The 71,298-nt window shown below is 42.0% G+C and overlaps 2 protein-coding genes across 2 annotated transcripts in view; both read right to left on the reverse strand.

The window, feature by feature from the left end:
- Positions 1–487: 487 nt before the first annotated feature.
- LOC140259936 (myosin heavy chain, skeletal muscle, adult-like) lies at positions 488–39,245 on the reverse strand. The gene is made up of 39 exons (XM_072351731.1): positions 39,042–39,245; positions 38,795–38,938; positions 38,543–38,699; positions 37,951–37,978; positions 37,501–37,612; positions 30,438–30,530; positions 30,278–30,341; positions 30,096–30,194; positions 29,897–30,000; positions 29,609–29,747; positions 29,122–29,240; positions 28,878–29,027; positions 28,584–28,754; positions 26,346–26,655; positions 25,564–25,637; positions 25,388–25,475; positions 23,164–23,281; positions 21,488–21,611; positions 20,828–20,964; positions 19,495–19,750; positions 17,178–17,420; positions 15,473–15,649; positions 14,682–14,827; positions 14,502–14,592; positions 12,317–12,706; positions 12,106–12,232; positions 11,481–11,599; positions 10,445–10,641; positions 9,693–9,876; positions 8,642–8,807; positions 7,713–7,837; positions 4,842–5,150; positions 4,551–4,754; positions 4,348–4,473; positions 3,062–3,232; positions 1,600–1,704; positions 1,422–1,517; positions 883–1,017; positions 488–584 (listed from the first exon to the last, which is right to left on the reverse strand). The coding sequence occupies exons 1-39, from the start codon at positions 39,243–39,245 to the stop codon at positions 570–572; spliced, it is 5,817 nt and encodes a 1,938-aa protein (XP_072207832.1). The 3' UTR covers positions 488–569.
- An 18,216-nt stretch (positions 39,246–57,461) lies between these two features.
- The window catches only part of LOC140260020 (myosin-1B), a 20,348-nt gene continuing 6,511 nt past the window's right edge, over positions 57,462–71,298 (reverse strand). The window contains exons 14-38 of the mRNA XM_072351928.1: positions 70,875–71,184; positions 70,029–70,102; positions 69,650–69,737; positions 69,449–69,566; positions 68,559–68,682; positions 68,342–68,478; positions 67,327–67,582; positions 66,234–66,476; positions 65,951–66,127; positions 65,720–65,865; positions 65,542–65,632; positions 65,066–65,455; positions 64,407–64,533; positions 63,533–63,651; positions 63,019–63,215; positions 62,417–62,600; positions 62,173–62,338; positions 61,875–61,999; positions 61,362–61,670; positions 61,061–61,264; positions 60,662–60,787; positions 60,404–60,574; positions 60,213–60,317; positions 59,864–59,959; positions 57,462–57,614 (exon numbers count right to left, since the gene is read on the reverse strand). Coding sequence (XP_072208029.1) covers positions 57,462–57,614; positions 59,864–59,959; positions 60,213–60,317; positions 60,404–60,574; positions 60,662–60,787; positions 61,061–61,264; positions 61,362–61,670; positions 61,875–61,999; positions 62,173–62,338; positions 62,417–62,600; positions 63,019–63,215; positions 63,533–63,651; positions 64,407–64,533; positions 65,066–65,455; positions 65,542–65,632; positions 65,720–65,865; positions 65,951–66,127; positions 66,234–66,476; positions 67,327–67,582; positions 68,342–68,478; positions 68,559–68,682; positions 69,449–69,566; positions 69,650–69,737; positions 70,029–70,102; positions 70,875–71,184 — 4,236 coding nt within the window. The remainder of the gene's footprint in view (positions 57,615–59,863; positions 59,960–60,212; positions 60,318–60,403; positions 60,575–60,661; positions 60,788–61,060; positions 61,265–61,361; positions 61,671–61,874; positions 62,000–62,172; positions 62,339–62,416; positions 62,601–63,018; positions 63,216–63,532; positions 63,652–64,406; positions 64,534–65,065; positions 65,456–65,541; positions 65,633–65,719; positions 65,866–65,950; positions 66,128–66,233; positions 66,477–67,326; positions 67,583–68,341; positions 68,479–68,558; positions 68,683–69,448; positions 69,567–69,649; positions 69,738–70,028; positions 70,103–70,874; positions 71,185–71,298) is intronic.

Consider the following 71,298-nt stretch of genomic DNA (forward strand, 5'->3'; position numbering starts at 1 on the left):
GTGCAGCCACTTTCCTTTTCCTCTTCTACAAAGCACAGGCCTGTACCCCAAAGGAGGCTGCACTCTGCACACATGCAGCAGATAGCCATACACAGGCACTGCATGGAGCAGATACTTTCCCATGGGACTGTATGGAGGACTTGCTAAGGCAGACGAGAGAATGGAGCAGTTGCTAGTTGCACTGCTACAGCCTTACAGAGAGATTTTTGCTTTACTTTTTCTTGTTTAACTGTTAATTTCCCTAAAGCATCAAAGTTGAAACCGTGGATGTGTCCCATTACCCCAGGAATACTTTTCCCTGCATGGGATGTGACCCATACTTCGTAACTGTTGCCTGTCTGCTCCATCCATTCACAAACACTGTCAACATACTTACAAAGTGATAGTCCTTACCATCATGTAGGTTTACTTTTATTTCTGACAGCTTCTACTTAGAGTTGACTAAGACTGAAGCAATCAAAGACAAGTTACATGCACACCAAGAGATCTGAAGCAGGTAATGAACATATCTGTTGCGTGAGCAGAAGCGTAGAGTATCAGGGAGCTTTCTACAGTGCTGCTCAGGGACGTCATTCTTCTGATTTCTAAATGTAAAAAAAAAAAGAAGGAAAATAATGTACAAGTTACTGGTGTAAGAGAATTACTTGCGGGGCTGTTTCAGGTCTGTGGATGGTGCATGTTATGCCATATTACCAGTAAAAAAGTATTATCTCCCAGTTCTGATGAGAGCCTCAGATTCTTACAGGAAAGTATTACTGGTACGTATCTTGGGAGGCACTAACATGATTTTCAAAAAGCACCAGTTCTGAATAAATACCAATTCTGGATCTTTGTGGTTTTTGATGCACAGGAAGAGTTCTTCTCTGCAGCACTCCAACTCACCTGTCTTCCGATGTCACGACTCTTGGCTCGCAGTTTGTTAACCTGACACTCAGCAATATCAGCTCGTTCTTCAGCCTCTTCCAGCTCATGCTGGGTCTTGCGGCATCGGGAGAGATTAGTGCTTGCCTGTTCCTCCTGAAATTCACGGTGCCATCAGTAGCATGCACACAACCTGGCACTGCCCCATTCCAATTAACACTCTGCACCTACTTCATTCTGATGTCACCTACTGCAGTTAACCTCACAGCTCCATCCATGCATTACCAGCACTCAGTACATTCCCATCTAGTACTACCAAAAACTTGAGCACTGGGAAAACTGTCTGCTATGGCTCCAAAAGTGTGAAAATGCCAGGATAACTATAACTGTGCCTGCTCTGCTGTGTGCCAGAACTCTTTAAAAATAAGCACTATTCAAAGGCAATGGCCACCAGTGCTCTATCAAACTGAGTATTCAATTATTTTAAGAAGTGTGGGACCCTAGGCTTTTTGGGAATCTCCCCCCAGGGCTCAAAACGACCTAAAGAGTCCTGTACTCACAGCTTCCTCGGCCTGTTTCTTGTATGCTTTCACTTTTAACTGCAGCTTGTCCACCAGGTTCTGGAGCCGAAGAATATTTTTCTTATCTTCTTCAGACTGTGGGAAGTGAAAGTTAATACCAAAGTGACACGCATAGAATACAAGAAAGATAAAGAAGAATGCAGAGGATCTGTAATACCTGGTAAGTGAGCTCCTTCAGCCTTCGTTCATACTTGCGAGCACCTTTCAGTGACTCTGTTCCTCGCTTCTGCTCAATGTCAAGCTCATTTTCTAACTCATGAATCTGAAACAGAACACCATGATAAAGACAGGAAGCTGCCAGGAATGGCTGCTGATCTTGCTGCAGGACCCAGGACTGTGGACCTAGTTCTGTGGACTAAGGCCTGCACAGGAAGTGGCAGCACAGAGCAGCTTCCTGCAGCTGCTTATTTGGATTAGACTAGCTAACACCTGTTCACCACACTACAATAATAATGATATAGTTTGTGACTCCACAGCTATTTATGCAGCGAACTTAGCTTTGTATACCTGGGGCTGCCTAAACCAAAATTAGGCTTTAATCTGTCAGATAAGAGGAAACTGAAACAGGGGAGGGAGGGTTTTGTTCACATTGTTCAGGCAAACAAAACTGTTTCATTTGTGATTTTCAAATCCAGCTCGCTCTCATGAATAGCCTGGAACTACCCATTTGATGATGGCTCCCACAGCTCTATTCCTGTCCTGCAGTGTATGTAAGTCAAATCTGGATGCCAGTTTCTTTCTTCTTCTGTGTATACCTTGTTTCACAAACAAAAAACACTTAACTCCCCATCAGCTGTGCTGTATCTTGAAAGTTAAATAGTTTTAGACCAATTCAGTGGGTCAGGCAAATGCTTCATCTAGCCCAGTGCTCTGTCTCTGAGTGTCTAGAGTGGCTTCTATTTTGAGACAGCATGGAAGACTGGCTGCTATCTACCCTCCTCACACTTGCCCAACTTCCACACATTAGATTACAGGTTTCCGGTGGCATATCTGTACCTGTTCCCCTGAGCTTATAAACCTGCTGATTTCAAATCCCTCTTTGAGCCTTCCACCAACTGCCTCTGCAGCCCCCTACGGCAGCAGAGTCCAGAATTTCACTACCCAGTCTGTAAAGTACTTTATTTGTTTTGAACTGACTTCTGAGTAAGGATCACATGATCTGCATCACATGTCCTTACTTCTAGCATTTGTTTAATCATAAACTGTGCATTCTGATTCCTAACCATGCCAGTAAAGCCCATCTCTTTTTTTCTTAAATATATATATTTTTAAATTTAGCTTTCTGCTTCTTCTGTACACTGAGAACAGAGTTTCTAAGACCCATCATGTAGTGAGATCACTCTTTGCATAGCTGTAGCTGCCAGTTCCAAGTTCATCCCCACATAATATGTTTAAAATTGTTTTTCTCTAGATACTATACTGGTGTTCATCTACCACCATTTTGCCCATTTCATTTGGGTTTTATGAGGTTATTCCCAAGATCCTTACTTTCAGTACAACACTAAGTGTAACCCTCATCAAATCTGATGGAGATCCTTGCTCTAGACTTCCCAAGAGATTCTAGCAGCCAAGGTCTAGCTAAAGATATTGACCTTAGTTTATCCCAGTCTCCACCATACCCTGGCCTCTAGTTTCTGGACTTGCTTCTTTCCACCCTTCAGGGCCAGCTGCTCTGCTTCATCCAGACGGTGCTGCAGATCCTTCACCATTTGTTCCAGATTCCTCTTCATTCTCTCCAAGTGAGCACTGGTGTCCTGCTCCTTCTTCAGCTCTTCTGCCATCATGGCTGCCTGGTTGTAGTGCAGAGTTATGAATACATCTCCACATTACTGGCAGTCCTGTGCCCTCTCTGGGAGAAATGCTCACAGTGGTGAATGATTCTCCACATTCTTAGTCAGCTGCCTATGATCATGTTAAGGGTCTGTCATATAAAGAAGATCACAAAATCTACTCTGTCTTGCAAATTGGGCAGGATTTGATAAGAAGAATAAAAATGTCAGCCAAATGACAAAGGAGTCAAAGCTTGTTTTTAAATGAAAGTGAAGTTAGTGGCATCTTAAAGTATCACCAATTAGTGCTCTGTTGGTTTTGAATATATCAGTGTTTGGTACCTAAGTTTGCTTGACATTCAGACTCCTAAGCATCTTTTACCAGTGGAATGACTGGAGTCATTCAGGTTCTCCTGAACATCAATGAAGAGCTTGTGTCTGTTGGGCTTTTCAGACTATGGGGTGGATAGCTTTTACCCCTGTTTCATGAAAAGAGTACAGAGGTCAAAGGAGAGCCTAGAAAACTCTTATTGTACAGAAACCACAACTACACACATTGCTTCAGGTGTGCCACAATGTGATACAAGAGAGTAAGCATTTTCTGTTTTATTTTCTTACACCTCTTCTAGATAGTTCTAAGACTTGGTTCTTTTGATGTCATGAACAGTTTCTGTGTTTAAATTAAGCATTTGTATTATCCCTTCTTATTTTACTTTTTATTTCTTATAAAGAGAAGCATGTATGATTTTAGTCTCAATCCCTATTTTTCTGCAATATCTAGGTAGGACTTGGTCCAAAATGCTCTTTTCCCGTTTCAATTTTGCCACCATCTGGCTTTTACTGTCAATTACATCTATCCAGGAAGCAAAAGTGAATGTGAGTATTGTGAGTATTGTGAAGAGGAGACAGGACAGTTTTTCAGTATAGACTGCTAGCAGCAGAACATGAGCAGATTAACTTGACTGAAAGGTTCTTCCATGATAAGCAGTAGAACAGAGACTGCAAAAGACGCAGGTGGGAGGGCTTGTGTGTCACTGTTATTTTCTGTTCCTAAGTTGCACCTCACTGCTGCCTTTCTAAGGTGTAAATATCAGTGCAATAGGATAAAATGGAGTGAAGCAAGCAAAAATACTTACATCTGTGATTGCTTTCTTTGCCTTTTCCTCTGCATTTCTGGCTTCCTGAATGCTATCTTCAACTTCATTCTGTAAATGAGTTATGTCCACTTCCAGTTTCTTCTTGGTGTTCAGGAGGCTTGTGTTCTGTTGGGACAGTCCAAGAACAGGTCATTCCCATCCCACTTCATACCAGTCTAACATGCATATTATAAAACAAATACCTGAGAATGGAGAATCTGCGCTCGCTCACAGGCATCTGTCAGCTCCTGCTCAGAAACTTTCCGGGCTCGCTCTGTCTGCTCAAGGGCAGCTCGCATCTGCTCAAGTTCTGTCATCATCAGATTATTCCTACGCTCTACCACAGCAAGCTGCTCCTTCAGGTTATCATTCTCTCTCAAAGCATCATCCAAATGGAGCTGGGAATCCTTTGAAGTGGAAGGTATGGTAAGACGCAGAGGAAAGCAGAATGAATATTAAAGACCTTGTTGAACAGTTGCCCCTGTGGTCCCTACCTTGAGTTGCCCTTGCACGCCTTTGAGGTGCTTCTGTATTTCTGCTACCTGACAGTTGGCACGGCTCAGCTGTATCTCCATGTCATTCAGATCTCCCTCCATCTTCTTTTTCAGCCTCAAAGCATCGTTTCTGCTTCTAATCTCAGCATCCAATGTGGTTTGCATAGACTCTAATACCCGCTGATGATTCTTCTTCAACTGTTGAACTTCCTCATCTTTCTCTGCACCTCTTCTGTCAACATCTGACTTCACTTGGTTCAGCTCCAGCTGAACACGCAAGATTTTCCCCTCTTCATGTTCTAAAGAGCCCTGGTAGTGTTGAAATAATATTAGACTGAAATGTTCATTGCTGAGAAATGCCTATGCATAATTTTGACACTTCACAGTTAGTAACACAGATGTGTCCTATTGTAGAACTTCAGAAAAGGCCTAGCTCTGAAAAAGCAGACTTCTTAATACAGGAGTTATTATACCCTAGCTGCACAGTAAACAGTAATTTGGTAACAAGACTGCTTAGAAAAATGACTCCAATACCACAAGGTCTGAATGGTGAGAGCTATGTTCACACTACAGAGATAACAAAATGTGAAAATATTAAATTGACAGGAAAGCCAAGTGTTATGCTCCGTAGAAGTTTGCCTTCACTTGCATCTTCATGCTGAATTCTGCTTAGGGACACTGCACTTAGTCTCACCCAAAGTGAGAAGCCCCAGCAACTGTGTGGGCATTCTCCCATATAGCCTTTTTCCTGTGATGCTAGTAACATCTAGACTAAGCTGTTTAGGAGTTATGGCTTGAGGCTGGGTCTTTACAACCAGTGGACAAATATAAGCACATACAGAGGATGAAGCATTCCCATATAGCTTTGGCATCCCTTCTAAGAACAGTCCCTCCCAACATGCCTATTTCTCCCTCTTGGTTCTAGAAGGAGCTCATGGTAACTAATTCAGGATGAGACTGCTGACACTTTGACACAAAAATTGGAGCACATGGATTCGCATGGCCACTATTACTACTGTGTCTACTTCCCTCCCACCTTGTGTGATCTCAAGATCATAGATGTCAGATGCTTTTTATTCCTTTTCTTTTCTAAGGAGACTTAGGAAGAAAAGGAAATGAGGCTCTTCTTGGAAGTGGGCATCACAAAAGGTAACAGTCAAAAGGTAATAGAAGGGAAAACCTGACTGCATGTAATTTTAAAAAAGTTTCTCCATAAGAATGATGCCATAAGAATTTTCTCCATAAGAATTATGGTTATGGAACAGTTCATCTTGAGTGTAGTCATGTAGCATGTGTGGGACAAACAGGGAATCAGGCCCAGCCAGCATGGATTCAGTTAAGGCACATCCTGCCTGACCAATCTCATCTCTTTCTATGACAGAGTGACCTGCCTGGTAGATGAGGGAAGGGCTGCTCATGTCGTCTGCCTAGACTTCAGCAAAGTCTTTGACACTGCCTCCCACAGTATTCTCATTGAGAAGCTGGCAGCCCATGGCCTGGACAGGAGCTGGCTGGAGGGCTGGGCCCGGAGAGTGGTGGTGAATGGAGTTAAATCCAGCTGGTGACCAATCATATGTGGTGTCCCCTAGGGGTCAACATTGGAGCCTGTCTGATTTAATATCTTTTCTGAAGACCTAGACAAGTGGATTGAGCACACCTTCAGTAAGTTTGCATGACACCACTCTGGGGGGATCTGATCTGCCTTGGGGTAAGAAAGGCCTATAGAGGGACTGGGACAGTCTGGATTGCTGGGCTGAGGCTAATAGGATGAAGTTCAACAAGACCAACTGCCAGGTCCCACACTTTGGTCACAACAACCCCATGCATTGCTACAGGTTTGGGGCAGAGTGGCTGGCAAGCTGTGTGGAAGAAATGGAGGTGTTGGTCGACATTTGGCTGACAGTTGGCTGAATGTAGGCCAGCAGTGCCCAGGTGACCAAGAAGGCCAATAGCATCAGATAAAGTGTAGGCAGCAGGAACAGGGAGGTGATTGTTTCTCTGCACTCAGCTCTGGTGAGGCTGCCCCTCAAGTGTCATGTTCAGTTTTGTGCCCCTCTCTATGTGAAAGACATTGAGGCCCTGGAAAGCATCCAGAAAAGAGCTGATGAGGGACCTGGAGCACAAGTCTTAAAGGGACCAGCTGAGGGAACTGAGAGAAGTCTGGAGAGGAGGAGGCTCAAGGGAGACCTTATTGTTCTCTGCAACTCCCTGAAAAATAACTGTGGTGAGATGAGGATCATCCTGTTTTCCCAGCCAACTAATGACAGGGAGAGAGGTGAGGCGATGGCCTCAAGTTGTACCAGAGGAAGTTCATGTTAGATATTACAAAGAATTTAATCTCAGAAAGAGTGGTTAGGCATTGGCAACTTCCACTATGGAAGTGGTGAAGTCACCAGCCCTGGAGATGTTTAGGGAAAGGGTAGGTATAGTACTTAGGGGCATGGTTAAGTAGGCAATATTGGTGGTAGTGGGGCAGATGGACTACATGATCTTAGAGGTCTTCCCCAACTTTAATGATTCAATGATTTCTTGCTGTATAGAAAATAAGGCTCTGAGTAACCTAATGCAATTTGACTAAGGAACAAAAATTGTCAGATTTTTGAAACACAAATAACCTTTCTGCAGCTTTTCAGAAGAGCAAAATCAAACTAGTAGTGTAAAATGAGTTCAGATTTACCCTGGGACTGAGTTTTTTGCGTACAATAGCACAACAAGCTGGGCCATATTGGAGCAGGAGAGGTGCAGTCCCTGTTACTTGTTCTGCTTGTGATCTCATACTGGACCTTCATGGCATTATCAGGATAAACAAATTTCTAAATTTTCTCCATCCATGATCTCCCTGAAAACAAGCCCTCTTACTAAGAAACTTGCCTCTGCTTCTTCTAATGCTGCTTGAAGGTCATACTTCTCTTGCTCAGTTTGCTTCTTTGCTTTCTCCAGTCCATGGTTAGCTTTTCCAGCTTCAGCAAGCTGTTCAGTAAGATCAGAAATTTCCTCTGAAACACAGAAAATGCACAATGAGTTCATCTTAAATAATGTTGTCATTGGCACCTGCAATTGCTGTTTGGCAGTGGGAATGATGGAAGAGATAATAATATACTAGGAAGTGACAGCGAGAAGAAATAACTGGTCTTGCATCATGTGAAGTCTTTATTCCAGATTACCTGTTATTTCTAATTCAGTGTGCAAGTTTAAAAATGAGGGGAGCCAAGCAGAGATAGCTCAGAGAGCAATCTGTTACTTCTGGATTCTGAAATTACATCTCCAAAGACAGTCCTGTTTGATTTTATTCTAAAATACCCCACAGGGAACATTAGGCTCCACATAAAAGAACCGAATTCTGTTTCCTTTACACAGATAGTTCACTTGTTAAATGCCAATCTATTGTGCTACATCTGCTCGGTGCTCCAATCAGGAAATAAAAAACAACCCTCCCAGTTTTTCTAACGGCAGTGATTGAAGTGGTCTGAAAAAAACAAGTATCTGTTTTCTTCATCATTTCTGCAGATTCAGTTAATTTGGTCCCTAACCATGAATGGGATTATAATGGTGTAGAGGAGGGGAAATACAACGATGGCACTAGCAACCATGAAGAAGCAGGATACTGTCATGAGCTGTAGGCATGTGCTCATAGGTGACCTTGTGATTATCTGAACAGAAAAGAAAGTCACATAGCCTGAGTTTTGCAGGCAAACCACAAGAAACAAATGCTTGGGAAGAGGCAGAGCTTCGGTGTACCAGAAACAGAGAAGCATCTCTTGGTTCACTGTGGATCCCAGCTGACAGAGATCTGAACTTACGCTGAAGGTTCTTGTTCTCCCGTCTGACAGTCTCAACCTGGTCAAGCACTTCTTCATAGGCATTCTTCATCCGGAAGATCTCAGTGCTAAGGGTGCGAGACTCTTTCTGGGCAGCTTCCAGCTCAGCCTGACTCTCCTGGTACTTCTGCCTCCATTCAGCCACAACCTGGAGTGACAGGAACTATCAGTGCACAAGACTGGTCCATTTTACAACACACCTGTTCCTGCACATTTATAGTATAAGAACCTAAAAGATGTGGTTTGTCTTGCAGTCTTTTGCTTTGCCTTGATCACTGCCTGTAGCAATCTAATCAGTGGTATGTATACTGTGGCTGTTTCAGTGGTAACTACTTAAATTTCCCTCGAGGCTGACAGACAAGCATCAGCCAAAAGTCATAAAATTATTATCACAGAATCATTTGCCTTGGAAAGGATCTCTGAAGTCATCTAGTTCAACCCCCCTGCAATGAACAGGGACATCTATAGCTTGATCAAGTGCTGAGAGCCTGGTCCAGCCTGATCTTGAATGTTTCCGAGGAGGGGCATTCACCACTTCTCTGGGCAATCAGTTCTAATGCTTCACTATCCTTATCGTGTATATATTTTTTCTTATATCCAACCTAAATCCCCCATTTTAGTTTGAAACCATTTCCCCTTGTCCTATCACAACAAACCCTGCTAAAGAGTCTCTATCCGTCCTTCTTATAGCCCCCTTTAGTTACTGGAAGTTAGGGCTCGTTACTAGGCATATAAAAAGTTTCTCATTCTTCTTAGTCTTCCACTTGATATAGAGCTTCCCAATCTCCCTCGTGAAAACTCTGTGCTTTTTAAAACTATCAGAAGCTATTTTATTGTTTGATGTGGTTACCTGGAGTTACTCACACTGTGGCATTTTCATTACTGTTTGTTGTGTTACATGCTTCTTACCACAGTTCTGCTTTAGATAAAATGTAATCTATCATGTTGAGCGCAGAACTCTGATACGTTCAGAATTTGGTCTGGCCTATCAAATTTTTATGAAGTTCATATCTAGTAGCCTTTCCGAATGAACCTTGTCAAAGTTCTTCTGCTTTTTATCAAATGCTGCACAGGCTGCATTCGACCTCTCCACAGCAATCATGAGGTCATCCACTTCCCCCTGCAGCCTCTGCTTTGTCTTCTCCAGCGAAGCACACTTTGAATTGACAGCCTCAGTCTGCTCCTCTGAATCCTGCAGGCGCTGAGCAAGCTTCTTTCTGCAGGATGAGACAAGCAGTGGACAGGAGGGGAGTTTGACACAGGAGAGAGCCAGCATAGATAGCTGTGATATTATGGACAGAGAGCATGAGTAGAAGCCTGGGATCACAAAGAATGCTAGAGTGGTGCATAGGCTGGGAGAACACACAGAAAGAGATATGAACATGCAGGTAAAATGGAAAGAGGATTCTCCAGAAATCTGAGAGAAAGGTGATATGTGTGATGGAATTGGTGGAGAAAAAAAAGAGCACGTAAGGGGTAGACGACACCAAGGTGGGGAAGAAGCAGAAACAATTTCTGTATCGGCAGTGTGAAGAATATGAGTTTTCAACAATTGTGTTAAACTCCATAGCTAATACATTGGAATTCTGCATTCTATAGAGACTCTCCCAAACATCCACTCCATCTCATTTAACTCTTTTTTTTCTCCCTCAGATTTCCACTCTCAACAAATTACAAAGCACAAAGCTATGCAAATTCCCACTATAACTATGTTCTGGTTTCCTCCAACTCCTTCTCATATTTTTACTTATCTTTTTGTTTGCTCAAGACCATCCCTCCACATACTTGGCATCCTCCAGTTCTTCCATACACTGAATAGCATCTGTCTCATATTTGGTTCTCCACTGGGCCACTTCACTGTTGGCCTTGGACAGGGCACGCTGCAGCTCACCCTTGGCTTCCTGCTCCTCCTCATATTGTTCCCGAAGCAAGTCACAGTCATGGCGGGCAGACTGCAAGGCGTGGGCCAGCGCATTCTTGGCCTGTATAATTATAATTGTACAAATTGTCAAAACATTAACAATTTGTGACTGGACCTTTTTACTGTATTTTGATAAAAATTCCACATCTCACTGACCGCATTGCTAGGGTAACTGAAGGAGAAAAGTCAACAGTATATGTGACTCTATGTTTCAGACTTGATAATGTCAATCAAGATAAGGCGCACGGTGGAAGAACTGCCGCTTGCAACACTGGAGGCCCAGGTTTGAATCCCCCCTGTGGCGCAAGTGGTAGAAGTGCTGCACTGCTACACAGAGGGCTCGAATCCCGGGGGTTGGACTCGATGATCTCTAAGGTCCTTTCCAACTCACACGATACTATGATACTATGATACAAGATGGAGGCCATTTTGTTCAGTTTGTCTGGGACACTGCCTCTTAAACACATGAGCACCAAGTGCTTCTGGGCAAGAATAATCTCTGCAAAAGTTTCCCTGTAAGCTTTTCAGGTAGAATCTGGTGTTTGTTCAAAGGTGGAAAAGACTTTAATCTGTGTTGTCATTTATAATTCTGGGTAGTTCACTCCTTTTTCTTTTTTTTTTTTGCTGCTGCTGTACTCTTTGAATCAAGGATTTCCTATAGTAGTAATGCATTTACACAGATACTCTTATTCACTTCTCTCCTGTATTTGAACTTCAGAAAGCATGGTAAGAAGAGCTCAAATTGTCTTACTTAATTTTTAATGTCTCTTCTTGCATTATACTCCAAGGCTAAGTTCTGAAGTTTCACTGTTAATGTCTCTTTCTCAGAGGAGCTCTCATTTATTCTTTTATCACATTGATTTATTTTACAGTTTTCAGGACCAAATTAAAACACATCACCTTATTTTCTTCCTCTAGTTGCCTCTTCAGCTCTTCTGTCTCCTGTGTGATGGCCTGTTTGCCTCTAGTCAGCTGAGAAATCAGGGACTCCTTCTCCTCTAGTTGCCGAGTTAGTTCACCTAGCAAGGAAACACTTTTTTTAGACAGAAACACAAGACATAGGAAATTTGTACAAATGAGAAAGGCTAGCCATACACAAAGAGACTACAAGATTTAAAGTAAAATTCAAGGCCAGGCTCTGAGCAACCTGATCAAGCTGTGGATGTCTCTGTTCATTGCTGGGGAGTTGGACTAGATGACCTTTAAAGGTTCCATCCAACTCTAATGATTCTATGATTTGATAATTTAATTCTCACCAGGTAGGAAAGAGCTGTCAAAGATAACACTATGCTAGCATTGAAGGAAATGGAGTGAACTGACCACAGACACACACATACATTTTGATTGAGAATACTTCTTTTGGCTTGTTTTGTCCCCTTGTGCAGAGTTTCCTTGTCTACCCACAGGAAGAAATCCTACATTCTGAAGTTTGTTCAGATCACCCAGTGATAACTGTATTAGAAAATATATAGGCAAAATATTTAATACTTGGCACTGGACAATTATATTTAATCTAAGGACACACCATTCTCAGTCTGTAGACGTGTTTTCTGTGTGTTCATATCATTAATTAGTCGCATATGCTCATCATCTTTAATTCTGATTTCACTGTACTGGTCTTCGAGAGCTCTGCATGTCTTTTCCAGATTGCTCTGTTAAGACATAGAAAGCACATCTATCAGCTCATTTAACTGTTCAGAAAAACAATTGCAGCAGTGATAAATATTTAATCCAACCTTAGCTTTGGAGACAGACTCCATGTTGCTGGCCAAGTCATCAATCTCCATCTTCAGCTCACTCTTCTCCTTCTCCAGCTTCTGCTTGACTCGCTGCAGGTTGTCGATCTGCTCCCCAAGCTCCGCTGTGCTGTCCGCATGCTTCTTCCGCAGGGCGGCAGCCGTGGCTTCGTGCTGCAGCGTGGCCTCTTCGAGGTCACGGCGCATCTTCTGAAATTCTGCCTCACGCTTCTTGTTCATCTCAATCTGAGCTGCTGTAGCCCCTCCTGCTTCCTCCAGGCGCTCACTGATCTCCTCCAGCTCCCTGGAGAGGTCAGCCCGCTGCTTTTCAGTCTTTGCACGGATTGCACGTTCAGCCTCAATTTCCTCCTCCAATTCTTCTGTACGAGCCTAAGAAAGTTAATTGGTTAAATGAGAGCTTCTGAATAGAAATACCTGAAGTAAGCTTTAAGGAATAAAGAGCAAACATTCACTTTCATTATATCAACAAGGAGAGTAAAGCACTGCAAGAAATTTTACTGAATTGTGTCCTAGGACATTCAATACTCAGTTCTTGAGAAAAAGTGAATGTAAACTTTGGCACTTTGAACAGGTGAGTGGACAGTGAGTTGGACTGAGAGATGGCTGACTGGCAGTGCTGAAAGAGTTGTGATCAGTGGCTCATAGTCTACTTGGAGGTCTTTAGCTAGCAGTGATGCCCATGGGACAGTACTGGACCAGCTCTTGTCTAATATCTTCATCAATAAACTGGGATAAGGTATGGAGAGCCCCCTCAACAAAGCTGCAAGGTGGATCTGACACACCAGAAGACTGTGCTGCCATTCAACAAGGCCTGGACAGGCTGAGAGTTGTGTGCAGAGGAACATGATGAGGATCAACAAGAGCAAGTGTAGAGTTTTGCACCTGAGGAGGAATAACCACATGAATCAGCACAGATCAGGGGCTGGCCTGCTGGAAAGGAGATCTGTGAAAAAGGATCTGGGTGTTCTGGTGGACAAGAGGTCAGCTATGAGCCAGCAGTGTGCCCTTGTGGACAAGAAGGCCAATGGGACCCTGGGGTGCATTACAAAGAGTGTGGCTAGCAGGGTGAAGGAGCTTCTATCCTCTGCTTGGGAGGCCATATCTGGAGTACTGTGTCCAGTTCCGGGCTTCTCAGTCCAAGGCAGACAGAGAACTACTGGACAGAGTCCAGTGGAGAGCTACAAAGATGGTCAGAGACTGAAGCATTTCCCTTATTAGGAAAGGCTGAGGCTCTTCAACCTAGAGGAGAGGATCTTATCTGTGCTTAAAACTATCTAAAGAGCAGGAGCCAAGCAGATGTGCCAGGCTCTTTTCAGTGGTGCCCAGTAACAGAATAAAGGGAGTTGGTATGAACTAGAAAACAGGAATTTCCATTTGAACATGAGGAAAAACTTCTTTGCAGTGAGGATTACAGAGCACTGGAATAGGCTGCCCAGAGATGCGGTGGAGTCTCCTCTGAAAATATTCAAGCCTGCCCAGACACTTTTCTGTGAAACCTGCTGTAGGGAACAAGCTCTAGGGGCAGCTGGACTAGATGACCTGCAGAAGTCCCTTCCAATCTGTTTGATTCTGTGATTCTGTGAAAATCTGATATTTCCTTAAATATTGTAGCTCAGAATGCATTTACTTCATAATGACAGGCATAAAACTGCACTTTTCTAAGGCATAATGGATGAGTCTCTGAAAAATGTAAAATGATGTGAGTTGTTTAGAAATTTGCAGGTCAAGCCATCTCCATCAGCAAACACAGCATAATGAACCTTGGGACAAGTAACCATGAGGTGATATCACTGAAAGGACTGTTTTCCTTGACTCTGCATTTAGATGTTAATCTCTATGCTGATTATGTAACTTTCTTTAATTTTCTTAGAAAATAGCTTCACTGCTGTGAAGCCGTAGCTTCAGTATTGTTTAAACTTAGCATCTTAGCCATTTTTGAAGCCTGCCATAAGCTTTTCTTAAGAAATTCTTACATACTCACCTATGATTATAGACCAGAGCCTCTGTAGAAAGTGCTGTCAGACAGGAACAGCACCAGGAGTCTCTGTTCCTTGTTTTATTATGTGCAGAATAATATTTCTCTACAACATTCTAAGAAAATATCAGATAATCCCAAGAAACCTGTACTTGGATACTAAAAATATCAATAATCTTTAGACTTTACCTGAAGCTCTTTGATTTTCTTCTGCAGCTGAGAACTTTGAGCCTGCTCATCCTCAATTTTACTTTGTAGGTGGCCAATTTCAAAATCTTTTCTGTTAAAGAACAAGAATGTGAATTCAATACAGTTTCATATCCAAAATATGAATGTTGGAATTCAGAGAATAAAAAGTCTGTGCAATACTTTTTTAGTCTTTCATCCATCTGTTGCTTATCATTTTCCAAATCCATGATGGAATCTTGAGACATTTTCAGATCCCCATCCAGTTTTCTCTTTGCTCTCTCAAGGTCCATTCGCTGTTTCCTCTCTTGTTCCAGAGATCCTTCAAGCTAGAACACATAAAACATACTTTGAAACAAATAAAATATACTTCAGTAGTAAATATTCTTGATGTAAAAATCTTAACTAGAGTTTCAAATCAAAACTAGAGGAAACAACCAGATCCCATATATGTTCTCATCTTCTCCCACTCTCACTATAGGATTGAGGTTTGGTTTCTGATGTTAAGCTAGTTGCAACTTGGATGTGCAAACGTGAAATGAAAGCTATTCAAAAATAAAGAAATGAAAGATTTCCAGTGACTGCAGTTCCTGCCATACAGACTGCAAAATATTGACAATTTCCCAGAATCCATACCTTTCTGGATTATACACATAAAGTACTGCAACAACCCTCAAACTGCCTCAGATACTGAAGCTAATTGGTTAAAATGTGCAATACAAAAGTCTACAATGATGAAATATCCAATGATGAACACAGATTAAACAGCCAAGAAAAGATGGAAAATTTACTGGATTTCACAACACCCTATCAACTGCCTGTAAGTTATTAGGTAAAATTATTAAGAGCTGACATGGCTGTTCTAAATGTTGCTTCCACTCCCAACTACAGATTTCTACTCTTCTAATCTGTCAGAGCATCCACCTACACAACTCCATTTTTTTTTAAAATTTTTTATTTATTTTTTGTCTTACATCATTTAATTGCTGCTCCAGTTTGGTCTTGGTTTTGGTGAGTGTACTGACTTTGTCCTCCTCAGCCTGCAGGTCATCCAGTGTCTGCTGGTGTGCCTCCTGGAGGGCCTTTTTCTCCTTGGTGAGTTTAGAAAGATTTTCATCCAGAGCTGCCATCTCTTCAGTCAGATTCTTAACCTATTAGGCAGCAAACGTCCATATTATTGGGGGGGTATAATGAGAACAGAGAGATTGAGAACGCAGTGAAAGCACTTTTGCAAAATCCTGCATGGACGGACTCAAAGTGATCTCTGCAGAAGGTCCACATTTTTATGATGAGAGCAGTAACCAGCATCATGCCTGTCATACCCCTTTGATCCTGAAGTGGTAAAAATCCTTGCTTTAGTTGGTCTTGACTCCCAGCCCTACTCTGACTGTTTCTATAGTGGAATGTGTGCTAGATATTCACTTGTACCCGCAAGCTGTACTCTGCTTGGATTTACTGAAGGCCTTGTCCAAAAAATGCATTTTCTACATGTGATATATTTGCTAGGCACAGAGTTGTAATTTCTCAGTAAGTGAGGTTGTTTAGAAGATAACTATCAAATGCAAATCACAGCCAAAAGTATGTTAAATTTTCCATGAAAGCTTAAGTAACTTGGCAATATACAAATAATCTTCTGCCTTTTAAGAGATTACCATGAAATGAGCTCTAGAACTCTTAACATGTCTGTTGGCATACCAGCTCTGCTGGATTTTTTTGGAAAATTATTCCCTGCTCTTCATGAACCACCGCACAACCAACAACCCTATCTGAAACACATCAGTCTCTCTGCATGAGGCTGCCTGATGTTTGCTTCCCACTTTTCTCATTCAGATTGGAAAGACTGACAGTATCTATAAAGGAAGTCCACTCTGCTTTAGCTATGTGGTCCTTATCTCACTACTCAGCACCATCTAGATATCTTCTAAACATTAGTGTAGAAATGCCCATGTCTGAAATTGCAAACTTAGGATCCATCAGTGTTTTCAGTGATGTCAGTAAAGGGAACCTCAACATGTAAATACATCTCTGTTGGTATTGTTTCTACAGCAGGACTGAACACTGTCACCACAGACATGGCCTTTTGAATTCTAAGATTTCAGTTGTGATTTGTCACATTAATTGCTGAGACATGTAAAGAGATCAGTGCTTTTACTGGAAGGTAAATGAGCTAATGACAACCTGATCCTTAGAATTCAGGAACTCTCATTATCAAGTAGTCAAGCCAATGGAAGGAAAGTATAGCCATCCTAGTTGAAATCAGGACCTCTTAAATACAAGAGAATTATAAGAAAACATTTTGCATTTGCAAGATTAGCTCTCCTCATTTGCTGAGGAGAAAGGATCAAAACAGATATCCTCTACTGAGTTACTCACAAGCATACTATTTCTCCATCTGCAGGATAGAAACTGGTTCCTTATGCCTGAAAATAGCAGTGTATGGAAATTCTCCATCAAACACCCCAACAAGCTGTTATCTTTTTTTGATATGCCATGAAAAAAATATTTTTCCTAACAGGAAGTTATAATCTTAGCAAAACTGCTTCTGTTACAGGCAATTAAGTGGCAATATCTGTTTGTGCCTTGGGCACAAACCACTTCCATTGAAAATACATCCCACAAAACTGAAACCCGTCTGGGAAAACTGTCTGGGGAAGAATAATTTCCTGATTCGTCTGTCACCTTATTCTCTGTTGCATGCTTCTCCTTTTCCACTTTGGCCAGAGTCAATTCAAGATCATCAATATCTTTCTTCAGCTCAGAGCACTCATCCTCAAGTTTCCTCTTCTTTGCTGTCAGTTCAGCATTCATCTCCTCTTCATCCTCTACTCTTTCATTAAGTTCTTTAATTCTAGCTTCCAGCTGAATTTTACTTTTGATGAGACCTTCACATCTCTCCTCAGCATCAGCTAGACTTTCAATCTCCTGTCAGAACACATAGAAGGTGTGTTACATTTAGCACACATGATGAAAAGCAGCATATACTGTTCAGGTGCCACTCCCAGGAAATGAACTGGGCCAGGGTAAAATTTCCTATGCAGCTGGGAAGTAATGCACACGATCCAATCATGGGGAGATTACCCTGCTTGGTCATGGATTAGGAATCCCACAATAGAGGCCCTTCCTTTAAGCTGGTCAGGTGGTTTGATGGTTTGATATCAGTAATACCACCAACAGGTGGGTCATCAAATTGGATGTCACGCATGCATGAACCTACATAATGCTTTGTAAAACATAAGGCATTTGAAAGCCATCTTTCATAATGTTGGATTATTCTATCTTTAGTAAGCTCCTCCAGCTCTAATGACACAGGTCTGATTGTCTCTCCCCTGACTCCTTCTGCCCCTTAATTCACATGAGACTAACTGGCTTTCTGCATTGTCTAGCCTCTTTCAGCCAAAACAGGATTGGGCTCATGGATTAACCTTTAGCTTTAGCTTAGCCTGCAATTTCTACTATAACTAACATTTTGAGCAACGTGATCGACAGATTAAATGTTACTCAAATTAATGCTACTGTGACGTATTCTAGGCAGAATACCAGAACACGTATTTGCTGTTTCCCAGAAGAATCATGGAGAAAAGACATCACTTCAGTAACAATGGATGTTATCTCTGAAATTCATACTGAAACTCATGGGGCACTCAAAATTTACTGCTACTGAGTGTGCTACTGAGTACACACCAGTGCTACTAAGTATTTTCTGAGGACAAACATGGAGAAAATGGCTTATGAGGAGCATTTCAATTAGAGTTAATTGAAATTCAAACAGCAGCAATGGGACTTAAAACAGACAGAATTCTGTGATGAATCACAGAATCACAGAATCGTAAGGGTTGGAAGGGACCTCCAGAGATCATCAAGTCCAACCCCCCTGCCAAAGCAGGTTCCCTACGCCAGGTCGCACAGGTAGGTATCCAGACATGTCTTTAATATCTCCAGAGAAGGAGACTCCACAACCCCCTTGGGAAGCCTGTTCCAGTGCTCCGTCATCCTCACTGTAAAGAAGTTCTTGCTCACACTCGTGTGGAACTTCCTATGCTCCGGTTTCTGGCTGTTTCCCCTTATCCTGTCTCCACATACTGCTTGTGACTCCACAGGTCTGGCCTTGCCACTTTGAACACACACCTCAGGTATTTATAGACCTGGATGAGGTTCCCTCTCAGTCTTCTTTTCTCAAAGCTAAACAGACCCAGTTCACTCAGCCTTTCTTCATAGGGGAGATGCTCCAGGCCCTTCGCCATCTTTGTGGCCCTCCACTGGACTCTTTCCAAGAGATCCCTGTCTTTGTTGTACTGGGGAGCCCAGAACTGGACACAGTACTCCAGATGAGGCCTCACCAGGGCAGAGTAGAGGGGGAAGATGCAAATGAAATCAGAAAACAGTGATGTTAAGCTGAAGTGCTGAAGAAGGATTCAGGGAAGGAATCTATCCTTCGACATACACAGTGACTGTCTTAGGGCTTGAAGTAATACAGAACTAAAGCCAACTACCTCAAGTGCACAGGGAGTCAAGTGACATTTCCACTTGCACCTGGCAGCCCTGGGTGGTAAAGTATTTTACTACCTTGTAACAGTTGACAGTATTCCTGACTTGTGCAAAATCAGTCTCTGCTCAGTGTTGCACCTGAAAAACATCAGTCTTTGTTCCATACTACCACTCCTGTCTCTGATATAAAAGCAGGCTCATTCCTGGCTCCACATTAGAATGGTCAGCAATTCAGGCAACAAGCTATATTTCATACAGATCCAGAGAATGCAGCTAGGGGCACAATGTAGATCCATGGCAAACTGGCCTTACACTTGATCCCTTTTTCATAATGGCAGTAATGCTATATATCTCCTTTGCACCCACTTTGCTTAGGCATAGATGACAATACCAGATATAAGGTAGTGGAGAATATGGCCCTGTCTATTTAAGTATGACAGTGGAAAAGAGAATGGAAATAGCTGTAGAAAAAGAGGAAGTGGAGGTGAACCTGAAAACGGAGGTTACTCACAGACTGAACCTGCAGCTGCAAGTCATTTTTTTCTTGCAACAAGGTCACCATTTTCTCCTCCAGCTCTTTCCTCTTTGCCTCAGACTTTGCAAGCTCTTCCTTGGTTTTCTCAAACTCTTCCTTCATGTTGGCCATCTCCTTCTCAGATTCTACACTTCTCAACATGGGCTTCATCTTGAAGTACAGCTTCATCCAGGGCCAGTGCTTCACATTCATGAATGCTCTAACATTGTATTGGATTATATAAATGGATTCTCTGAAAATGCATGAAAATAATACAGATTATGAGACTGGAGAGACTTGGGTTAGAAACAGACTCTCATTACTGGTAAAACAGCATCAGCATTTTGTTCAGGGAAGTTTCATCTCACCTTTCTTGAGCTTATTAAAGTCATTTCTAGTCACTTAGGCACCAGACTGCTACTCCCTGGCTCAATAGAATGAACAATAGTTGTGCCTGGGCATAACAGTCACTAGGAGAGGGTTGCAGCAGGAGGAGCAGGGTGTGGAACCAGAGGTTGGACTCAGTGGTTCTTATGGGTCCCCTCCAGCTCCAGATATTCATTGTTTCTATTGGATGCCAAAAGATTTTATTCAGGGCAGCTCTGACAGTTCATTGTAGAGAAATCCAGTACAGGTTATCGAATTCTTAGAAACTACCCCTTGTTTGGGAAGCCACTGAGCTAAACATATATGGTAGAGTATTACAGATAAGGGCTACTAGTTGGCATAGAACTTCCTATGGGTTTTTGTGATACTTGCTCCCCCTAAACAGCTTTCACTTGTCAGTGCTGCCACTCCTACACACCCAATTTTGCACGAATTGTTCTACTCAAAAGGATAGAAATGAAAAGGGTATTTTCTCAACTGTTCCACATATCTTCTCTGTACAAGTTGGAATTTTTCATCTTAGACAGAAATGAAGCAATGAAATAGAACAGGAGTAGAATGTGAATCCATTCATTACAAACTGATGTGATTCAATGAAATTGTCAGACAGCATGTTCCAAACAGCCAAATGAACAATTACTACAGTTTGTCTATCTCCATCCCAGGGTTCTTTAAGGGTTAAAAATAATTCTAAAGGTTATTACATTCCTGGAGGAAGGGCTCACTGTTAAGTATCATGGTCCAGATGCTCAGTCTGACTACTAAACTGCCATTGCCAGAATTTGCAATGTTACAACAAGGAAAGTAATAGTTTCTGTTTTTTCTGTTTCCCCTAATTTTTCTAAATGTCTTCACCGTGGACAAAGCTGTGTCTGAAATGGGTCACTGCAATCCCGGACTTTTGGTCTGGCACAATATGACTTGCGTTATGTTCATGCATTACCTTCTTGCATTCATCTTTTTAAATTCAGTTCTCATGAGATACCCTCTACACATAGCTTGCATATGAGTGATGAGGCTCACAAGCTTCTCGTCTCTCATTTCCTCTAGGAGACCGAGGAGACCTGCCTTGAAGAACACCTAGAACATAAAAGAAGGCTAAGCAGTTTGAGGGTTAGGCAGATACTCAATGATTGGCATGTGAAAGGCATGTTTTGCCCTTCATGACTAGCATGAAAGGCAGTTTTGGAAGGAAGTATGGAGAGTAACTGTTTAACAGCTAAAGAAATTCTGGTTCACTGTACATATTCTCAGTGCTCCTATGTTTCATGACAAATCACTTTTCATATGATCTAATCACACAGTTGTGAAGTCAATTGAGGCTAGCTCCAGAGTAAGCTGGGGAAGACCTGACTACCAATACAAAGAGTTAACCTCGCATGCCATTCTAATCTGTTTTTGTTTTTTTTTTACTGTACCTCAACAGTCTAGGCTCTGTTAAATAAATTACAGGTGGCCTGAGAGCCATAAATGATGAAGTTCATTTAATAGTGTACAAAGTTGTTCCCTAATCACCATGAAGGCTGATTTTATATGCAAGAAATACTGTCAACAAATGGTATTTTTTGCCACTGATATACCCAGTCTTTCACAAGAACTTTACCTTGGTGTGGCCAAATCTGTATTGGTTGTGGTCCACATCAATGGAGGAAAGAAGCTTTTCGGAAGCCTTTTTGCTGTCAATGAACTGGCCTTCTGGAATGGCTGAGGCATTAAGAATCTTGTACCTGTAAGACAGGTTGCAAAGCGCAGGTTGCAGACAGCATGGGGAGAGTTTGGGCTACTGTGCATAATAAGATAACATGATTGGAAGCTGAGGTGTCTGAAAGCAGCTGAGTACACCATCTGAAACCTAGACAGACTTGACTGAACAGAATACTATGACAAGGGGATATGATTACTCTGCAGTGGAATCTGTTGGCTGTGTAACTATATAGTACGTTGTGACATACAAAATTAATGTGCATACTTAACAGTATTTGTAGGCCCAGTAGTTAGGAAGAACACAGTGAGAACATGTCAACTTTCTCATCTCATCTTAAATTAAAGTGGAAGATGAATTAAAACTGCTAACAAAAATCAACTGTATTCCAAAAGGAATACAGACCTTGCAGAAATCACTGTCTCCACAAGTTCCACCACTGAATTCTTCAGTTTGGACTAAAAATGACGTGGTATTATTTTTTAACCGCTAGCAACAGTCTTATTATTTTGCAAGGCAACTTAATGATTAAGGCAATGCTATGTCATGGGCAAATCACATAACTCTTCTAAAGGGTTTTCCTCCAGTTAAGAAATGGTGAAGGGTGACTGTACACTGGGGTACTTCTAGCAGTCAAGTAAAAGAATATATAAAAGCAGGATAATGAAAATGGCACAATGCATTTATTTTGTATTTTAGGCTTCTGCTGTAGTTCCCTCTAAACCTCAGCACATTTCCTTTGTACTGTGTATCAATTTTCACTTCTGGGCCATCGCTATTTTGGTGTGCCCGCTTTACCTGTCACCTCAAGTTATGATTAGATTATTGAGATCAGCTAATATCTTACTGAATTAAACATCAGGTTGCAGGGCATATTCAAAGAGGTCCTGTATTCCAGTCTTCATCTCTTCAAAGTCTGAGTATTCTTGTTGCAAAATAAGTATTATCAGTTTCTTGCCAAAGAGGAAGGGAAGGAAGAAGCAAACAGGACATGTATTTTTGCTGGGAAAGAGCTTTTTACACCAACTCAGCATGAAAGATGCTACTGGTACATTTTATAGCAATAGTACCCAGTTCTGATTCAGCACTTTATAGCAACTGAGCTCTCTTAAGCCAGTTTCATCATCTATGTGAAAAGAAAGCAAGTCACAGGATGCAGGCCAGTGATAAAGCACCAACAAAGCCTTGGAGTTTTGAATGCTTAGTGAATGCAATCTAAGGAGATTGTGTCAATGTATTATTTTAATATTGTTTTGTAAGACTCCCATAGACTTATAAAGACTCATCTATAATGCCACTTAACTCATCCAACAAGCATTTTGCATCTCTTAGAAGCAATAGGCGGTGACTACAGTTCAGAAATGATACTGGTTCTGACAAATCAACAAACCTCTGGCCTGATCAAGGAGGGAAAAGACTGGAGTGACTTGAGATAATATTTATAGTAAAGTTCCCTCAAATGCCAGCAAACTAGTCTGTTTCGGAGGGTGTTTCCCCATGGTATCACCATACTTGTCACCTGAGTTGCGGGTTTACCCAATTTTTACATTAACAGACAATAATAACTGTAGACGTACCGCTGTTTAAAGTCCGCATAAAGAATTCTACTTGGAAAACCTTTCCTGCAAATTCGGATGCCTTCTAGAACCCCATTGCATCGCAGCTGATGCATCACCAAGTAATGGTCCATTTCACCTTAAAAAAGATACGTATATAATGACTCCATTTTTTTCCAAAGCATCTCAATATTTACTATTATGACAGAGTAACTTCCACTTTTGCTAAAATTCAACCTGACCTTGATTAAAGATGAAGGAAATGAAGACAGAATATGCCTTTAATTCAAACAAGTTGCAGAGAGTTGCTTCAATCAACTGAACTCTGTAACTCAGAATTATTAGGACTGGCAGAGCTTATAAAACACCTAAAACACCATGTGGCATAGGACGCATTTCTCAAAGATGGTAGAAAAGTACTCCAGAAGACTGAATGAAAAATCTGTGACAGCAACAGCATCCTCACTGGATGCAGGTAAAGGCAGTGCAATGTGGGCTACAGCTCTTCATTTTAGAGATGATTTTACCTTGGATCAGCTGTGGAAATATTCATTATACTCAACCTCTATTAGATTTGAAAAACAGATTCCAATAATTGAAGGGATAAGGAGGATCTTAAATCTCTCAGTCCTTTTAAATACCTGTAGAAGCAGCTGACTCCAATTGGACAAATGATCTCTATCAGATATCAATAAATCATCTAATTTTTTTAAATCTTATTCCCATGTATTGCAAACAAAGTACAATCAGTAGAATAAAATATTTTTGGAGTCACTTTGTGATGAAGAAAAATCTGTCAAGTTCTACAGAGATTAATTAATGCAGAACAGCCCATATCATTCATCCCTGCCTTTTCATTGTAATCTATAAGTAATATGTACCCAAAGGCACAATTAGGAAAGTTGAGCATAATTAACCTAAAAACAGCTAAAAATCAGAAAATGTCCAGTTTCTCTTCCTTCACGATAGTTAATTCTGTTCACTCATCACTGCTCTCTTTCTTAAAAGGCAGATGTCATATTTCCTCTGAGTCACCTCTCTCTGAATATTAAAATGACACCCATATTTGGCTGAATCATTAATTCATGTATATTTCAGTAGGTTTCCTTAATTCCCTTATGCCTACTCTATTGTCAAGACCCAGAAGGGTTCCTCTCTCATTACTTCAGGGATATGAAATGTGGACTTTCCATTCTGGCTTAATTTATAGTCATTGGAGTGAAACAGTGTTTTCTAGGATGTGATTCATCTTAGAATGTTTAAAAGGGGCCAGATGAGTCATACCTTAAAATGTCAGCTTTTCCCAAATAAATATGAAAGGAGTTTAGATGAATAACAATGAGGATGATTAGACTTGATGATCTTAGAGGTCTTTTCCAACCGTTATAATTCTATGATTCTATGAATAGCTGAAATGTGAATGTCATACATATGCATGTTTCTTGTAGCATATTTGTGTTCTTCAAGGTTACCAAGAGAGACAAAAAGAAGGGTAAGAAATTTGTGGAAATTCTGGAGCAGAGCAAACTGATACTGAACTCTTTTTTCCCTTGCATTCCTGCTGCATCTACTACACCTTATAATTCCACCAGTATCAGGCCTCATAATGATTAGACTCCTAAAACCCACATAGGGTACTTAATGGCCCCAAACTGAACTATTCTTGGAGACGGAACTCCTTGCAAGAGTTTAATATTTAATTCAAAAAAGGAACAAAAATAACTTTACATCAAAATGCTTTTCAGGTGCAAGCAGCGCCCAGCAGCTTATACAATGAGTTCTACAAGTGATGCATGATTTCTTTGACAGTCTTCCAGCTAGAATCACATTCTAACACCGATTATTTAGAAGTTGTAGAATTGCCTTGGTCTGAACCCAGCAGTTTTGAAAGACTCACTGCCTTAAAAACAGGCACTTATTAGGAACTTGGAAATGCTGTTACACCTGACATACACTTCTAATAAAGTTATTTCTAATATTCATTAATTCCATATTCATTCTAATATTCATCATGCAATATTCATTCTAAAATTCATCAATTCTAATAAATTTCATCCTTATTATCTTCAGCTCTGTACACTCATTAAGCAAAGACAGGCAAGCACGGAGGATCAGAATTTTAGTGATCAGTAGTGATCAGAATTTTACAGACAGAAAAAGAAAGCTCATTTGAACATCAGAAGAAGTTTGTGTAGCAGATGAACAGCCCAATTCTAGTCAGTTCAGTGTATAATGACAGACTTACCTGGTGTCTTGGTCTCATTTGGGATCAAGCAACGCACAAAATGAGGGTGTGTACTTCTCAGGTTAGTCATCAGCTTGTTTAGATTTTCCTGTGACAGAATAAAACACGAAGTCTGAGCTCTGAGCTACAAAGCTTTTGCATTTTTATTGGTTAGTTTTAAGAAGAACGTCACTTACCCTGAACACAGCAGATACTGTCTGGAAAGATCCCCCCTTCTTCTTAGCACCTTTTTTGCCAATGCCAGTATCACCTTGGGAGAAGCACAAAGGGCTGAATGGTTGGAATAAGCAGTATGCCAATACAAACATAAATGTGAAATAGCAACTCACTGTTGTATGGTAGTTTTATGTGAACTATAGCTAGCTCGTTATTAACTGGTGTGGTATATTTAGGTCTCAGATGTATGCATGTAGCTTTGGTGGTATAGAACACTGTGGCCTGACGTTTTACATTTTACTCTGTGCCACTGGACATTACTTTCACTCAAAGATACACCCTCAACTTATTTTTGTATTTGTTTGTAATTAGGTCACAGGAATGGCTCAGCAGAGGACATTCCTTATGAGTGCAATGAAATCTTCTCTAGAAAAAAAAATCCTATTCTAATGCTTCAGACGATCTATCCTGTGTTACAGGAGCCCAAGGACAAGAAATGAAATATAGTCTCCAAAGAATATAAAGTGCTCACATCTTCCAAATATATTTTACACTCATCTAGATGATGGCTAGTCATGCACATGCAGGAAACGTCCAACTCCTGTCACTTCGTTTTGGACTTGCTGAGTGTTGCTTCTCTACACCATGAGAACAGGGAGCTTCCTGCAGTTAAATATGTTTGTAACTTGTGCACACAAGACTAGAATTGGGTTAGAGGATGGTAAAGAGCCTAGAGAATAGTACAAAGAGGAAAAGCAGACATAGACTTTAGTTTTTTCCTGCCATATCAATGAGCACTTACTTGTTTCTGCCCCAGCATAGTTAGAGAAAAGAAAGGACAGTAGCTTCAGTGAAGATTTCTGGTACAGCCCCACAACAGTTTCATTCAAGGGATCCTTGTTCTTCTCAAGCCAGCCAGAGATGTTGTAGTCCACTGTGCCAGCGTAGTGCACCAGGGAGAAGTGGGCCTCAGCCTTGCCTTTGGTAGGCTTGGGCTTCTGGAAGTTGTTGGACTTGCCCAGATGCTGGTCATAGAGCTTGTTCTTGAAAGAGGTGTCAGTTGCCTTGGGGAACATGCACTCCTCTTCCAGGATGGAGAAGATGCCCATGGGCTGGGAGAAATATGAATACGTGAAGAAAGAAAGCAGTGAGAAGAAGGAAAGTGAATAAAATTTCACCTTGTATATGATTCGTAGATTGCTTCCATCACTGTAATTTGTGAGGCAAAGGTTCTTAAGACATCACTAGCTACCTTAATAATCAAACATAATACAGTTATTGCTTGGATGCATCTAAGCGATCTTCTGAGCGAGAGCCTTGTTATACATGTTATATTCAATTGCTTCAATAATCTTTGTCCTATACTTTTTGTAACATAAACCAGTGAAATAAAAACAGGAATTCAGAAGACAGTGCCCTGTTCATAGGACTGATGCTGTTGTGTACGTCTGTTACAAGTTATCTGGTTGCAACTTCCAATGTAAACTTAGTCTGATGGCTCCTCAAAAATGTGCATAAATAATGGATGTGCATGAGGGATAAGATTTTTCTCACCTTATATGACATGTAAATGGCATCAATCTGGCACATTAGAATTCCCATAGCTTTCTAATTCATCATAGAAGGTATTCAAAATAGGAAATATTTCAATACAGAAATGCAGGCATATCTTTAGACACATCAGAGCTTACATCTGAGCCAAGTCAGGAATCTTCTGATAGTGCACATCAGTTATATCTTTTCTAGTTTTGCTGGAGATACTGACTTGACTTCTATTTCATCAGACTAGAGATTATTCTTGGAGTTCCTTCTCTTCATGAACCTTTTTTTTTTTTTTTATACAAAATTTAATTAGATTCCATGAGATGCTTACCGCTGATACCAGGTAGACATTTGCCATAATTAGAATTAGTGTTTCTCCAGATCATCAGCTATCCCAGGAAGTGGGTGTTGGGCAGGAATACTGTGTTCTGAATGAATCTTTTGCCCTCTGGGTTTGGCTGTTCTGTGAGAGCTCTGGGGTCAGCACATATCTTAATTATCTGTAGGTGTCTCCAAAGTAAAAGCAAGACCTGATTTAGCTGTCCAGACTGTTCTGGCATCTGTGTATGCATACAGACATTTCACAGAACCACTACTGAGACATATTTTATCAGGCGGTTTGCATCCTAGATCTGTCTACTTCTTTCCTGCCACTAAAGAAGTGACTACAGCGCTATAGTAATGTATGTGATGTAATTCCTATGGCTTTAACTATTCTGTATTGCATAGATGCTGGACACAAACTGTGTGGACACTGAGCACTAAGCATAAGTATGGCAATATGCACCATCCTTGAATGGTTATGCCGGCTCTTGGTTCTCCTATGAGGTGTAAACAGTGAGAGATTAGGAAGAAACGTGAGGCTGATATGTGCAAAAGCATCATCCACTGGTATGAATATTAAGTGGTGAATGTGCTTGTGAGGTGGTTGAAGGAGTCAGTGGGCAGTGGTACTGGAATGCTTCTGAGAGGAAAGATGTTTGGGTGTGTGTACAGTGATTTGCAGACACTATGTAAGTGCTGTGCACAACCAGTCTCTGCTGCCATGGGAGGTCACTGTAGTGGCAGAGGGCACTGATGGAGGGGCCAGAAAGAATTATGTTGAGAGAATATGGAACTGAATTCTGTCAATTACTGTAAGAAGCAAGACCAGAAATTTCACCTTACTGTTTACCACTAAAGGCAAAATTAATGTGCCTCCCTACCTTCCATCCCAGTCACATTGTTCAGAAAATCATCCTTTGTGAAGAGGCAGTTTGCTACTCCAAAGTTTTTTATAGATTTGTAATGTTTTAATAGATTTTTAGATTTTATAAATTATATTATAATTATATTTATGTATAATTAATACGTGTATATATAAATTTATATTTATAAATTTTATAAATGGTGGCAGAATCAATCAGCATAAATACTTGAATTTATTAAGATTAAATAGACTGTGATAAATGACCAGGAAATAAATGTGCTTTCCTAAAAAGAAAAATATTTCCTTTACCTTCTCAATGAGCTCAATGCAAGCAGCCAGGTCCATCCCAAAGTCAATGAACTCCCATTCAATGCCTTCCTTCTTGTACTCCTCCTGTTCCAGCACGAACATGTGGTGGTTGAAGAACTGTTGCAGTTTCTCATTGGTGAAGTTGATGCACAGCTGTTCCAGGCTGTTGAACTGCAAATTCAAAATACAAAACAAAAAACAAACAAAACAAAACAAAAAACACCACAACAACAAAAAAAAAACCACTTAGTTTGAAAAAATAATCAGTGGGCAAACATACCTACTGTAACTCACATCAAATATCTCAAAGCCAGCAATGTCCAAGACACCGATGAAATGCTGCCTGGGTTGCTTCGTATCGAGCTGCTGGTTGATTCGAGTAACCATCCAAAGGAACATCTTCTCATAGACTGATTTAGCCAATGCTCCCACTGAATTGTATACCTGTAAGAAACAGCCAAGGCAAGAAAGAAGGTTGAGCTAACTTTGAAACAGAAAGAACTGAACAAAATGAAAAGCCAGTCAACTTTCTTGGTACCTGTTGGACATTTTGCCCTTTAGTCACATATTCATTCCCAACTTTCACCCGGGGATAGCATAAAGCCTTGAGCAACTCCGCAGAATTCAGACCCATCAGGTAGGCAGCTTTGTCAGCCACTAGGAAAAGATATAGCAAGGGAGAACAATATGGGAGAACAAACATGCCTCGATCATCTAGGAAGCAGCTGTTAGAAGGAGCCTAGCTGGGGACTGCTCCCATGTGCCTGCTGTAACAGGAGCTGCCTTCCCTCTGCATGGAGAGCGCATCCCTTCAGCACAGCAGTGCCTCGGCCGCACCACAGTAAGGGCTGCAGCAGAGATTAATGTTTTATCAGTGCCCACAGATTAAACTAGTGACCTCGTGCCACCTGCTCCAACTGATAGAGCTTAGTTTCTGGAAAGGTAAAAGCACTCTCAGAGTTTCGGGCACTCTACAGGCCAGGGCTGCTCTCCCATCTCACGTGGAACCGCGCCGCCCTCCCCACCTTCCGTGCCGTCTGGCTCCGCTTGCTCCTCCCGCTGCTTCTGCTTGAACTTCATGTTCCCGCAGTGCATGACAGCCCCCGTCAGCTTGTACATCCCCACCTTCTCGTCGGGGCTGAAGCCCAGGATGTCCACGGCGTTCTGCGGACGGAACAGACGGGTCAGACGAGGCCGGAGGAGCACGGATGCTTAGATGCATCCCCGAGCGGCCGCTGCGGGGCGGCAGAGGCCGAGGGTTCCATCTGGGCCGCGCAGCTCGGATCCTGGCCGGCTGCTGACTCTCTACTCACGTCCGTCGCTAGCAGCTCTTCGCTGTCATCAATGCTGGCAACAGTGATTTCCCCTTGACTCACATAGGCGAAGTCGTAGGGGTTGGTCGAGATGAGAAGGAGATCTGCAAGTTTAGAGTGCATTGTTGGTGGTACCGGGGCAAGTCAGAGTGCAAAGCGTGGAATGCACTGAGTGGAGCCCAGCAGTGCTGGCACTCACCAATGAGCTCTGGCTTCTTGTTGGACATGATCTGGTAAAAAATATGATAGCTCCTTTCGCTGGCTAGCTGGAAAGTCACTCTGGATTTCTCCAGCAGATCTAACCAAAAGAGAGATGCCATGAGGCTCCTGGGAGACCTGAGACCAGGAATGTACGAATTCTGTTGCCTATCTCCAACTCACAGGTTTCGATATCCGCAGAGGCCAGTTTGCCTGTTGTTCCAAAGTGGATCCGGATGAACTTCCCCTGTTAAATTGTAGTGATCAACCTACTGGCCAGAGCAATTGATGGATGAGACATAAATTAGATGTCTGCATTCCAGCAAAAAGGAAATGAACTCACAAAGCGTGAGGAGTTGTCATTCCTGACAGTCTTGGCATTGCCAAAGGCCTCCAGCAGTGGGTTGGCGCTGATGATTTGATCCTCAAGTGTTCCCTAGTTCAGGGAGAAAGGGGATCTTAGTAAATCACTACTAGTTGCTAACAAATATAGCAAGGGATACATTACCAACAGGTTGTTTTTGCATCTCATACATTATTTTAACTTCCAGTTCACAGAGTTTTTAAACACTCATTAGCTATCACTCAAGAAAGTTGCCATTGGTTTCAGGGGAAGAGTGCTGCAAGACAGATCTGTATTTTGTTTCCTTTTTGTACGTGCTACCAGATGTTGTGCGTTATATACATTATATATTATATACATTATATACTTGTTGTGCATTATGGCAGAGCTCAGAGAGACTGGCATTTGTTTGAGAAAGGCATTTCCACATTCCCATTTACTGCTCACAAAGGACATAAAGAAAGTGTGAAAAATGTTTTTTTTTTTTTTTTTTTTGTTTTGTTTTTTTTCCTGGAGGTTACTCAAACACAAGACACAGAGAAAACGGTAGTCCTAAAGCTTTAAATAGGACCCACCTAACAAAGGAGAATATAAAGTTACGTTCAAACAAGCAACAGCTTTTCAGAGTGCAGCACTGTATCTCCAGACACACTTTGATAAGAGGGGTAGGACAAGGGTGAAGCCCAGGACTGAAACACGAAACAGTGAGAAAAGGGAGCAGTGATTCTTAATGAAAATGTAGCCACGGATGGTTTCCAAGCAAAGCAAAGAATGAGATTAAAAAAACAAAAAATAAATGAATCAGTTTTCTCCAGATGAAGGACCATCGGCAGAGCTCCAAGTGCTGCACATCATTCGGGGGATGGTGCAGCAGCCCGCAGCATCTTGCAGTGGGGAGGCAGCGCTTTTCCCAATAGCGTCTGCAGGCGGCGCAAAGGATTTAAATTGGTTTGGACGTGAAGAGTCCCATGAAACTAAGCAGTATACAAAGCACTCTCTGTGTCCCTCTATTTCTCATAAGAAATCTCAAATATCTAGGGTAGTGTCCTCTCACATATCTCTTTCTAAATGAACTTTCTCATTTTATGATATGTGTGTTTGATTCCATCACCAAAAAGCTTCATTTTAGTGCATCGCTATAACCTGGGAACACACTAGGTAGCATTGTGAATGGAAACAGTATGGAAGATCTGAAATCCTTTACAGAAGTTCAATCTGGAGTTCTGTCCACAGGCTGCATTACTGATTTCTCAAGCCTAAGAAAGCATTCCTGGGAAATATCATTACTCACTTCCTTTATTTTTATGCTGCTGCCTGATTTCACTCTGTGTCTGAAACTGGATGGCTGGACAGAGCTGTAACTGAGTGTTTATTAAGTGGTCCTAAAAAGGGATTGCTTATTTAGTGGTCTTATGAAAAGAAACATACTACTGCCGTAGAGATTGTGAATATCAAATATTCTGTGGAAAAAACTTAGAAGATGGCAGAACAGGTTGTTGTCTATCTGAGAACTTGGTGTTTGGTGTTGTTTGTTTTTTTTTAATCAATCAGTACATCTTCCAGCTGTCTCCAGGTTTTGCTGAGTTTGCTCCTAGAATAGTGAGCAGCTGATGAAAACTGAGCCCAAGCGATATTGAAATGGTGCTGATGGAAAGAGTGCTGGTGGTGAAATTGTCTTTGCCATAACAACTTATCAATCACAGACACCTGCCTCTTAGCAAGAAAAAGTATTCAGCCGTGGGATTTCCTTAGGATCCACTGTGCCCTCGGGTACTCAAATAGCACACTGACAGGCATCACCCTCTTTGATGCGCATACCTCCTCACAGATTTTGGGGACACTTGTGCTGTGAGGGTGTTTGTTGCTTACTGTGTGCTAAGGAATGAAGCCTGTGCCATATAAGTACACCACTGGGCTTGGATTGCAGCAGCTGGGCTGCTCAGCAGAAAGGGACTTCAGGACATGTGCTTCTGGCCCCAGAAGGTTCCTCTCTGAGGCTAATGTCAGGCAAGTGGTCCCAGCTGTCCTAAGTCTGACCCTTTTTCTTACACTCCCTCTCTGGGCTGTTACACAGATCATGGACAGAAGAACAAGCTAGTCAAAATTATTGTGTGATGCACCTGATGTTACTCTAACTTCAGTGTTACCTCTCTGGGAGTCCACAGTTGCTGCACTTCCCCTGTTGGGAATGAAACACAATTTCATGCCAGTGGGAGCCAACTATTTCAGAGTAAACATGTTGGGAAAGAAGTGAGGACAATTCACTTAATTAGTCTGCTTCAAACTTACTTAATGTAGAGAGCAAAAAATCAAATGCAGTATATTTTGATGCAGATAATGCAGCATGGGATAATGTGCATGGGAACGATACCTTATATGTAGAGCTGACTATTAATTCCATCACATAAAAAACCACTGAGCAAGAAATCCTAACATATTTACTTTTATTTGAGGGCTCTTGAAAGCCCTTATATGTGTGGAGATGGCCTATCTCACAGCATACTAATGGTTCAATACACAGGCAGACTGTCATCACAGAGGACACTTGTGCAGATTAATATTCTCTCACTGCCTACAGTCAAAGATTTCCCTGGGTAAAGAAGGATTGTGTAGGAACTGATATTTATTTATTTCCTACATTACATGTTCTCTCTGGGGATCTGCTTGGTAGGATGCTGTATGATAGAACTTGGGAAGGAAGAGGAGGCAAGGAAAGCTGGATAATATTCAACAATCACTTTCCCCAGGCCAAAAAATGATGCATCTCAAAAAGTGGAAGGCAGGAAAAATGCCTGTAGGGATGAAAAAGGAACTCCTGGACAAAGTCAGATTCAGAAATAAATCTTTCTGTGAATGGAAGCAAGGACAGATAGCCTGGGAGGAGTACAGAGACGTCTGAGGAGAGAGGAGTCAGGTTAGTAAAGCTAAAGATCTGATAGAATTGAATCTGGCAAAGGATGTCAGGGACAGCAAGAATGGTGTCTAAAATTATGTGAGTGATTAAAGCAAGACTGTAGAAAATGTGGGCCCGCTCCACAAGGAAATGGGAGATCTAGTTACCTGGTTTCAGCTGAAATAGAACTGTTTTTAACTTCATCATGTCTGGTAAGATGCTATGCTTTGGCTTTAATAGAAAAACATTGTTGATAACACACTGATAATTTTAGTTTTTGCTGAGCAGTGCTGCACAGAGCCAAAGATACTTCAGTTTCTCAGCTGCTTGCACTGTCCTGCCAGTGGGTGGCTGCAGGGCACAAGGAGGTAGGAGAGACAAGAGAATGAAGAACTACCCGTTGTAGGAGAAGATCAAGAGAGAGACCATGCAAGGAGCCTCAAAAGACATGAGCAAGTCCATGAGGCCTGATGAGGTGCATCTGAGGGTCTGGAGGGAACTGGCAGAAGAAACTGTTAAGCTGCTATCTATCATATGTTAGAAGCTGTGGCCATCCAGTGAAGTTCCCACTGACTGAAAAAGGGTTAGCCCCATTTTAAAAAGAAAAAGAAAGGAGTTCTGGGGAACTTTAGGCCAGTCAGTGTCATCTTTGTGTCCAGTAAGATCAGGAAACAGATCCACCTGGAATCTGCTGAGGCACATTGACAACAAAGAGGTGACTTGGGGAGGAGAGCCATCACGGCTTCACTAAGGACAAATTGTGCCTGACAAATTTGTTGGCCTGCAGTAATGAGGTTACAGCATTGATGGATAAGGGAAGAGTAGCTGGTGTCATCTGCCTGAACTTGTGCAAAGCATTTGACACTGTCCCGCATGACATTCTTGTCTCTAAATTTGAGAGACATGAATTTGACAGATAGACCACATGATGGATAAGGAATTGACTGTATGGTCTCAATCAAAGTGTTGCAGTCAGTGGCTCGATGTCTAGGTGGAGACCAAGAACATGTAGTGTTCCTCAAGAGCTGGTACTGTGACCAGTATTATGTGACATCTTTGTTGTGACATGAGCAATTGGATTGAGTACATCCTCAACAAGTTTATGGATGACACCAAGCTAAATGTTGTGGTCAAGATGCTGGAGGGAAGGAATGCAACCAGAAGGTCTTTGACAAACTTGTGAGGTGGGCTTGTGTGAACCTCAGAGTTCAGCAAGACCAAGTACAAGGTTGTGCACCCCAAATGGGGCAATTCCAAAAGTGGATGCAGGCTGGGTGATGAGTGCATTGATAGCAACTCTGCAGAGAATGACCTAAGGGTACTGGTTTTTTCTTCGTTTGTTTTTTTTAAAAAGAGAATATGGGTCAGCAATGTGCACTTGTAGCCCAGAAGGCCAGCCATATCCTGGGCAGCATCAAAAGAAGTGTAGCCAGCAGCTTGAGGGAGCTGTTCCTCTCTACTCTGCTCTCATGAGACCCCACCTACTGTACTACATTCAGTTCTGATGCCACAAGCATTACACAGAATCACAGAATCACAGAATTATAGGGGTTGGAAGGGACCTCTAGAGATCATCGAGTCCAACCCCCCTGCCAAAGCAGGCTCCCTACACCACGTCGCACAGGTAGACGTCCAGGCGGGTCTTGAATATCTCCAGAGAAGGAGACTCCACCACCCCCCTGGGCAGCCTGTTCCAGTGCTCCGTCACCCTCACCGTAAAGAAGTTCTTGCGCACATTCGTGCGGAACTTCCTATGCTGGAGTTTCAGCCCATTGCCCCTAGTCCTGTCCCCACGCACTACTGAAAAGAGACCAGCCTCGCCACTATGGCTCCCACACCTCAGGTATTTATAAACCTGGATCAAGTCCCCTCTCAGCCTTCTTTTCTCAAGGCTAAACAGACCCAGTTCCCTAAGTCTCTCCTCATAGGGGAGATGGTCCAGGCCCTTCACCATCTTTGTGGCCCTCCGCTGGACTCTTTCCAAGAGATCCCTGTCTTTTTTGTACTGGGGAGCCCAGAACTGGACACAGTATTCCAGATGAGGCCTCACCAGGGCAGAGTAGAGGGGGAGGATCACCTCCCTCGACCTGCTGGCTACGCTCTTTTTAATGCACCCCAGTATGCCATTGGCCTTTTTGGCTACAAGGGCACACTGCTGGCTCATGGCCAACCTGTCGTCCACCAGGACGCCCAGGTCCCTCTCAGCAGAGCTCCTCTCCAGCAGGTCTTCCCCCAACCTGTACTGGTGTATGCAATTATTTCTACCTAGATGCAAGACTCTACACTTGCTTATGTTAAACCTCATCTGGTTTCTTACTGCCCAGCTCTCCAGCCTGTCCAGGTCTCTCTGAATGGCCGCACAGCCTTCAGGCGTGTCAGCCAATCCTCCCAGCTTCGTGTCATCAGCAAACTTGCTGAGGGTGGCCACTATCCCCTCATCAAGGTCGTTGATGAAGATGTTGAACAAGACTGGACCCAGCACAGACCCCTGGAGGACACCACTAGTCACAGGCCTCCAGCCAGACACCGCACCGCCAACAACAGCCCTCTGCACTCTGCCAGTCAGCCAATTCTCGATCCACTTCACCGTCCACTCATCTATCCCATACTTCCTCAGCTTTGTTATAAGGATGTCATGGGGGACCGTATCAAAAGCCTTACTGAAATCAAGGTAGACTACATCTACCGCTCTCCCCCCGTCCACCCAGCCAGTGACATCTTCATAAAAGGCCACCAGGTTGGTCGAGCACGACCTCCCCTTGGTGAACCCGTGCTGAGTACTCCTGATAACCTCCTTTTCTCCCAGTTGTCTGGAGATGGCATCCAGCACAAGCTGTTCCATCACCTTCCCTGGGACAGAGGTGAGGCTGACTGGCCTATAATTACCCGGGTCATCCTTCTTGCCCTTTTTGAAGACTGGGGTGACATTGGCCATCCTCCAGTCTTCAGGCACCTCCCCAGTTCTCCAAGACCTTTGAAAAATTACAGAGAGCGGCTTAGCAATAACCTCCGCCAGCTCTCTCAGCACCCACGGGTGCACCCCATCAGGTCCCATGGATTTATGGACATTAATGTTTCCTAAGCACTCACGGACCACCTCTTCCCTGACTAAAGGGAAATCTCCCATTCCCCAAATTCTCTCATCAACCACCGGGGGCTGGGATTCCTGGGGGAGAGCCCTTTCACTAAAGACAGAGGCAAAGAAGGCGTTCAGTATTTCTGCCTTCTCAGCATCCCCCGTTACCAGAACACCCCCCTCACTTAGTATGGGGCCCACATTCTCCCTAGCCTTCCTTTTGCTGTTAATGTACTTAAAAAACCCTTTTTTATTATCCTTTATCTCCTTAGCTAGATTCAGCTCCAGGTGGGCTTTAGCCTTCCTGGTCGCATCTCGGCAGTCCCTGACTACATTCTTATATTGTTCCCAAGTGGCCAGACCCTTTTTCCACATTGCCCATTAGAAGGACATGGGCATATAACAGCAGGTCTAATAAAGGATCATAAAGGCTGGAACGCCTCTTTTAAAAAGTCAGTCTGAGAGAGTTGGGGTTATTTAGCCTGGAGAAGAGAAGGCTCTAGGGAGATCTTTTAGGGGCTTTCTAGGAGTTAAAGGAAGAGATACAGGAAAGATGAAAAGGGAATCTTCATCAAGGAGCGTGGTCATGGGACAAGGGATAATGTTTTTAAACAACAAAGGGGTAGATTTATGGTGGATAATGGGAAGAAACTCTTCATTATGAGAATTGTGAGACACTGGAACAGACTGCCTCGAGAAAATGTGGATGTCCCATCTGTGGAAGTGTTCAAGGACAGATTGGATGGGGGTTTGAGTAACTGGGTCTAGGGTAAAGTGTTCTTGCCCTTGTCAGGGTGGATGGAACTAAGTGATCTTTAGGGTCACTTCCAACCCAATCCGTTCTGTGATTCTATGATTCTGTTTCTTGAGGTAGAGTTTCATTACTGTTAAGGGGAATGGAGGCGGGGCAGCAGGGATAACCAAGCATAGGTGTGCTCAGACAGTATATCCTGGCCATCACCTCAGTCACACTACACTTTATTTTGATAGCCTGGCAATGTAGAAATCTGCATTAATAGCTTCTGCCCTATGAAGAATTCTCAACCAAATATTCTCTCTCAACCAAACATTAAAAGAGGGTATCAGTCACATACCTGCATTTTACTAGGCTGCTGGTCTTTCTTCTTCTCACCAGTAACTGCAATTGTTGCAAAGTACTGGATGACACGTTTTGTGTTCACAGTCTTCCCTGCACCAGATTCTCCACTGTTGGAAAGAAAATAGTGATATAGGAAACAGGAACCATTTTTACTTCTCTATCAGAGTAGATATTAGAAGGATTTTTTTATTTTATTTATTTATTTTTTTTACTCAGAAGATGGTGAGGCTCTGACACACACTACTCAGAAAACTGGGTGCCTCATCCCTGGAGATGCCCAGGGCCAGGTTGGATGGGATGCTGGGCAGCCTGATCTGGTAGGGGGCAACCAGCCCATGGCAGGGGGTTAGAACTTGATAGTCTTTGAGGTCCCTTCCAATCCAAGCCATTTTATGATTCCGTGATTTAGCAGTCAGCTTTGTCACACATATCAAAACATACTCACGTGATAAGGATTGACTGATTGTCACGATCTGAAAACAAAGCCACAGAAAGAGCTTTTCAAGTGAGTAGTGGAGGGCTTTTATTTCTCAGAAACAGCTAACTCAATTCAAAAGAAAAAAAAACCACAAAAACAACAAACAACTGTATCAAACCTCTATTTACCACTTTGTAACCAGTAAATTCTGCATTAATCTGCTTGTGCATTTTTATAGGTACAGCCAAATGGAGCTGTCCAAAATTAAGCAATGACTGCTTACAGCACTTTCCAGCTTACTATTTCCTTTCACATGTATGTAATGAACTTGAGTATTTTTTAATTGAAATTAAATTATCTTCTGTGATTGTTCCACAGTGTTTCTTAAAATCCCTTACTGATTCAATGGACACAAAGCCAAATGGCTAACTACAGCCTCTTTATTATCTAATAGTGCATGGTTAAGGTTGGACAGACTGCAGCATCTTAATGGAGTTCAACCACAGGAGTATGGGAGCTGTTTCCCTCAGGTACTGAACAGAAGAGCACAAGAGATACCTGAACTGCTAAATGTTCTGTGACCAATAAGTCAGTTCTACATTCTTGCCAAATAACTCACCAGTCAGCATGAACTGATAGGCGTTGTCAGAGATGGAGAAGATGTGTGGAGGGGCCTCCTGGCGCTTTTTGCCTCGGTAGCCAGACACCACCTCCGGGTTGTACACCGGCAGCCACTTGTAGGGGTTGACAGTGACACAGAAGAGGCCCGAGTAGGTCTGCGAGGAAGGGACACAGCACGTTGGCTCCCACTCAGCCTGGCACAGCAGTCCTCCCCAGCTACGCTACCCCAGGAAGAGCTGCTGGTACTTACGTAGATCATCCAGGCTGCATAACGCTCTTTGAGGTTGTACAGCACAGCGGGTTCATGGAGGTGGGTCATCATGGCCATGTCCTCAATTTTATCGTACTTGGGAGGGTTCATTGGAAATACTTCATCATCCTTTACTGTCACAGTCTGTACATAATGAAAAAAAGGAGAAGAAATTTTGGCTAGGGAACTTCCTGGACTGGATAGGTTATGTGTGATGAGTAACAATATGATGGCTAATAACACTTACTGTATCATCGTATGTTTTAACTGTGACTTTACCACCTTCTCTGCTTTGTATGGTACCTTTCACATACATTTGCTTTTGATCCACTACAAAACAGGCTGCCTTCGCATCAAATGGGCGATTCTGGGCTTCGATTCGTTCTTTCTCAGACTTCCTTAAATAGGGAGCAGCTTCTCCAAAGATTGCCATCTCTGCATCTGAAGACATGGCTGGAGTTTTGCTGGAGGATTTCAGAAAAGTTTTAGATATCCTGTGTGTTTAGTTTTTTTTAATTAACTCTACATATTTAATTAAATATCACATATATCAATTTATAATTTAGTAATTTACTTTTATCCAGAAAGTAACCGTGTTCAATGACTAAAAGGGAAAAGAGAGTTTATCAACTTCAGGAACCTAACCACTGCCCTAATTTTAAGTATCCACTGAACAACTCATAATAGAGCTCCTTGTAGACAAAAGTGAGATTTGTAAGTTAGGAAGACTTACTTTCACACCTGATTTCAAAGTGGAGGTGTTTTCTGTGCCATTCTGTTTTTTGTTTTAATACTAAACAGGAGAAACTCAAATAGTTTCCTTACTTACCAAGTACTGGAACAAACTGAGTGATGGTCATCATCCATCTAGAGCCAAACCTGTTTATCTTATTAACTGAACACAATACATCTTTACACACTACTGACAAAAGAGGCATATAACTTGTAGTAAATTACATCATTTAAAGCATAGTGTTATTTAGATTATTTAGATAGATAAGTACTTGATGTTTACATTTCAAGTATTTTCAAAGTACCATATTATGCAGCGTGACATCAGTTATGAGTCATTAAAATATGACTTGATTGTACCAATAACATTGGGTGTCTGTCACTTTTCTTTCTCCATAACTGGAGTGTTTCTTACTAAGAAATATGAATATACTCATATGATTAAAATATAACTTTTGCAGTGAAAATGGTTCTAAAAACAGTCCTTTGCCACTGTCTAGATGAGCAACACTCAACTGATCAGCAAGTAAAAAAAGACTGATAAACCATTACCTTCAGAAAGCCAAGGAAGAAATCTGCTTTCAGTATCTGTATAGAATAGTTAAAGAAAGAACAGTGTTAAATAGAAGAGTTTTTGGTTAGCTTTTAGTCCACATGCCTCAAGCATGTGCTCAGTGAAACGTGTTCACATTTCTTTTGTAGTCTCTTATAATCTTAAACTAGGGTGAAATCCCATGGAAAGACAGGTTCTTCTCCACATTGCTGTGATCTGCTGGAAACATATGTCACATCCTGGAAAAACTAAGCAATTTTTGCATATTATCCCAATCAGTTTCAGTTGCCTTCAGAGTTAGCTTTCTTGTGCCTTTCACAGGGCTTGGGGATACCAAAGTTTAGAGAAGATCCTTCATGAAATAGCATATAATTGCTCTCTGCTCTTCTTTGTGCCACCACACTGGAGTGGGCTGTATTATTTAACCTTGGCACTGCATGTAAAACATGAATGAGAATGGTAGAAGTGATGAGTAAAAAAAATATGCTCCTACATATTCCAGTTCCTTCCATAGTTGTGGAGATGTCATGGTTAGAGTAAGAAGCAAGGAGATGGGACTTACCATGAAATGTGGAGGTAACAAAGGATAAGACCACCTTCAGCTGTGGCTCTTTATATGCAACTTCCAGCCCACGCAGCAATCGAGTGCTCTATTTTTGGTCAATTATAATTTACTCTCAAGTTGTAAATGTGTTGAAGCTGTGATCTGTCTCCTAATTAGAGGCAGGATTGACTGAAGGTTGTATGGAGTCAGCTGCACTGACCTTCTTTTTTCTCATGTTGGTCCGTGCCAAGATGGAAGATTAAGGAACTCAAAGGTAGCTCTAATAATGCCAAATAAGGCAAATTTTGGTTTCTGACTTCAGAAACTTTAACACTTAAACAAGCAAGAATTCTTTTTCTTCTTTTCTAACTGAACATAATTATTTCTTTGCAACTTGCAATTTTAACAGATCCCATCCTGGCCTCCCTACTTATCTGCATGTGCTGGTGGAAAAGCAGGAAGGTTTGGTAAGATTGGTTTTTTTCTATCATTATTTTTGTTTAAACCGTTGTGCAGATTGCTGGCAAGTCTGAGGCCAGTGTAAACTTGGGACGGTGTAAGACAGCGGTCATTTTATGGACTGCAAGAAAGATTTGCAGTCGTGACCTGTCGGTTTACAATATCTGAGTCTCGATGGCATGCTTCAGGTCTCAGCCTGTAGGAAGGAGGCTTCTGTGCTGCTGGCTTACCACGTAGAAGATGTGGAGATTCTTCCTTTGTGGAGTTTACTGTGAACCTTCAACATCGGTGAGCATTTTCCATTTATCATAGGTTATCTTTCTATCAAGATAATCTTTCATATAAAGCATCTGTTTAACCTCTGCTTACTTATCAACTGTATAATTGTGTAACTGTACACAGTCTTTGGAAAAAGCATCAGGCAACTTGGGAAGAGTACAAGGATGTCACTAGGGTATGCAGAGGGAAAGTAAGAGAGGCAAAAGCCCGGCAAGAATTTAATCTGTACACCATCATTAAAGTTAATTGAAAATGTTTTTACAAATATATTAACAATAAGAGGAGGACCAAAGAGAATCTCTCACCCTTATTGAATGTGGTGCAAATGATCACTAAGGACAAGGAAAAGGCTGAGATTTTCAGTGCCTTATTTACTTCTGTCTTTAATAATCAGGACAGTTATCCATGGGGTTCTCACTTCCTGAGCTGGATGACAGGGGTGGGCAGCAGAATTAAACCTTTCACAATTCAGGAGGAAACAGTTAGCAACCAGATGCTCCACAAGTCCAGATGGGGTCCTCACAAGGGTACTAAGTGAGCTGGTGGAGGTGATTCCTAAGCTGCTTTCTATCATTTATCAGCTGTTCTGGTCAAACAGGGAGGTCCTAGTTAACTGGAGAATTTCTTATGTGGCGCCCATCTACAAGAAGAACTGGAAGGAGGATCCAGGGAAGAACGAGCCTGTCAGCCTGACCTCTGTACTGGGAAATGTCATGGAGCAGATTGTATTGAGTGTGATCGTGTGGCATGTGTGGGACAACTGGGGGATCAGACCAACCCAGCACATGTTCATGAAAGGCAGGTTGTGCTTGACCAACCTCATCTCCTTCTATGACCAAATGACACCCCAGCTGATGAGGGAAAGACTGTGAAAGCAGACTACCTAGACATCAGTAAAGCCTTTGATTCTGCCTGCCTCAGCATTCTCATGGAGAAGCTGGCAGCTCACAGCCAGGACAGATGTACTCTTCACTGAGTAGCAAACTGTCTGGGTTGCTGGGCCCAGAGAATGGTGATGAATGGAGTTAAATTCAGCTGCAATCAGTCAGAGGTATTCCCTAGGGGTTAGTTTTGAGGCCTATCCAGTTTAATATCTTTGTTGATGATTTGGATAAGGGACTTGAATGCACCCTCAGTTAAGTTTGCAGATGACACCAAGTTGGAGGGAAGAGCTGATCTGCCTTGGGGTGGGAAGGCCCTGCAAAGATACCTGGACAGTCTGGATCGCTTGGCAGAGGCCAATGGGATGAAGTTCAACAAAACCAAGTGTTGAGTCCTTCTCTTCGGTCACAACAACCCCATGCATTGCTATAGGCTTGGGGCAGAGTGGCTGGCAAACCATATAGCAGAAAAGGACCTGGGGTCATTGGTTGACACTTGGCTAAACATGAGCTGGCATTGTGCTCAGGTAGCCAAGAAAGAACACGGTATCCTGATTTGCATCAGAAAATAGTGTAGCCAGCAGGACTAGGAAAGTGATTGTCCCTCTGTTCTCAGCTTTGTTGAGGCTGTGTCCTGAATGCTGTGTTCAGTTTTGGGCCCCTTACTACATGGAATAGATCAAGGTCCTGGAGCATTCACTAAAAAAAGCTCTAGTGAGTCATGATAATGACTTTTGAGTTGAAGACATGCTACCTGCAGAATCATAAGTGTAGAGGTGGAAAATCTGCCATCAAGAATGAAGGGATGGCTATAAGTGAATACTACAACTCTCTCTTAGGTGTCTGTCCACAATGAATACTTTGTCACTGCTGGGGTACTTCCCATTTTATCACCTGTACTATTCAGAGATGTACTAACAGGAGCTTACCAGCATCCTTTAACTGACCATGGCCTCTCAAACCACTATAACTGTCTTACACTGCACCACACACCGTTGGAAAAATGTTATTAACATTATTACCATCTCCTTGTCATGAGGCTGTTTTACTAGGTAGGAAGTTCAAAACACAAATGCTTAGTTTTATTTGTCATCTCTAAATTCTTGGTACAAATACTGAATAAAAGCCTCTTTTTGTTTTTCAAACTATCCATCCCACATTTTCCAAAGACAGCCCTGCCTTTTATCTTCCTGTTTGACAGCAGTCATTTCCAGGTGGAGGCCAGTGACAAGTGGTCTTTTGTGGGGGTAGATGTAACTGTGAGCAAGTCACCAAAGAGCTTATCAGAGTCTTTGGTAGACCTTATCACTGTGAAACCCTGGAAGACCAGAATGTGAGACAAAGAGCAAGCAGTGTCTGTTTGCATCCATGGGTGGACAGGAGGTTCCATTGATATGTACTGTTAATCCTGTTACTCTTAGGAAACCTTTCATCCTTTATCACTGTTGTTTGGGAGAAGCTGGGACCAATTAACTGATTAGAGGAACTGTTTGAGGAACAGGAATGTCTTGCTTGTAAGTGAATGGTATGTAAGATGTATGCTGAACACAATAAAGACAGACTATCCTGATGTAACAAGAAACTAAGAGAGCTCTCTAGCCTGACTGAGCACTGACAGTATTCTCCAGAGGTCCTTCTTTAGAACAGGTGCTCTTAAACATCTTTATCAGTGACCTGGACAGTGGAGCTTAGTGCATCAGCAAGTTGCTGATGATTCTAAACTGAGTGGTGCAGTTGATACAGCAGAAAGAAGGGATGTCATACAGAAAGATCTGGACAAGCTTGAAAAGTGGGCCTATAGGAACATAATGAGATTCAACAAGGCCAGGTGCAAGGTATTGCACTTGAGTTCAGGCAATGCCAACATTTATAGATTGCTCGTTGAGAGCAGCCCTGAAAAGGACCTGGGTTTTCTGGTGGGCAAAAAACTGGACATAAGCCAGGAGGGCAGCCCAAAAAGCCAGCTGTATCCTCTGGGCTACATCAACAGAGGGGTGACTGGGGCAGCAAGGGCATCCTTGTGAGGCTCCATCTGGATTACTGTGCTCAGGCTTGAGGCCTCCAGCACAAGGAATATGTGAAGCTGTTGGAATGGGTCCAGAGGAGGGCTACAAGGATGCACAGAGAGCTGTAGCAGCTCTCTGGTTGAGGGAGCTGGGCTTGTTCAGCCTGGAGAAGAGAAGGCTCCAGGGAGACCTTATTTTGGACTTCCAGTATGTAAAGGGAACTCAAAGAACTGGAGAGAGGCCAACTTTTTACATGGTCTGATAGTGATAGGACAAGGGGGGATGGTTTTAAACCATTTAGTTTAAATATTTGAAGTTTTTGTTTTTGTTTTTGTTTTTGTTTTTTTTACTCAGAGGTTGGTGAGGCCCTGGCAGAGGCTGTGGATGCCCCATCCCTGGAGGTGTTCAAGTCCAGGCTGGATGGCGCCATGGGCATCTTGGGTGGCGACCCTGTTCAAGGCAATGGCTTGGAACCAAAGGATCTTTAAGATACCTTCCAAGCACAAAAGCTAATGTTTTCAGAGAAATAGAAATGATGTCTTAGTGGTCTCTACTGAGTGGCAATGGTTGTCTTAGAATTTGTTTTTTGTTTGTAAACACTGGACTCATTGTTTTAGTGTCCATAATTTACTGACATTACTTTCACCTACATCTTAATCTCTCAGTCACAATATAGTCAAATGATGAAATTAAGGAATTAAACTCACCAGCATTTCCCTTGAAGCTCATCTTCTAAATAAATAAATAAAAATAAAAATAAATAGTCTGAATTAGAACAAATAAGGGAGAGATAGAGTTAACCACAGTTCTGTGGGATCAGCAGTGAGGAGATGTTTTAGCTGGTGACACATATAAAGAGGCCTAGGGTAATGAGTAGCATATACAGCTTCCCTCTACAGATGAATTTCCTGACTGCTGGGTTGGGAAGAAATCCCTTCTTTCCTTGTGTTCCAACAGCTCTTGCACTTCTTTCTCACTACAGGCAGACAGTAAAACTTCAGAAGGGAAGTTGTGAATGTATATCCTTTCCCACATAGTCATATACACACACTGAGTTTGCTGGGGGCCATGTAGCTATGGGGATGAGGGCTGGGGATCTCAATTCTTAAAGTGTTAGTGGGAGTTGATTTGTTGACTTCAGGTCTCTTATACATTGGGTAAATGCTCTGACCATTAGATTATTTTGTACAGGAAATGAAGTGACAATTCATTAGCATTATCTCTTCTGTAATTTAGAAACAAGGGGAAAAATAAACTGAACATTTCTCAGAGGATTTTAACCATGACATTTGCCACATCTTTGTAGAATTTGCTCATGTCTCTATCCAGTAAGAAATTGATTTTCAGATGCATTATTTCCATCATTTCATCTAGAGAATATCTAGAGAATGTCATTTACACTGTTTTCATTAGCTGTCTGTTTTGTCTCGTGTTCAAAATGCCTAATACTTAGGGATACTGAAGGAAAGGCCAATTGGATACTGCTACAGAAAAATTACAGAAATTTCCTTCCAGCCTGGGATTGCAACATGCAGAGTTGGGAGGTATTCTCTTTAACATTTTTGTCTTATTTCTTGAGTCTTTTGTATTCTTTTAAATACTTTTACTTCATTGGTATTTTTTGTGTTTTTTTTTTTTTTTGTTGTTGTTGTTGTTTTGTTTTTTTTTTTTTAATCAAAGTTCTCTCCAGTCTGTCAAAGCCTGTCTCGAAGCACAAGCATGAACACTGCATGAAATGATGGTAAGAATACTCAGATGTGGAGATAATATTACTGTGTTTTTCTTTGACTGATTGTTCTATATCAGATTCAAATTGGTTGTGCTGGCTGCAGCATCAGAGTTACACACACTTTTTGCATTTAGCAGTCCTGAGGCCTGGTTCTGATCCTCTCTGATCTGTATTACTTGTCATTATTCTTTATTGTATTCTATGTGCACATACATTTGCACTTTAATTGTGTGTATCTTTGGTTTAACTATAGAGATAATGGAATAAAAAATTCTACCTATCTGACATAATCTTTTCTTTCATGTCTCATGTATCAAATTATTATGTAATGAAAAGGATTCTGCCTTTTCTCCTGGTTACTGTTTTAGTTAATATGTCACATGGCTAAAAACCAATTCTTTTCGAAGGCATACTTGCCTACTGGTGGCTGTGCATATATGGAACTGTTTTTAACCCTGGGGTGCATCAGGTACAGCACTGCTAGAAGGTCAAGTGAAGAGATTGTCCTGCTCTGCACTGCATTCATATGGCCTCACCTCAAGTACTCTATCACCACATTAAAAAAGGATATAAAACTATTAGAGTGTCCAAAGGAAAGCTACAAAGATGGTGAAGGGTCTAGAAAGAGAGAATTATGAGAAACAGCTGAAGTCCCTTGATTTGTCCTGCCCGGAGAGGAGGAGGCCGAGGGAGGCCTTCAGTGTCCATTCAATGCAAGAATAGCAAAACAGATTCTGTGATTCTGTGAAAACAAAAAAGAAGGATGGTGGTACAAAGCAGAAAAGGTGTGATTCTTTGCCACAGGCCATGATGGGTTTCAGCTGTGCAGGCTCTCTGACAGTTCAGTGGCAATGATTATTTATAGGCAAACCTATAGAATGAAGGAGAAACAGAATCACAGAATCGTAAGGGTTGGAAGGGACCTCCAGAGATCATTGAGTCCAACCCCCTTGCCAAAGCAGGTTCCCTACATCAAGTTACACAGGTAGGTGTCCAGGCGGGTCTTGAATATCTCCAGAGAAGGAGACTCTACCACCTCCCTGGGCAGCCTGTTCCAGTGCTCCATCACCCTCACTGTAAAGGTCATGTGCACATGCATGCGGAACTTCCTCTGCTCCAGTTTCAGCCCATACTGACTACTCCTGATGTCATTTTCTTCCAAGAATATGAAACAGTGAGAAACTGAGTCAGGAAAGAAGCAGACAACACTCTAAGGGACATAGTCATATCTTAAGACTTTTTTTATGTTCTGAAATATGAAACCATGGAATGCATTGATGGAATCCTAACCTGGAAGCTAAACCTGGGCTTCTTTTTTCCATAGTATCATCATAGTATCATGTGAGATGGAAGGGACCTTAGAGATCATCGAGTCCAACTCCCAGGATTTGAGCCTTCTGTGTAGCAGAGCGGCACTGCTACCACTTGCGCCACATGGGGGGATTCAAACCCGAACCTCCGGTGTTGCAAGTGGCAATTCTACCGCTGCGCCACCGGAGCACACTTACAATCTATGTGAAGGGGTTACAGTGAAGCCTAAAATACTTACAGAGCAGGTTGGCACTGAAGAACTGGACATTAAGTACCAAAAAGGATGCAAATGAAATCAGAAAACTGAGTGATGTTAAATGCTGAAAAAGGATTCAGGGAAGGAATCTATCCTTCGACATGCACAGTGAGTGGGAGACAGTATCAAATACCTTGCTGAAATAAGGGTAGACTACATCCGCTGCTCTCCCCCTACCCACACTGCCAGTGACAACATCATAGAAGGCTACCGGATTGGTCGAGCATGACCTGCCCTTGGTGACTACTCCTGATAACTTCCTTTTCTTCCAATTGTCTGGAGATGGCATCTGGCACAAGCTGTTCCATCACACAAAGAGCAACTCCACCACCCTGCCTTGCCAGCTGATCTTTCCTAAAAAGCACATAGCCCTCCATGAGAACATTCCAGTCGTGTGAGCTGTCCCACCATGTCTCTGTGACCACATTGAGATCATGGCCTTGTGACCACATGCAGATCTCCAACTCTTCCTGTTTATTTCCCATGCTGAGTGTGTTAGTGTACAGATGCTCTAGGGAAGCAGCATCCACTACCCCTCTCCATCCCTTTGAACTCCACCCTCTTCACCCATCAAGCTCTGTTTTGAGCCTTGAACTACCCACTCAACCCCAGAGGCCCTCATTTTGTCCCCTTCCCCTTTCATACCTAGTTTAAAGACCTTTCAATAAGGATCATCCTCTAGTGCAGCTGGGAATTCGTAAGTTATTGGATGATAACTTGGATTTATGAAAAACAAAGGTATGCAAGAGCTTCAAGACTACTAGCTAACCATCTCCCAGACTGTGCTTATCTCCCACAGACAAAGGAAACAAGGCTTGTGGGTGATGACAATCCCAGATGTACTTACTGACAGATGATAAAAGGAACTTGTAATCAGAACCTCTTGGGTCTTAAAAAACATTAATTCCCAATTTTTCTACAGGTAGTGAATATATGTAAAGCAGCCCTGTACCCCTGTGCACTGTTTGTTATCCTTCTGGAATACTGAAAATTAAAAATTGGAATAAAAACAGCAAATTGGAATAGCTGATAAGGGTTTGTACTGTCTTCAGGGCACATTGCATCTCCTCTGTCTTTGCCTCAGGTATTGTCTTCTGTGAAAATCTGTGTGAGGAACCACACATCAATCAACCAGAAGAATCCTGCTAAGATAAAGAAGCCAGAGTGCAGAGGCTAGACAAACCCATTTGTCCAAAATGGCCACAAAATGTAAGTTGTAGTCTGAAGGCATTGTGGCCTGCAGTGGATGGAGAGTAGCATTGCAAGGCTCAGCAAAGGAATAGCATGGGGTGTGCCTCACAAAGGGAGCTTCTTTTTGTTTTATGGAGATATCACTGTCCTGCAAGAGAGCTCCCCACCTCCTGATTATATGCTGACTTCAGTGCTTCTTACAAAGTAGAGCATTCCCCACTGATAACTGTCAAACAGGTGATTGTGGGGATATTACGTTGAAGGAACAAGAATATTCAAAGGAATGGAAACGTGTGTGCTTTGAGCACTGTGACTTTCTGGAACATCCCCGTAAGGCATTGAGGAGTTAAATAATTCAGGGGTAGAGATGTCTACCTTACTTCCCATTGTATGAGAAGGTGGAAGGTCTGGAGTTTTTTACACAAGAAAAATGGCACATATTTATTGCATCAGTTCTTTAATATGTGCCATCCCAGCTCATTCATCAGTTACTGTAAATTCAGCCACTTAGGCAATTCTGTAAATTTTGCTACTTACATGGGCTCATCAATCAGTCATCATCAAGCAAGCAGCATCTGTATGAGTTTTCCTAATTCTCGCTTTGTCAACCAATATGTGGCATTTAAATGTAAGCTACTCTTCATTGCTGGCAGGTTAGATATGCGAGCCACAACCTGCACAATTGTGTATTTTGTTATCCTAGAAATGTTTACTCTTTCTTAATGTGTTTGGTTTTTGCAGTTAGTGCAGGTTGCAGTGACACATCTGCTCATAGAACTAAATACATTTGATCATATTGCAGTTATGCAGTTTCTGTTCCACCAGGTTCATGAAAATATTCTTTTCCTAGAGCAAGTAGTCCTGTGCAGAAAACCTAATCCTGCAATAAAACTAAGTCCCCAGAACACTTAATAACTTTATATACCTGCAGCTGGAATAAATGTGTTAGACATTTTTGTCTTATCTGGGGTAGATACTCTATGCTTTCATGTAAAATCTCTCTTACTAGAGCTTCTAGATACTTGTTCTTCATACTGTCCACCTTCCTGCCCTTTTCTCACTGCATATTAACAGGTCACCACATTGAGTTTATTGTTCTACACCTGGAGGAATGAATGGGGAAAAGAGGCAACTAACTCCTTGTTTTTCCCCATCCATTCTAGTGTTACTAGCAGGAACAGGGAGGTAATTGTCCCCCTGTACTCGGCACTGGTGAAGCCACATCTTGAGTACTGTGTTCAGTTTTGGGCCCCTCACTGCAAGAAAGACATTGAGGCCCTGGAATGTGTTCAGAGGAGGGCTACAAAGCTGGTGAGGGGTCTGGAGCACAGGCCTTATGAGGAGCGGCTGAGGGAACTGGGATTGTTCAGCCTGGAGAAGAGAAGGCTCAGGGGAGACCTTATAGCTCTCTATAACTTCCTCAAGGGAAGTTGTGGTGAGCTGGGGGCCGGCTTCTTCTCTCGTGTAATTAGTGATAGAACTAGAGGGAATGGTTTCAAGCTGTGACAGGGGAGGTTCAGGCTGAACATTAGGAAGTATTACTTCTCAGAAAGGGTAGTCAGGCATTGGAATGCACTGCCCAGGGAGGTGGTGGAGTCACCGACCATGGGAGTGTTCAAGTAACGTTTGGATGTTGCGTTGAGGAATTTGATTTAGCTGGGAAGTATTGGTAATGGTTGGACTGGATGATCTTCTAGGTCTTTTCCCACCTCGATAATTCTGTGATTCTGTGATCCACATATACAGCTCCCAAAAATACAATATTCTATTGTGTTACCTTTCACATTCTTCCGTTACATCTTCAGTGATGAAAGATTGCCCAGTGTTTACAATAGCTCATCTCCAGTATAAATATCTTACTTTTAAATTCTATGCAAGTTCAATAAATTTGTTCATGAAAGGCATTAAAAGTCACAGAGAAGACACTCTATTATACACATTATTAGTGTTGGTTATAGGACAAGCCCTGTTCTGTAAATAATATTGCAAAGTTGTGTGGGGCTGGTTCTGGAGACAAGGAGAAAAAGAAGTTCTTTCCACAGGATACTGAACTTGGATGTGATTCTGACAATACTTGAATGCCGTGGTAATTCTACAGTTTCATTTCATAATGTTTGTTGAAGCTTTTTGGCAGAAAGTCCCCCACTCCACGAGCAAATGAGTGAAAATTTCTCCATACCCCTTCTCAGGTTTTTTACATATTGCACATTTATTTTTCAGTTCAAACAACTGTGGGTGTCAGAGTGTATATATAGCCATGGAAAGATGTATCTGATATGTTTCTGAATTCGCCAGGTATTCCTGCACTGAAGAGAAACACATCTATGAGCCTTGAAAATATCTACTAAAGGTATATTTTATCAGCCCAACTTTCAACGACACTTTTAAAAAATGAAAATTGAAAATAGAGGTAATGTAAACTTCTCTAGAGTGTGTAATACTGAAATGTAGCTTTTCTGTGCCACTGAGCATCTGACACTGCGTCAAGGCCAAGTAGAATTAATTATAGTCACTGAGAGATTCCTATCTTAAAAATATTTGTTAGCTTCTTTTTTCACGTCTGTCAAGTAGCTGACAGGAGCTTCTGTTGTAATCATGGAGGATGGGCACTGAAGATGTCTTACAGCTAACTGCTGAGCACTGCAAAATGGTCAGAGATATACATTATGTACTTGAGGTGAAAGGTGATCTCTATCCTAAATTTATCATTCTTTTTCCAGCATAAAGCAGTGATACGATCGTGTCTTCAGGTTGTTTCTACAGTTGTGAGGTTGGCAGCAATCCATATTCTGTGTAACTTACTGACAGGAATTAAATACTACCCTGCGGACCATGGGGCTATTTCACCTTGAATGCCTTATTTCACCTTCTGCCTTCCCTGAGTCAGCCTAAATAGGAAACACTTCAGAGAATCATATAATTATTTGAGTTGGAAAGGACCTTTAAATGTCATTTAGTTCCTGCAATGAACAGGGACACCCACAGCTCCATAACTCCTCAGAGCCCCATGCAGCCTGACCTTGGGTTTCTGCAGGGATGTGACATCCACCACTTCCCTGGGCAACCTGTGCCACTGCCTCACCACTCTTAGTGTAAAAAACTTCTTCCTTATATCCAACCTAAATCTCCTCTCTTTTAGTTTGAAACCATTTCCCCTTGCCCTATGACAACACAACTTGCTTAAGAGTCCATGAACTGAGATGCATGAACTGCCATGCTACTGGAGGTATGGAAGTTGTGTAGCAGAATGCCAGTTTTAAAAAAGTATTTCAAAGAAAGGTGATCCTGTACACCTAGTGCTTGCACTGTGAAAACATCAGATGCTAGTAATGGTAAATTCAGTACACTGAGAAAAAAGGCTGTTTGTAAGGAAAAGTCATATCCCACCAGCATATGGGAGAATTAAAAATACGTGGACTGGGGAGAAACAGCTGTTATTGTCCTAATGAATATCTAAAGGTCATGTGAGAGGGTATGTCACCTTTCTTAACAGAGCTAAGTGTGAGTCTGTGTTGTTATATGATAGTTCTGAGAAGTGATCCTAGAAGAGGATAGCCAGATAATCATCACTGCAGAAATATGAGTGTCCAAAGTGGCTTGATCTGAAGCAAATCCCAGGAGCAGCTCACGGAAAAGATCACTCCAGCACATCTATTTATAGGCTGTACAGATGGAGCTGCATTAGAGCCTAGCACAGCCCTCCCAAGGTATCTCAAAAGGCCTTGTGGCCTCACATTCCTTATGTAATTAACTTCACACCATTCCTATGTAATGCCCTTATACCCTTGCTATCATTCTCTGTTAGAGCCTGCTAGAGCATGAAACAGCAATCATTATTTTAAGACATTAATGTACTGTAGAGGGGTAGGTGCTGATCTCTGCTCTCTGGGGACAGTGACAGGAGCCGAGGAACAACATGGAGCTCTATCAGGAAGGTCAGGGAAAGGCCCAGGGGCAGTGGGCACAGCCCCAAAGCCAAAGCTCAGGAGAGCTGGGGCGCAGCTCTCAGCTGTAGGGCTTGGGTGGTACTGTGTGGAACCAGGACTCAGCGGTTCTTGTAGGTCCCTTCCAACTCATGGTGTTCTATGTAAATGTTCAAGTGAGTCCTGAATGACAGCAGAGTGTCAATAGTATCTTGCACAGTGCTAGGAACTCCACCAGTTTTGGTAAAATATCTTCTACAATTGGGACATCAACACTGTGCATCACTTGAGCTCTTTCCTATAGTAAAGTGTAGTAAGCAGTGAAGACATAATAGAAAAGTGGCCTTCTGAAAGCCCACAAAGGCAAGATTGCTTTTCTTTTTCGCCTTATTATTGCCTGTGCCTTGGAAGGTCAATATTTAAAACAGTGGCACTTACTGCTTCTCAAATATTCTCTGCTTAAGAAATATTATATCAATATCAATTATATCAATATTACTGATGTGCACCTGCTCCATCACCCTGCGGATGCATAAGGCTAGATTACTCATACAACCAATCAGGCTCTCCCATCTCCACCCCACTGTCTGTGGGGATTATGTATCAGGGTTCCATCTTCCTGTCAGGTAAGGGATGCTGTGTTCTAATGTCCCCAACCACCCCATGTACGAGGACAACTGTGTCTTTCCTCGGGGCTGCCCCTAGGGCAGGTACAACAGCCCCTGTCAAGGTTGATCCTTATCACATAACCACTCTCTTACCTCGTACCCTGATCCTCTGCAGGGCAGCCCTAAGCCCCATCTCCTTAGAGCAGATGAGAGCTATGAAATACTGCAGAGCGTAGTTGAGGGGTAGGCTCTGCAGCAGCTCAGCCACCTGCTGCACTGCTCCTGGGGGCCTGGCAGCTCTGGAGGAGCCACAGTGATCAGACAGACCCCACATCCAATAGCCTGGGGATGCTGCAGGGAGGCACTTAATGATGACTTCAATGAAGGGATCAAGGGGGCTCTTCCCAGAGGAGGAGCTTGAGGGCACGGATCAACGGATGTTGCTCCACTCAGGTCTGACAGGCTGAGCCCTTCCTCTGGGGTAAACAGAGGGCTCAATAAGCACCTGACAGAAGTGCCAGGGCTACCCCTGCTCCACTGTCCCAGATGATGCTGGCACAGCTGCTGGTGGAAGATTACCTGGATGAGGGAACTGAGTGCACGCTAAGTAAGTCTGCAGATGACACCAAGTTGGGAGGTGGTGTTGATCTGCCTGAGGGTAGGGAGGCCCTCCAAAGGGATCTGGATAGGCTGAATTGCTGGGCTGAGGTGAATGGGATGAGGTTCAACAAGGCCAAGTGCTGGGTCCTGCACTTTGGCTACAATAACCCCATGCAGCGCTATAGGCCTGGGGCAGAGTGGCTGGATGACTGTGAAGAGGAAAGGGACCTGGGGGTGTTGGTCGATGCTCGGCTGAACATGAGCCGACAATGTGCCCAGGTGGCCAAGAAGGCCAATGGCATCCTGGCCTGCATTAGAAATAATGTGGGTAGCAGGAGCAGAGAGGTAATCATCCCTCTGTACTCAGCTCTGGTGAGGCTGCATCTCGAGTACTGTGTTCGGTTTTGGGCTCCTCACTACAAGAAAGACATTGAGGCCATGGAATGTGTCCAGAGTAGGGCAACAAAACTTGTGAGAGGTCTGGAGCACAAGTCACAAGGAGCAGCTCAGAGAAATGGAATTGTTTAGCCTGGAGAAGAGGAGGCACTCTACAACTTCTAGAAGGGAGGTTGTGATGAGGAGGGGCTTGGCCTCTTCTGCCAGGCAACAAACAGGACCCCAGGAAATGGCCACAAGTTGTACCAGAGGAGGTTTAGACTGGACATAAGAAGGAACTTTTTCTCTCAGAGAGTGGTCAGGCACTGGAATAGCCTGCCCAGGGAGGTGGCAGAGTCGCCATCCCTAGCAGTGTTCAAGATGTGTCTGGATAGGGAGCTAGGAGATATGGTTTAGTGGCTTTCTGTAGGTATGGTAAAGGGAGGATGGTTGGAATAGATGATCTTGTATGCCCTTTCCAACCTTGTGATTCTGTGATTCTGTGATTCTATGATTCTATGTGGCAGCTATCTAGGTTGTGGCTCACTCTGTGAGGATAGAGCAGGTATCATGGAGGGACAGCCACCCTCCTCCTGTTCCTGGGCCTGTGCTCCAACACAGCCCTGATGCCACATCCCCATCTTGTGTTGCCTTGTCCTCTCATCTTGGTCCACAGCAAACCACTGATTTGGTAGATGCCATCATCTTCAATACCTGGGAACAGTAAGTGGTGTGTGTATCTGTGATAGCCGGAGTGGGCTTCAGGGCCCCATGAGCTCCTACCTCCACACAGAGCCAGATGAAGCAGGGCACTCCTGCTGGCATAGGGCATCCATGTGGCACCTGAACCCCTGGTCTGGGAGAGGGCAGTGCTGGGGCAAACTGGACTGGGAGGCAATGGGACTTGGGGTGGGAGTGGGACTGGGGTCACAAGTGGGAGCAGCTTTAGCCAAATGATGGACAGAATGATCTCCAGAGATCCCTTCCATCCCCTGTGATTCTGTCTTTCATTGGAAAGGACTATGATCTCTATTATATAGGCTTTTTCTTCTATTCTTGACAGTAAAGATCCTGTGCCCTTTTTAGCTTCTGTCTTACTCTCAGCTGAATCCATTTAAAGGAGCTCCTGCATGCTTTTGTGACAGCAATTCAGCAAGACCTCTAACGTGCTGAATCCAGTATCCCAGCACAGTTAAGGCTGACAGTGTTCCATCCCTTTGGTTCAAAAAGTAAAAAGGCTGCTGATGTATCCCAGCAGACACACACACACAGCACATACTTCCACGGTGTCTAGGAATTACATAGCTATACTGTGTACATTATTGGCAGTATTTGCACATATATTATACCAGTATTTACAGTACTTACAGCTACAATTTCCACTTCAAAGTAAGAACTATAAAAGAATATATAAAGGAGGTAGGGAAAGGGCAAAATGCATAAAATATTTTTGAGGAAGGTAAGGATGACATTTGTACCTTTAATCCCTCCCAGAGGACTGTAGTGTTCCTTGGAGGTGCCCAAGACCAGGCTGGATGGGGCTGGATGGGGCCCTGAGCAGCCTGATCTGGTGGGTGACAACCACCCACGGCAGGAACTGGATGATCTTTAAAGTCCCTTCCAACCCAATACACATTTGTTGTTAGAAATGTTTGGTCAGACCAAAGGTGTATTTCCTTACTGCCACTTCATTGCAGTGACACCATGGCTTTGCAACAGGCATGGCACAATACTGGAATCACTTCAGGTAATATTAAGACAGTAACTCACTATGACTACTTAAGTTATAGAGAAGGCAGAATTGGTATGATGTGGGTATAGAGACTCAGTGATCCTTGGTAGCATTGCTTTCAGTATTCTCAAGGTGTGGCAGGAGGGGGAAACCCGTAACCCAGCCTATTCCTTCAGGATTTGCCTACTCATATTCAGCCTGTCAGGCATAGTTGAAGTGTACATAAGATCTGTGACAAGTCAAATGAAGTTTGCTGTAACTGCACTGCACAGTATTTGGACCACACGATACTGATGAGGTGGTGTTTGTGTTGTGTATTAGGCGAAATATGGGGAATATCGGGCTGTTACGTGACAGGCCCTTCCCCATTTCTGGAAGGATCGGTGATGTGTAATGCAGTAGGCATACACGAAGGGCATAGTTGATATAAGTGTGTGTTTGTTTTAATAAATGGCCATTTTACTGCTCACCACCTTGGTGTCGCTTCGGTAATTGGCCTGGCTGCGGGCTTCTAGGGAGTCAAGATCGTAAAGTCATCAGCGGCCGTAAAGCCTTCATGTTTGTCCCACAGGAATGACACTATGTGACACTCTTTTTACTCTTATTACTCTTGTAATAAAAGCATCTCAGTAGTAGAATCCTGCAGGTATTTGTTATCATACTTTTCAACATATTAAAAAACAATGTGTAAAAGAAAGCGAGATGACAAAAATAGTAGTATGCTAAACAGGAGTTTTTGTCCTGAAGAGAAACATACCAGGAATTTATGAAAGTATAAGTGGCTTTAAAAGATTAATTATGGTTTGCTTGCTGCTCTGCCTGCTCAGCTTAGAACTCCTAGTCAGCTTTAGAGAAAAGAGGATGGACAACTACATGAGATAGCTTGTATTGTTGCCCTTGCAATACACGTTTGCATATCTCTTTTGTGAACAAAAATTAAAAGTAGTTTTTGAGGACATTTACACCTGAAGTGAAAAGTCTTGAAGAATTGAGAAGATGCAACCTGAAAAAAAATATCTTCTGCAATTAAGCTAGATGATGTATTCAGTGATCAGTTATTAGACTGGATTGCCAGAAGAAGCAATTAAATTTTGTTTCCTGAACAAAGCCATTTAGTTAAAATGCAATATCCTCCTAAAGCAAAATGTATAAGGAATAATTATATTCAGTTGTAAAGACATAATGGTTTTCTCCTTTGAGGAATTCTTATGTGAAATTCTATGGTGAGAACGAAGCTGGATACCTGAACAGACCACTTAAACGGCGGTCTTTAAAATGTAAACAAGGGAAAATGTAAACCTTAAAATAATCTAGGATAATGATTAAATACAACAGTGAACCAATTATTTTCCATGGGAAAATCTCTACAATTTTTATTATCTACATATTAATTATTGATTGATGAAGAACTAAGCAGTAATCACAAATCAAAGTGATAGAATTTCACATTTTGTGCAATTCTCTTTCACTTTGCACCACTGGAGGCATCTACTCTTCACTTTCTGCCTTCTTGCCTATTTCACGGCTTTTTGCTCGGAGCTTGTTGACCTGTGACTCTGCAATGTCAGCCCGCTCCTCAGCTTCCTCCAGCTCGTGCTGGATCTTGCGGAATTTGGAGAGATTGACATTGGACAGCTCCTCCTGGGAAAAGGAAATCAGATACGAAAATCTTAAATAATATAATTTCCATTTTTTCTTCACTGTGTTGATATCAGATTTACTAAAAAGATTATCAAATTCATGCTGACTTTTTAGAAAACTTAGTAAAACATATTAAAAAAAAGGTTTTTATATGCTTAACAGTAATTTTTTCTTATTGAAAACCTACACTGAACATTCCATGGTACTGTGTCTTTATAGGAAAAGAGTCAAGGACTGAGATAATATCTCCAATACTTCTACAGAGAATCCAAAGAAGTAGCTTACATGCTAAATGGTTAGGTGGTTAATAATACATGACAGAAATATAAGACTCTCTTTAAGTCCTAATGGACTTTGAAATTTCCAAAAAATACATTTATAATTATAGAATAATTTAGGTTGGAAAAGCCTTTCAAGATCATCAAGTCCAATTGTCAATCTGACCTCCTGAGCTTCATCATTAAAACACGCCCCTTAGTGCCAGATTCACATACTGACTAAATATATTCAGGGATGGGAACTCTCATTTCCCTGAATTTTCAAGCCTGTTCCAGTGCTTGATCTATCCTCTGTAAATAAATTCCTTCTAATTCCAATCTTAACTTTCCCTGGTAACTTGAAGCAGTTTCCTTTCATCTTATCACTTGTCACTTGAGAAAACAGACCAACACCCTTCTCACTGCAACCTCCTTTCAAGTAGTTAGAGGGAGTGAAAAGGTCTCCCTCCACCCTTCTATTCTCCAGACTAAATAACCCCAATTGCCTTAGTTACTCCTCGTATGTCTTGTTATCTAGTTACTTCACCAGGTTCACTGCTCTTATCTACATGGGCTTGAGCAACTCAATATCCTTCTTGTAGTGAGGGGCGCAAAACTGAGCACAATATTTGAGTTGTGGTCTCACCAGTGCCAGGGACAATTGCTTCCCTAGACCAGTCGGCCACACTCTTTCTGATACAAGCCAAGATCCTGGTGGCCTGTAGGCCAGCTGTGTATTGCTGGCTCACATTCAGCTGGCTGTTGATCAGTAACCCGGGTCCTTTCTACTGGGCAACCTTCCAGCCACTCCTCCCGAAGCTTCTTTCACTGTTGTTATGACCCAACTGCAGAATCTGGCATTTTGTCTTGTTAAATGCTGTGTAACTGGATTCGACATACTCATCCAACCTGTCCAGATCCCTCTGCAGACCCATCCTATCCTCAAGCAGATAACTCTCCTGCCTAACTCTATTTAATTAAGACTCTTTTAGCCTGGCCATCCAACCAGTTCTTCGCTGAGTACATGTGTACAACACATCATGAACAAATTTCTTCAGAATACTGCAGACAACATTATGAAATGCTTTACAATATCTAATAGCATCTAATGCTTTCAAGATAAAAAATATCCATAGTTTTTCCTTCCTCTATGAAGCAGGTCATATTGTCAAAGATCAGGTTAGTTAGGCCACACCTACCTTTCATAAACACACACTAGCTACTTCCGATAACATGATTGCCTTGTATGAGCCATGTGATGGAACTCAAGGAGATCTGCTCCATAATTTTCCCTGGTACTGAGTAAGGAGAGTCCTTACTGACCTCCTTAAGAGTCAGGTAGATGTAGGCAACTCATCTAGCAACTTTAGTTTAAAGCTTTCTACACAATCCTGGCAAGCCTGTTAATCAAAGATGTCTTTCCTCCCCTCTGACAGATGGATCTCCTCAGGTCCCATCGCACTGGTTTTCTCAGAGACTCCCATGTTAAGAGAAGCCAAATTCTTTTCTTTAAGACCAGGACTGTAAGCACTCATTTTTCTGCCAGATTTGTCTGGTCCATTCAAAGTCTATTCCATTGACTGACAGGATCAAACAGAAGACATGTGCTCCAGGGCCTCTTGAAACTATTCCAAGGGCACGCAGGAGTTCAAAGTAGACTTATTTTTTATTAAAACACTTTCCATTTATTTCCTGCTATAAAAATATGTATTACAATTTCTGGAAGGCAATTTCTATTTCTTCAAGAGAAAAACATTGAATGTGAGATAAAGAAAGTGAAAGAAAAAAGCAAGGACATGCTCCCACACGAGCTGATCATAGATTTCAACATCACAAAGTGATGCAACAGTACTCAGAATCCCTTAGATACTGTGTAATACACAGACAAAAAAAAAGTCATAAATGTTAAGGGCTTGAACAGGCAGAGCAAAATGCCAACACAAAATGCCAGTGCTGCCAGGAGGGAGACTGACTGCTAACAGTAATACTTACAGCCTCCTCAGCTTGCCTCTTGTAGGATTTCACCTTCATCTGCAGCTTGTCCACCAGGTCCTGGAGCCTGAGAACATTCTTCCGGTCTTCTTCAGACTACAGAAAAAGGCAAATAATAGTAACGCTTCCTATCCTCCCACCTTACATTTCTTCCAGCTGAAACAAAGGCAGTAACACTCCTTCGAGAGCACTGCTGTACAGTAGGACAAAAGAAAAAGACATGTTAACCATGTCAGTGAAGGAGAACAATGGAAAGAAATCACAATATCCAAGAAATCACACTGTCAGAGTGACAGCGCACTGACTTCATGAAAGAAGGATGTATAAGAAAAGGCTTTTTCTGCCTTACCTGGTAGGTCAGCTCCTTCACCCTCCTCTCGTACTTGCGCACACCCTTCACGGCTTCAGCGCTGCGCTTCTGCTCAGCATCAACCTCCCCTTCCAGCTCCCGCACCTGCAATGAGAAACCCATCCTTGGAGCTTCCCTGCTCTCTCTGACCTGGGATTGCACATGCTTGCACAGATACCAGTCCTACGCACCCTGGCCTCCAGCTTCTGGATTTGCTTCTTGCCTCCCTTCAGGGCCAGCTGCTCTGCCTCATCCAGACGGTGCTGCAGGTCCTTCACTGTCTGGTCCAGGTTCTTCTTCATCCTCTCCAGGTGGGCACTGGTGTCCTGCTCCTTCTTCAGCTCTTCTGCCATCATGGCTGCCTGGAGGAGGAAGAATCACTTTGTGACTGGACAGGTTTTGAGGGAGAATGCATCCACCGTCAGCAGTGAAGAAGTGCCCCAACTCACATCAGTGATGGCCTTCTTGGCCTTCTCTTCAGCGTTGCGGGCTTCCTGGATGGTATCCTCCATCTCACTCTGAATTTGGGAAATGTCTGATTCTAGCTTCTTCTTGGTGTTGATCAAGCTGGTATTCTGTTAAAGAAAAAGCATACTGTGTTTTCTCCAGCAGAGTTAATATACCAGCCTTGGCAAAAACCAACGTACCCACTTTTATATAGAGTTGTCTTAATGTTTATATGAAGAATATCCCATAAATAGTTGTAGTAGAAGACTTCTGAAGAGCCATAGGATATAGTCATAAGAAGTGAAAATGGGTTTCATAATTGTGTGAGTTCCCTAACAACTGTTTTTCACATCTGACCCTGAATTTGGGAATTGTTTCCAGTTTTATATTTTTAGACTGACCTGAGTATGGAGGAGCTGCACACGCTCACTTGCATCCAGAAGCTCCTGCTCAGCCACTTTTCTCGAGCGCTCTGTCTGCTCCAGTGCTGCCCGCAGCTCCTCAATCTCAGCCTGCAGCAGGTTTGCTCTGCGCTCCACCATGGCCACTTGCTCCTTCAGGTCCTCCTGTGACCTGAGAGCATCATCCAAGTGTATCTGGGTGTCCTGCAGAGCAAAGGAAAGAATTTATAAGGTTCATAGTCCTCCAAAACTGAAAATATTATTTAAGATTTTGTTAATGGTCATCGTTTATTCAATGGACCTTGAGTACTCCTTGTGTGTTTCTCAGGTTCTTCTGTGCCTCTGCTGCCTGGCGGTTGGCATGGCTCAGCTGGATCTCTATTTCATTAAGGTCTCCCTCCATCTTTTTCTTCAGTCTCAGGGCTTCATTTCTGCTCCTGATCTCAGCATCTAGTGTGCTCTGCATGGAATCTACAACTCTGAGGTGGTTTCTCTTCAGCTGTTCAATTTCCTCATCTTTCTCTGCTATCTTCCTGTCAATGTCAGACTTGACCTGGTTGAGCTCCAACTGGACACGAAGGATCTTCCCCTCTTCATGTTCTAGGGAGGCCTATAGAAGAATAAATGAGAATTATATACTTACATAACAGATGTTGAAAATGATGCTTGAGAAAAAAGCAATGTAATGTTCCTGACAGTATCTCTATAGTTTCATGCAAGGACTCTAATCCTCTTCTTTCTGGGAATGACTTCACATTACTTATGAGGAAAGAGATCCAAGACCTAAATCAGATAAACTAATATTTCTGGGTACCTCAGCTTCCTCTAGAGCTGCTTGAAGTTCAGATTTCTCCTGCTCAATCTGCTTCTTGACTTTCTCCAGCTCATGAATCGCCTTTCCTCCCTCTGCAATCTGCTCCGTGAGGTCAGCAATCTCCTCTGTAGAGAAAAAGGAATAATCACGTGATCAGATATAGAGCATAAAGGGAAAGGCCCTGTGACACCAGCATAAACAGGACCCCTCCCATCACTGCAGGGACTAACCCAGTTGGAGGGGTGGGCAGGAAAGCTTCTGAGAAAGCCCTGCCAGCAACAAAGGCTGAGCGACTTACGCTGCAAGTTCTTGTTCTCGCGCTTCAGCGTTTCCAGGTGGTCCAGGGACTCCTCATAGGCATTCTTCATCTTAAACAGCTCTGTGCTGAGGGACCGAGACTCCTTCTGGGAGGCCTCCAGCTCAGCCTGCGTTTCCTCGTACTTCTGCTTCCACTCTGCCAGGATCTGAGGAGCAGCAGAGCGTGAGTATGGATGTGGCAACCACCTTCTGCTCAGGAATCACAGGGCTGGAGCCCAGAATACCTTGTCAAAGTTCTTCTGCTTCTTGTCCAGAGCTGCACAGGCAGCATTTGATCGCTCCACATCAATCATCAGGTCCTCCACCTCATTTTGCAGCCTCTGCTTTGTCTTTTCCAGGGAAGCGCATTTGGCATTCACAGCTTCCACGTGTTCCTCAGCATCCTGCAAGCGCTGGGCCAGCTTCTTCCTGGGAGGTTGTAAGCACAGTTCCCAGTGAGAAAGCAAATTCTCATGTTCACAGGAAGCTGTGGTGTGCAGCCAGTATGTTTTTGGAGAGTAGTCTTGGCCACTTGGTAGTGTGACGCCCATTTACATCACATGTACAACCTCTTCAAGACAGTCATTGTAATTGCATGTCTGAGTGCTGGGCTTTAGTAAAAACACTCTTTGCTGTTCACTGTTTTTCATTTTAGTGCATTTCCTCTACTCTGTGTCTAAACAGCTTTGGTGCTTCTCCTAATACATATTTTCTCATGGCTATATTTTCCTTTTCCCTATCTCCTCATCCCGAAGTACAGCATAATTTTCTCCCTGATAATACTTCAGCAGTCTCCTCAATTTTCTGTTATTACTTTCTGCCAGCTTTCCCCGCTTTCCCCACATACTTGGCCTCCTCCAGCTCCTCTGTGCGCTGAATAGCATCTGTCTCATATTTGGTTCTCCACTGGGCCACTTCACTGTTGGCCTTGGACAGGGCACGCTGCAGCTCACCCTTGGCTTCCTGCTCCTCCTCATATTGTTCCCGGAGCAAGTCACAGTCATGGCGGGCAGACTGCAAGGCATGAGCCAGCGCATTCTTGGCCTGTGGAAATGTAGTAGGACAAGAAAAAGAAATCTCTTGAAAAGTGTCCTGACTGAAAAGTTATTGGACTATGGATAATTCTTCCATGAGAATAATGGCAATATATAGAATAAGAAAGGAATAGCTGGGAATTTGCAACATCTTAAAGGATAGGTGACAGGTGTCAGAAAGATAAAATAACTCACACCAAATTAAATATCTTCTTAGTTTCTTTTTCCTACTCAGCATGATGTTTCTGTAATTTTTATATGTGTCTGAAAAACCTCCTTGTCAGGAAAATCCACTGGATAAAAGAGAATTTTGGAAAACCTCCTTACTTTGATCTCCTCCTCTAAATGTCTCTTGAGTTCCTCAATCTGTTGGGTGAATGCCTGCTTGCCTCGAGACAGCTGAGAAATCAGAGCATCTTTCTCCTCCACCTGGCGTGAATATTCACCTGGGACAGTTTGCAGTCAAGTAAGAACAATTTTATATGAATTTAAGAAATTTTTATCCTTGATAATCAAATACATGAGAAGATTGTCTTGGTAAATAACATTTTATTCCTTTCATTGAATATTAACCACTAATCTTCATCCATATCTCTGAGTAAACTATTCAACTTAGAGTCAGGACATGAAATTAATCACTCCTCCTTGTTTGTTATTTATTTTTACTTTATATTTGAAATAACTTTAGTGGTCACTTCGAGCATACAGCATGAGAACTAAATAGCACATGTTCCTGACATCTCCTGAATTTTTCCTGGCAAGCAGAGGGATGAAGACTTCTTTTGGAGTCAGATTAATTTTACCTTCAAACTACAGTGCCTTAATCATTTTGTTGGTCCTGTGCTAGACTTGCTCCCAAATATCTCCAACTCTGACACTGGCAACTGTAATACTGGACACAGCACTCCAAGGTGTGACCTTAGCACTGCTGCATACAGGGAAGGGTCACCTGCTCCATTCACATACTGCCAACACTCCTCCTAACACAGCTCAGTTTCTGTTGACCTTCTTTGCCACAAGAACACATTGTGTTCTATCACGCTTATGGTCTATCATGCATATAATATGCTATGCTTATGTTCTAGAATGTTCATGTTTAAATTCATGTTATGGTTTCTATCAAGACCCTATCAAGGAGTTCCTCTGACCCCTTTTTGACCCCTTATTTCTAAGCTCCTGGCTATTTGCTGTGATTTCTTACCGGACTCTGTTTGTAGACGAGCTTTCTGTGCAGTGATGTCATTGATGGTGCGCTGTTGCTCCTCTTCCTTGGTCTTAATTTCACTGAGTTGATCTTCTAGAGAACGACACATCTTCTCTAAATTTGCCTATTTGCATGAAGAACAAAATGAAGGATGATTGGTCATTTAACATAATTACATCTGAAATCACATGAATAGCAAAATATGAAGCTAATGATTTAGAGTACACTAAGTCAATATATGTCAAGTAGCTGATATATCTTTCTATATTTCTGCAACCTTTATTCCAATATTTGTACAATTAAAGTACAGTCAGTTTTTTATATACATAAAAAGGATGATGGTACACTTTTCCATTATTTTGAACTTCTGCTTTTGCATTATGTAATTGATGCATTTAAGGGAGGAGGAATAAAGTAATAGGGAAAAAAGAAATGTATGACTGAAGCAACTTCTGAGTTCTCTATAGATCCTTATATTAGGTGCATCAGCTAAAAATTTTCAGCTTTCAGAAAAAGATGCGGTGAATCTAATTCTGAAATGCATAAACAAAAATTCAAGATGCAACATTACTTATTGTAAATTATGATTATCATGCACTTTAAAATATGAATACTTGCTTATAAGTTTGAATTAATGCAGACATGCATTTATATACCTTGGCTTTGGAGACAGACTCCATGTTGCTGGCCAAGTCATCAATCTCCATCTTCAGCTCACTCTTCTCCTTCTCCAGCTTCTGCTTGACACGTTGCAGGTTGTCGATCTGCTCCCCAAGCTCCGCTGTGCTGTCCGCATGCTTCTTCCGCAGGGCGGCAGCCGTGGCTTCGTGCTGCAGCGTGGCCTCTTCGAGGTCACGGCGCATCTTCTGAAATTCTGCCTCACGCTTCTTGTTCATATCGATCTGAGCTGCTGTAGCCCCTCCTGCTTCCTCCAGGCGCTCGCTGATCTCCTCCAGCTCCCTGGAGAGGTCAGCCCGGTGCTTCTCTGCTTTTGCCCGAGAGGTTCGTTCTGCCTCAATTTCTTCCTCCAGTTCCTCAATACGGGCCTGGAGAACATCATGAACCCTTCACACCCATGCCTTCCTCAAACTGATGCTTTCTGAAGGGCAGAAGGGAAGGACCAGAGACTTGCCTGCAGCTCCTTGATCTTCTTCTGTAACTGCATGCCCAGGGCTTGCTCATCCTCAATTTTGCTCTGGATTTGACTGATTTCAAAGTCTTTCCTTTGCACAAAGCAAACTGCATTAGTGCCTGAAGAAAACTGCTAAGTGTACCTGCTCATACTTCAGGTGTCAGGTAACCATACTTACTTCTTCAGTTTCTCATCCAGCTGCTGCTTATCATTTTCCAAGTCCATTGTGGATTCCTGGGTCATTTTCAGGTCTCCTTCAAGTTTCCTCTTAGCTCTCTCGAGGTCCATGCGCAGCTTCTTCTCTTGCTCCAGGGACCCTTCCAGCTAAACAGAATGAGATCATCAGTGCTCTGCCAGCCATGCTTATCTCCACAGCTGTCCTCTGATAGCCATATGCTTTTGGTCTTACATCGTCCACTTGCTGCTCCAGCTTGGTTTTAGCTTTGGTCAGCGTATTGACTTTGTCCTCTTCAGCCTGCAGGTCATCCAGTGTCTGCTGATGGGCCTCTTGGAGGGCTTTCTTCTCTTTTGTCAGCTTGGCAATTGTCTCATCCAGGGCTGCCATTTCCTCTGTGAGGTTTTTCACCTTAGAAAAGAAAGAAGCAAGTGCACTTAAAGGTAAATAGGTACAAGACTCCCATAACAGCACAGAGCTTTTTTCTGGAGCATGAGTGACGACTTCTGCCTCATACCTTGTTTTCAGTGGCATGCTTTTCCTTCTCAACCTTGGCCAATGTTAACTCCAGGTCATCTATATCTTTCTTCAGCTCTGAACATTCATCTTCCAGTTTCCTCTTCTTGGCTGTCAGCTCAGCATTCATCTCTTCTTCATCTTCTGCTCTCTCTGTAAGCTCCTTAATTTTGGCTTCCAGCTGGATTTTGGTTTTGATGAGCTGGTCACATCTTTCCTCAGCATCAGCCAAACCATCTGCTTCCTGCACATGATTTGAATAAAATATTTTTCAAAATGCTGTTTATAAATCATTATTTTTCCATTCTTTAACTAGCAAGGAATTACTATTTTTAGTGCAGCTTTATGATAATATTTCTATTTGTTATCATAAGAATATTTATTTGTTTTGGAATGCCTCAAGCGCAGAAGGTAAAGGAATATATATATATTTTAAATGTCAGACTATAGTTACAGATGTTGAGAATTGTTAGGGCCAGTTGAAACCTATTCCTAATACTCTGCCAGTAAAGATAGTTCTGAAAGGATCATTGCTGCTATTTCCTGGGAAGGACAGGACTCCATCAGTGTTTCTTCTGAGGAGGCAGGGACCAGAATGGCTAGAGAAATGCCTCTCACTCTCATCCACTCTTATTCCAATTGAATTCCTTTTTAATTCCTGAAGTTAAGGTATTAATTGGACGTCCAAACTACCTTCATTAATCAGTTTAGAACATATCAGAACTATGCAGTAAATGAGGCTATCTAGAGCCATAATAACTGCTGCTGTAAGTTGTTGTCTATGATTTAAAATATCATACTGTAAATTTTAGAGTTTTACTTGGTAAATTGATTAATTCCCTCTTTATTTAAAAGTGAAAGGAACTAAATGACATAATTTCAATTTTTTTAATATTTATGTACTTCATCATAACTTTTTAATGTGATTTTCCCTTTCTATTTTAATAATTAATATTTTAATATCCTTCCTATTTAAATAATTATTTATATGCTGTTTAAATTAATACTGGTTTGGAATAATGTGTCTGTTACTGAGACAACTGTGATAATTTCACATAGGGCATTATGAGATCCAAAGCATTAGCAATACTCACAGCCTGCACTTGGAGCTGCAGATCATTTTTCTCCTGCAGCAGGGACACCATTTTCTCCTCCAGCTCCTTCCTCTTTGCCTCAGACTTTGCAAGCTCTTCCTTGGTCTTCTCAAATTCTTCCTTCATGTTGGCCATCTCCTTCTCAGACTCTGCGCTCTTCAGCAGGGGCTTGATCTTGAAGAACAGCTTCATCCAGGGCCAGTGCTTGACGTTCATGAATGCACGAACATTGTACTGGATGCAGAAGATGGATTCCCTAAAAGGTATTGAACATATGTACTAGCTTATATATTTTTAATGGGTAATAAATAATTAACTGTCTATACTACAATATATATATATATATTGTGTACTGACTGTTCTACATAGAATACTTCATATAGTTCACTATGTAATGGAGTATAGATACATATACATATATATTTTATACATATTTTATGAGTATGTGAAGCCAATGTTCTACTGTGATGTAGACATGGCCAATTTGTATGAACAGATTTGAAGTTCAGATGTTTGACCCATTTTTTATGGCCAAAGAAAAGGCGCACGTCCAGGATGGGACTCTGTTCATGTCATAATAGTTACTCAAGGGAAGAGAATGTTCCATTTATGCTAGAGGTATGTGTTTCTCCTCTTTGATTATAATGGTAACCTAAAATAATTATGAATAATTATTTTATTAATAATTTATATTTGTAATTATTGACATCTTTATTTACAGTTTGCATACCCTAATTCTGTAAATTCAGTAAAAATTACTACAAAGGGTGACATAAGTAAAATATTTTTTTTCTTCCAAAAACCGGGCTTTATACTGGATTTTTAATGAAACCATGTTTTATACTTCATCTACTGTCACTGTACACTTCTAAACAAATCCATACCTGAACTAAATAAACTGAACTAATGAGAAAAATATGAGATTCATTGAGATGGAGCTCATTTTCAGTTGTGTTTATGTCATCGGTGTGTGATGAGGATTGGCCCAGCAGGCCAAATAACTCTATATATCTACCTTCTTTCCATCATTTTCTTGAACTCCACTCTCATCAGGAAGCCCCTGCACCTGGCCTGTGTGCGAGTGATGAGCTGTGCCAGCTTCTCATCTCTCATCTCCTCCAGGAGTCCCAGCAGCCCAGCTTTGAAGAACACCTTGAGTAAGGGAACAGCACATAGTTTTCAGGTACTGCAAAGTACAGGTACATAGCACTTCAGTCAAGCAGTATTTGTACCTTGGTGTGACCAAATTTGTACTGGGTGTGGTCCACATCGATTGACCCAAGAAGCTTCTCAGAAGCTTTCTTGCTATCAATGAACTGTCCCTCAGGGATGGCACTGGCATTAAGCACTTTGTATCTATGGGAGGAAGTAGAATATGAAGAACAGATTCCTGTCAAACCTGTATTAACTGATTCCATTAAGCTTTTCTGTAAGAGAAGTCATGAGTGGAAGTAAATCTGAATTCTGCTCTGTTTTGTAGAAATGTCATTTTCATGGGTAAATGTGTTTTTAGAATAAAATATTCACTTTCCTTAGTTCAGAAATCCTTGATACATAATTAATACTGCTTTTCATAAGTAACTGCTGTTACATTTTCCATGCCTTATAAGGCATATTTAATGCTTTATCTTCAAAGGAGAACTCCATGTGCAAGAGCAAAATGTGGGCATGAGAAACAATTCCTCATCCAAAATAGTTGTAGTACATGATCTTAGTGTGCTTTCCAACACACTTTCCAGAGAAAGAAGAAATACCTAATTTTATTTAGTTTTCCAAAAATTTAGTCTAGCATATTTTGTAGCTGCTTTATTGACATTCATATCCTGATGCCTACAAGTCATTCTTCTTTGCTACCTAAAAGTTAACTAAGTCCAAGCTAGTCAACTTTCTGGATGCTTTATCACATACTAAAGAATGAATAAAAGACTCCAAATTGCCCTTTAGAGGTGGCTCTTATAGTCAGTTTCAGAAAGAAACTAGATACTAATTTGGACAACTGACTTCAGTATGACTTAGGATAGGAACTATAAAATTTCCATAACATCCACAGCATTTAAAACACTTAGGAAATATAAATTATTTATTAAGGATGTGACAAACAGTAAATTGAGTGGAGTCTGACCTCTGTTTAAAGTCTGCATAAAGTATTCTGCTGGGGAATCCTTTTCTGCAAATCCTGATTCCTTCCAGCACTCCGTTACAGCGCAGCTGGTGAAGCACCAGTTCATGCTCCATGGCACCTAACAAATGACATGAATTGGTACTTCATTGTACTGCACAGAGAAGAAAAATTTTCTCATGTGGTTGAATCTGAACTACTTACCAGGTGTTTTTGTTTCATTGGGAATGAGGCATCGCACAAAATGGGGATGTGTGCTTCGCAGATTGCTCATCAGTTTGTTTAAATTTTCCTTAAGAACAAGAGCAAAGATTATATTTAAAAACATTATTTACACAATCTCATTATTATATGGAGTAAAACTGCTACATTAAGATCATGATCATAAAACTATTTTTCTGCAGTTCTGTTGTAATTCTTCCAGTGATTTGATGAGAACCCTCTGTTATGGAACATAGGCCTTTACTCTTTCTGAACATAACCATTTTATATATTAGATTAATCTAAAGCTTCTTTTCCTGTACCAATTTTTCTGTATTTTTTTCACAATTTAGTAAAGTTTATAATGCTTATTCTACAGTACCCGGAAAAGAGCTGAGACAGTCTGGAAAGAAGACCCCTTCTTCTTGCCACCTTTCTTGCCACCGCCACCGCTCTCTGAAAAATAATATAATTACTTTTCAAATAAATTAATAACAAAAGCCTGTGGTTAGAATTATAAAAACTATGTATTCTTATGTTAAAAAATAGAAACTGTAGTGATATGAGAAAAAATGACAAATGCAGACAGTGTTTATAGTTACAATATAGTGTTTTTCAGATAATAGCAGAAGAAAATCAAATGACTTTCTTTAACACAATTTAAGAAAATGGAAACAGGAAATAAATGCAATATCTTGTATAGCAGCATAATTAAGGAATTACCTCATGAATGAACACAGCAAATGCAACAGCTTATTAGTTTTTAAGTATCTTTACATCTAAGATTACACATAAATGTAGCAATATTGTTTTGAGTTTGATATTGCTTCCTGAAGTATTTGGGAATGCCTCTTACTATAGAAATTATCCAGCATGTCAGAAGTCTTTGTACATTCCTTAGTGTAGCTGTCTGATCATAAAATCAACATATTTATTAAAGTTGCTAGGAAAATGTAATATTCTTTATTAGTCAGAGTGACTGAATCCCAAAAAACAGACAAGATTTTGGACTCACAATCTTTTCATTATTTTAAGAAACCTTTTATATATATAAGCCTTGTTTTCCATAAATTTAAGCACTAGTGATCAAAGTAATACTTGCTACATTTACTTATGAAATGTGGAAGTGCTACATTCATAAAATGTAAATATTACTGAAAAATGATGCAAAATATTATTGCAAGTATTTATATATTTATTATTGTAGAATTTATTTGAAATAAATTACCTGCTTCTGCTCCACCAACAGAGGCAAACAGTAAGGCCAGTGTCTTCAGGGATGATTTCTGATACAGCCCCACAACAGTTTCATTCAGGGGGTCCTTGTTCTTCTCAAGCCAACCAGTGATGTTGTAGTCCACTGTGCCAGCGTAGTGCACCAGGGAAAAGTGGGCCTCAGCCTTGCCTTTGCCAGGTTTAGGCTTCTGGAAGTTGTTGGACTTGCCCAGATGCTGGTCATAGAGCTTGTTCTTGAAAGAGGTGTCAGTTGCCTTGGGGAACATGCACTCCTCTTCCAGGATGGAGAAGATGCCCATGGGCTGGAGGAAAATACAAATATATAAAGGAAGTCAGGACATGGGAGAGATAATATAAGAAAAAGGAATGGAAGATAGTGATGATACAAATGTGTCATCTCTTTTTTTTCCCCGAGA

This window comes from Excalfactoria chinensis, chromosome 17 (genome assembly GCF_039878825.1).
Source record: "Excalfactoria chinensis isolate bCotChi1 chromosome 17, bCotChi1.hap2, whole genome shotgun sequence".
Classification (NCBI taxonomy): Eukaryota; Metazoa; Chordata; class Aves; order Galliformes; family Phasianidae; genus Excalfactoria; species Excalfactoria chinensis.

Excerpts from the sequence above, each read along its gene's own strand:
- LOC140259936 (XM_072351731.1), bottom strand. The coding sequence starts at position 39,245 with ATGTCTTCAGATGCAGAGATGGCAATCTTTGGAGAAGCTGCTCCCTAT. Across the intron at positions 37,613-37,950 it reads AATCAGTCAATCCTTATCAC|TGGAGAATCTGGTGCAGGGA; the intron begins GTGAGTATGTTT and ends TCTTTCCAACAG. Across the intron at positions 15,650-17,177 it reads AGCATGCAACAGAGAATAAG|GTTAAGAATCTGACTGAAGA; the intron begins GTGACAGACGAA and ends GCTGCCTAATAG.